The sequence below is a fragment of the Fundulus heteroclitus genome, chromosome 1 (genome assembly GCF_011125445.2).
Source record: "Fundulus heteroclitus isolate FHET01 chromosome 1, MU-UCD_Fhet_4.1, whole genome shotgun sequence".
NCBI classification, from domain to species: Eukaryota; Metazoa; Chordata; class Actinopteri; order Cyprinodontiformes; family Fundulidae; genus Fundulus; species Fundulus heteroclitus.
Window position 1 is genome coordinate 29980031 of NC_046361.1, and position 66796 is coordinate 30046826.

At 38.5% G+C, this 66796-nt stretch overlaps 4 protein-coding genes across 9 annotated transcripts in view; 2 read left to right on the forward strand and 2 right to left on the reverse strand.

Moving 5' to 3' along the window:
* LOC105928615 (acidic mammalian chitinase) overlaps positions 1-13022 on the forward strand; it is a 13054-nt gene extending 32 nt beyond the window's left edge. The window contains exons 1-13 of one of the 2 annotated variants that reach the window (XM_021318184.2): positions 1-492; positions 4774-4830; positions 4983-5041; positions 5122-5151; positions 5256-5460; positions 7103-7159; positions 7273-7438; positions 8621-8745; positions 8932-9055; positions 9156-9338; positions 9457-9573; positions 12365-12497; positions 12582-13022. The exon at positions 1-492 is cut by the window's left edge and continues 32 nt beyond it. In XM_021318184.2, the coding sequence (XP_021173859.2) occupies positions 5017-5041; positions 5122-5151; positions 5256-5460; positions 7103-7159; positions 7273-7438; positions 8621-8745; positions 8932-9055; positions 9156-9338; positions 9457-9573; positions 12365-12497; positions 12582-12886 (1470 nt within the window). In that variant the 5' untranslated portion in view covers positions 1-492; positions 4774-4830; positions 4983-5016 and the 3' untranslated portion in view covers positions 12887-13022. The remainder of the gene's footprint in view (positions 493-4773; positions 4831-4982; positions 5042-5121; positions 5152-5255; positions 5461-7102; positions 7160-7272; positions 7439-8620; positions 8746-8931; positions 9056-9155; positions 9339-9456; positions 9574-12364; positions 12498-12581) is intronic. The other variant, XM_036140342.1, reaches the window with a different exon arrangement.
* A 15424-nt stretch (positions 13023-28446) lies between these two features.
* Positions 28447-40201, forward strand: LOC105928602 (acidic mammalian chitinase). Its single transcript, XM_012865943.3, has 12 exons — positions 28447-28723; positions 30851-30909; positions 30981-31010; positions 31103-31307; positions 33316-33372; positions 33487-33652; positions 34339-34463; positions 35947-36070; positions 36176-36358; positions 36483-36599; positions 39155-39287; positions 39371-40201. The coding sequence occupies exons 2-12, from the start codon at positions 30885-30887 to the stop codon at positions 39649-39651; spliced, it is 1446 nt and encodes a 481-aa protein (XP_012721397.2). The 5' UTR covers positions 28447-28723; positions 30851-30884; the 3' UTR covers positions 39652-40201.
* A 2008-nt stretch (positions 40202-42209) lies between these two features.
* On the reverse strand, positions 42210-53132 carry LOC118556454 (N-fatty-acyl-amino acid synthase/hydrolase PM20D1.2-like). The gene is made up of 13 exons (XM_036140355.1): positions 52883-53132; positions 52693-52779; positions 48016-48251; positions 47808-47894; positions 47588-47721; positions 46096-46215; positions 45893-45968; positions 45748-45809; positions 45583-45661; positions 45423-45494; positions 45170-45335; positions 44982-45081; positions 42210-44730 (listed from the first exon to the last, which is right to left on the reverse strand). Exons 1-13 carry the CDS (start codon positions 53094-53096, stop codon positions 44601-44603), a joined length of 1563 nt encoding a protein of 520 aa, XP_035996248.1. The 5' UTR covers positions 53097-53132; the 3' UTR covers positions 42210-44600.
* A 1098-nt stretch (positions 53133-54230) lies between these two features.
* Positions 54231-60683, reverse strand: lemd1 (LEM domain containing 1). 5 transcript variants are annotated; one of them, XM_036140402.1, is made up of 11 exons: positions 60256-60683; positions 58076-58181; positions 57813-57965; positions 57655-57713; positions 57361-57426; positions 57124-57276; positions 56881-56967; positions 56653-56739; positions 56419-56508; positions 55047-55120; positions 54231-54862 (listed from the first exon to the last, which is right to left on the reverse strand). In XM_036140402.1, exons 1-11 carry the CDS (start codon positions 60442-60444, stop codon positions 54556-54558), a joined length of 1371 nt encoding a protein of 456 aa, XP_035996295.1. In that variant the 5' UTR covers positions 60445-60683; the 3' UTR covers positions 54231-54555. The 5 variants fall into 5 exon arrangements, with proteins under 5 accessions (XP_035996295.1, XP_021173889.2, XP_021173890.2 ...); XM_021318214.2 differs by having other exon boundaries at positions 60253-60682; XM_021318215.2 differs by lacking the exon at positions 57361-57426 and having other exon boundaries at positions 60253-60681.
* Between the last annotated feature and the right edge of the window lie 6113 nt (positions 60684-66796).

The following is a 66796-nucleotide window of genomic DNA, read 5'->3' on the forward strand; positions in this document are numbered from 1 at the left end:
TTTCAGGTCCACCAGCTGATTCAAATAAAAAAAAAAAACATTAAACAACAGGCTCTGTCAACCAGTTTGGCACTGTTCAAAATGTGATTTTATTATGCCAGTATACAGGATAAATTTAGACCACCATCATTAGCCCTATTTAAAAGCCACATTTTCATCCATTGGCTTTTAAACATAGAAAGACATAAATCTACTTAATTGGACACTATGAGTTGACAGGACTTGATTTCATTGTGGAAAATTATAACTTTAATAATTTATAAGTAAAGACTCCACTATGTATAATATCAACATTTTGTCAGGCTAGTAAGTATGTGTGACTGCCTTCCATTTATTTACTGAAGTCAAAGCTCAGTTAGGGCTCATTTTGTAGAGAATAGTTCACTGTCTCTTATCAGGCTAAACACACAAAGAATGACAGGAGCTTGAGCAACGTTTTACAACCTGTATTTTATGTCATAGGCTCATAAAACTGTAGCGTGAAGCAATAGGGTAAGTTATTTTAAAGTACGTATACATTCATCAATTTTTGTTTTGTTTTATGACTTCTCTATATTTACATTAAATGTAGTCTCAGTTAACAATATGATTGATTCAGATATTTATTTTGAGTATGAGTGAGTATAAGATTTAAATGAGTATAAGATTAAAGGAAATACATGAACATTAGAAGTGTTTACAAATTTTTATTCATACTATGTCGTATTTATTGTTATGTTGCAATGTCTACTTTTTATTAGCAGCATATAAGCATATATAAATCACATGTACTTTTGATCATCAAATGTGGGTAGAGAAGAATTTAGTTTACTACTCAGAGTTACAGTGCTGCAACAAAGTATTGGCTCCTTTACAGATTTATTGCTTCTGCTTTTTAATAGCACAAATAAACAAATTTAAACGCCAGACAACCTGACTAATACACAACTCACTTTTTACATCTTGATTTTCTATACTGATGTAAAAAACTGCGATTAAACATATTTATTAGTTAAATTTCACCAACTGCTCCCTGAACTGATTGCTGTCAGACCTGTAGAATCAACAAGTCCGTTAAATGGAGACTGTATGAAACCATACAATGGGATAAAAAGATTTCAAAGAAGCAACACATCATGGTCTGATCTAAAGAAATTCAAGATCAGATGACAAAGAAAGTAATAGACATCTATCAATATGGAAAAGTTTACAAAGTCAAAGAATTTCAAAAGATCCAGGACTCCAATGAACCACTGTGGGGGCCATTATTGATGAATAGAAAAAACATAGAAAGGTGGTGAAACTTCTGAGGATTGGATGCCCAACCCAACTAGCTGCCAGAATGACTCATCAGGTTACAAAATACCTTAGAACACCATCTAGAGCACCGCAGGCCTTAAATTCCTATGTTAAAGGGGATAGCTACAAGTTTTAAGTCCTCCCGGTTAATAGGTGGCACACTCATGCTTGCCTGCGACTGTCTGCCAGCTGGTTGCAGGATCCGCTAGCATGCAAGGTTAGCATTAGCAAACACTTAACTTACCTGTCCAGAAAGAAAGTGGCAACCTCCGCGTGGCTTCTGAGCCCCTTTGCTTCCTCAAGTCGGTACCAAAGCTGAAAAGCTTGACCAATTGTCACCCTCGTTTTGCTTATATTTTGGCCCACTTGAATCTGAGAAATGTAACACCAAGAAGAAGCCATTTCACAGCACTATAATGGAGCTACTATGATCTGACGACACCTGAGCTCCAGCTCACGTGACTTCAACCTTCTATTCCTATTGGTGTAGAATCCTTTTGTGTTGATGTTGGCCTCGTAACAAAAAAATAAATATTTATATGTTTTGGACCCCTCAGAATTCATAAACAATTATTTATATACTGTATATTAATTTTTAATTAATATTTATACTGTTATTCTGCACCACTCTAGAGATTCTGTGGATGCATTTTATTTTTTATCATTAATCGTTTTGATGGAAAAGTTTGGTTTTGTGGAGTTTTGAATTCACTCATGTAAAAGTTCCAAGGCCCAATCCACTGCTGACCAAAACAAACATAAAGACCCATCTTACAAAGACATCTTGATGATCTCCATGACTTTTCAGAAAATATTCTGCCCATTGATGAGCCAAAAGTGAACCTTTTAGATGATGTGCCTTACAATAAGTCTGCTATGAAACTAACACAGCAACTAGGTTTAGGGGCAATTATGTTTTCACGTGGGACTGGTAGCTTTTCAGCTAATAAATAAAATTTGAAAACAGCACTATAAAGACAAGAGATTGTGCCAATATTAATTGGTGTGTTAGGCTATATAATCAAATAAGGAGGAAATACAGCATGACATTCCCAATTATTTTGGTGGAAATATTTTATTTTATTATTTTGCACAAGACTTTTTTGAGCTACTTGTTAAAAAAAAAATACTAGCCAAACTGAAAAAACAAAACAAAACATGGTAGCCCTGTTGTTCTGATTAAAGCCAGTGTGAGCTGCTCACTGGATGATGAGCATCTCTTGAGATCTGAGAACTGGGACCAGGGCATGCTGCATTTTATTTATTGTTTCTATGGACTTAAAATTACCCCCTCAATGCTTCTAAGAATGCACAGACAAAACTGTTGTATCTAGATTACAAATATCATTATCAACAGTGAAGAAATATTAAAGAGAGTTTAATTTAGGAAAAGTCATTAAATATGATTCAATATGATTTAAGGTTTGCAGATCTGAAAACGCAAAGGGAGTAGAGTCGACCCTTTTGCTGTTCCAGCGTTAAACATAAGTAGAGTTTTGTTAAGACACATTGTGAATTAAACCCCTACATTGAAAAAGAAATGGGTTTTCACCTTTCACTTTGAAACCACCTTTAGATGTTGTATAGATGGAGGTAAAGGAGTCCTTTTTGGGAGAGGTGACCTAGTGATTAGGGAGTCGGGTGTTTGCATTTTGGAGAAGCCTCGATGGTCGGAAGTTTGAAAATCTGTCTGTCCCTCTGGGTCCCTGAGCAAGGCCCTTGACCACAGATTCCTCCCCATGCGCCACTCAGTGTCGGCAGCACACTGCTCCCTAAGGATGGGAGAAAATTTCCCCACCGTGGGATTATAAAGTGAAATCTTTTTAACAATTTAGCTGTGCCAAATGCTTTGGAAAATTTTCTCAGTCCTCATGATTATCTAGGTTACTTTTCTGCTTATGGAAAATTCAATGCAACCTTGAGTAAGATAATAAACTAACCATCCCCAGTTCTAAATCTTTTATGTATTAACTTTCAAAAAGAGATCCGATACTCTGACAAGTCTGCTGTGTGACATCATAACGGTACTTAGAGCTTTTATGGCAAGGCCATCTTATCTATAGATATCTGTTTATCTATGTAGAACACTGATGATCAGTTTTTATCACTCACCCTTCTCATCATGGAAATGACGGACAATCTCATGAAGTTTAGCCTAAACGTATTTGTTCAAGTTACTAGCAGTTCACAAGTAGGGAACGAGAAATGAAATTTAAAAAAGTGCAACACACACTCAAGTATTTGACAGAGATATAGTGCACTTACTGAAAGCTTTTAGCTTGTTCCACAAATATGACACTAACAAACGTCTTGTTCAACGCATGGGTTAAAATTATTTTCCTGAGATATTTTATAATTTATTGTGTTGAGTATACAGACATCAAACGAGCCAATAAACAAACTATAATGAAGATCAATTGTATTGGTAAAAGAATATATTAAATAATTTAATACTTTGTAAAAAAAAAAAAAAAAAAAAAAAAAAACATCAGCCACAAAATCAATGGCATTTCAGTAACAAAAATAATGTGTCCCAATTTTATTCACATAGTTGCCACTGTTTATTTTTCAAGTGACATAATGCCATTTTAATTAGTGTGAGATTTGACTGCTTGACTCTTTTCTTTTCACCCCAGCTGTTTTAGATAGGCTGATTGTTTTGGACAGTTGTATGGTGGAAGATGTTTATTACTAGATTAGGTTAGCAAACAGATTACTTCTAATTTGAGAATACTATATTTTTCTTCACTATCCTTTTTAATGGTATCAGGTGTTTATATCTTATATAGTATTATGTCTAGGCTATCATCTTGGTCTTGTCTAATGCTACTTTGATACACTGCTGTGGTCTTTTCAGATAGAAGAGCCATTTATATTAAAATAAAATCTGTTGTTTTTGAACATTTCAGAATTTTATATACAGTTCTGAATTACATGAAATTAACCATGCTATTCGATGCTGGTATTTTTTATTTTTTTTTATAATTATGACACTTTCAAACCGCTGAAATCCAACGTGTACTTTTATTGGCAGCAACATGTTTTTGCTTATTTCTTAAAATTTTCAAATACTATATATTAATATAAAACCAATTTGAGTTTTCGTTAAAAAAAAATGTAAAGCTCAATTCACTGAATGAAATATTGGACAATTTGTATTAATACTGAAGCCCATTGTTTTTGGACACAAGGACGAAAGGCTGATGCATACAAAGGTAAAGGTTACTTCATAGAGTGTTAGTTGTGTGCCATGAAATTGCCATGGAAACCAATAGATTTATTAGCTCCTGTTATCTACAGGACCCATTCCTGTAAAATTGCAGTGTAAAATACCAGTCAAGAGATTGCATACATCCTTTCCTCTCGTGCATATTTATCAGCTAATAAAACGTCCACGAGGAGCAGTCATAATACAAAACAATACAATCACAGTTCTTTCCTAATGTATCCAATAAAAGTCACTCACATGTGGCCTTCGTCCCTTACATAATTCAGCTATATAAGGGAGAACGGTTTGAGCAGCCAGTCCTTCAGCAAACAACTTGAGAAAAGGTACCACTTCCCATTGTTGTCTTTATTTTAGGCTGTATTATGTGTGGAGGTGCTACTTTCAACTAAACCTCCTTTGTAATTGACTTCATAAACATCCTAAATATAGTTTTTGTTTTATGTATCTATTACATTATCCATTGCTATATTTTCAGCTTTGTCTGCCGAAAAGGCTCAAACTAGCGCAGTATGGCTCGACTGACACTCCTGGCTGGTAGGTTTATTATTTCATTTCCTGATTTGTTCCTAATGGATTTTTTTTTTAGAAAGATTATTAATGAAAATGTTTTTCAGGTCTGACATTTCTGATGTGTCTTCAAACTGGTATGAATTGTTAATCTTTTGCTTCTGGCATCTTAAAATAAATCTCAGTTGAAATATAAAGTTAATGCTATTGCTGGTTTTTTTTCCACCACCTTTTCTGATAGTTTCTTCCACCAAACTGGTGTGCTACTTTACCAACTGGTCGCAGTACAGACCAGGACTTGGTAAATATACCCCTGAAAACGTCGACCCAAACCTCTGCACACACCTGATCTACGCTTTCTCCGTGATCAGCCCCTCCAATGAGCTGTCTACTTTTGAGTGGAACGATGAGGCTCTGTATAAATCCTTCAATGCCCTGAAAAACAGGTGAGCTGAATGACACTGTAACTTAGCTATCTTATAAGTTAATATTATTTAGTGTTATAAGTTATAGCATTAAATTACTTATAAAGAGAATTATCGGGATATAGATAAGCTTAATTTAAAAAATCTTGCTTTGCCCTAGTGAAAAGGGTAATGAGCTTTGATAATCTTTATTCTGCTCTGGATAAATCATAATATAATTATTTTGATTACAAAAGAGCTTCTTAATTGGTTTAGTATTTTCACACTGGTTTAAACTTTTTTCTGTTGTTGTTTTTTTTCCTTTTATTCAGACATGATATTAATTCTATTTGAATTCTTAAGCTGACATTTTGGAGCTCCAAGTCAAGTTCCTCGTAGAACGCTCTGCTAAGTTGGAACTTTATGTTAAACATTCATGAGATTTCTCATTGCACTTCAGTTGACACGGAAATCACAACTTTGATATGTGCATGACTTCACACCTAACTTCACCTGATTCCAGCAGCAAGTTGAAAAATCAATGGGTCATCACAGTGGGTCAAAAAAAAAAAATTAGAGCACTGGCTGCTAATGGCACTATCTTGCCTGGGCAAATTCTTAGTTATCGAGGGTCATCGCAACAGCAAACAGGCATAAATCAGAGGCAAATGGACTTCCGTTCAGTTCTTTTTAAAAACATGTTTCGACACCTTTTCAGGAGTCTTTGTCAATTCTGGTGGCTCGCAATCCTCCCGCTCTGTTTAGTGATGCGTTTTCTGTTTTGACCAAGATGGCTTTGCTTACCTCTCTTTCAAACGTCTGTTCTCTCTGTCCAAAATCTGGACATCACTGTCGTCAAAAGAGCAGGTGGACTGCTGAATCTTGCCCCGAATTGCTGGCCCTCCTGTGCTGTGCTGTGCCATGCACTTATGTAGCTGTTGCTTAGTTTGTCCGATGTAGGAGTCTGAGCAGTCCTCGCTGCGTTGATCTGCAGCGAGGACTGAACGGATATCGGGTTGCCTCTGATTTAAGCATGTTCGCTATTGGCAGTATCATACGTATTACACCTTATAACTTACACTGCAGCCAACTGTCAAAACATGTTCAATCCCAAAAGACGTACTGTAAAATAGGCAAATTTCATCTTTAGAGCTGGAAATAAAAGGGAAACGTTGATTTTCCTGATTGGGTGGTCATAGAAAATTTAAATAACTGGAATACCCTACCCCAAAAATCCAATATAGACATCTCATGGATGAATAGCAGTGAGGGCTGCAGTTCTTAACATGACCTAAACAAGTAAAAAAACGACTTTTACATGAACAGATGCAGTGGAATAACCAGCAGGTTCAACTTTAAAATCCAACACTGCACATCGGCACAGACATGTTGGTGATAGCTTTTCTGTCTATTCATGTTTAAATAAATCTTTCACACTCGCAGTACTACCGTACAACCTCTGTGTGAACATGGTAAAGTGTTTTAATGCTAAAATGCTGAGAAAAGTACTGTTTGAAGTGTGTGCCGCTAAGGCGAGTTGGTCTGACCTGGGATAAGAATACTTTTTTCAAACATAATGCCAGAAAATGGCAAGATTAGGCCTAGTGTCGTTCCTCTCAGATGGAATGCAGCGTTTTATTCAACATGTATGAATTATGCATATATTTCTACATCTCCACAACAGAAACCCTCAGCTGAAAACTCTGCTAGCTGTTGGTGGGTGGAACTTTGGAACAACACAGTGAGTCTACATAACTACAAAAACATGCAGCCACAAGTTTGTTTGAAGAATACATCCGTTGATAATTAACAATATTTTTCTATGTAGCTTCTTACCTGTGTAAATATCAACAGATTCTCCCTGATGGCCTCATCTCCAGCCAACCGTCAGGTGTTCATCCAGTCGTCCATCAGATTTCTGAGACAGCATGGCTTTGATGGACTGGATGTGGACTGGGAGTACCCTGGATCACGAGGCAGTGGCCCTGAGGACAAGAGGAGGTTCACATTGCTCTGCCAGGTTAGAAATATCCATGCTCCACAAATTTAACACCTGAGCATAAATCTGCCACGTTTGTTTCTTTAAATGTAATGACACTGATGCAATGCATCGATCAGAATTTTGCAGCCAAATTCATTATTTTTCATTCATTATTAAACTCATTTCGGGCAATTCCAAAACTTGTTAAAAGGAGATGTAATTAAGATATTTACTGTAAAATCAACCAGGATGGAAGTAATATGCCTTATAAACAATCGGTCCTCTACATTCACAATGTCTTAGTCACGTTTTTCTCCTTTCAAACCTAGAGGTATGGTGCGGAACAACTTTGGTTCAGAGTGTAGCCAGTGTTAACTTCCTGGTTCCTGATCATATGGAAGTTCTCAGGGTTCCCAAAACAGAGCACAGACTTTTATCTTGGCAAAAGAGCTGCAGCCTGCAAACATGGAAGCCAGGAAGAGAAGGGGACCAGAAATAGAACAAAATACAACATCATACACCTATCCTGTGGAAGTAAGAATTCAGTTCAGCTTCACACCAACTTTGGACCTCCATGGAAGACACAGTTTATATGTTGTTCCGATTAAAACCACTAGGTGTCCTTATTACTTTTTTGATCCTTTAAGATCTAAAATAGAAGATGGGGCAAAAGGTTTTTACAATTAATTTAAATCAAAGACAGTGATTATGGGATTGACATCTTAAACTTTTAATGGTTAGTGTGGTTAGTATATAGACTAAAATACTGAATTATCTAGATCCTTATCTAAAGTGTAAGACATTTTCAACATTTTCTAATCCTGGAGGTTCCATAACATCCAGAGTCTGAAAGTTCAACAGCACAACACAATGCGCATTGCCTTCACAGCCGTCCTGTTGTCCACTGAATGTAGTGCCCTCTCCCATTCTCTTGCAGATATAAAAACATGTTGTCCCCTCACTTAATTTTTGTAAACCTCACAGAGAACTAAAAATTACTCACTTTAATTCTACCTCCCTCAGTCAGCAACAGGCTTCCCACATCATAGTGTTTTGTTTTCACCTAGCATGTGCTTACTGATCAGGAAAAGGTTGGATTTTCAATTTTCTGACCAACCGGTTTGGAGGTTTTGGTAGATTATTGATTTCTCAAAGTATTTCTATATTTAGATGAAACTCAGGAAGCAGTATTATCACCGAAAAATTCCTTTTTCCATTTAGGAATTTCTTGCTGCCTTTGAGAAGGAGGCCACTGAGACCAGGAGGCCAAGATTGCTGCTCACAGCTGCAGTGGCGGGTGGAAAGGGGAATATTGACAAGGGCTATGAGATTGCTAATGTGTCCAAGTGAGTGAGTGTGATGTAAAGCTGAACGCCTTGTATCAATATTGTTTTCATTTTAAAAGGCACAGCATTAAACAAAGCAAAAACAAGGATAAAATGCATGAAAAATCATGATTTTAAGTGGTAGAATTTATAAAATGAACCCACTTCATATTGTAATTCATCATGCAATATTACTGTTTCCAACAGGTATCTGGACTTTATAAATGTCATGACCTATGACCTCAATGGGGCCTGGGATCCATTCACTGGCCACAACAGCCCCCTATACACCCGCTCTGGCCTTCAAGGCGAACATGTCTACTACAATATTGTGAGCAAAATCATTTAACAAACCATGCTACTGTAGATGCAAATTTTTTTATTGTGTCATATATTTTATTTTTGCCACGTAACATTTATGTTTACTTCAGGACTTTGCCATGAGATACTGGAGAGACCAAGGAGCTCCTACAGAAAAGCTGCTGGTTGGATTTCCCGCATATGGGCGCACCTTTCACATTTCATCAGCATCTACTGGTGTCGGAGCTCCAGCCAGCGGACCGGCTTCAGCTGGACCCTACACCCGAGAAAGAGGAATTTTGTCTTACTATGAGGTTCATGATATTATAGACAACCTAAATATTCATTAGAGACAAAGATCAAAAGTTACTAGGAAGCAAAATAACACATAGGATAATAATGATATTTATGTACATCCTTTTGTATCTACAGATTTGCACTTTCCTTGATGGAGCCAGCACTCATTGGATTGATGAACAAAAGGTGCCCTACGCATTCAAAGGCAATGAGTGGGTGGGCTTTGACAACAGGCAGAGCTATGAAATCAAGGTAATGTGTTATATTTTAAATACAATAATGAGGGGAAAAACATTATCGTTGTCCTTCCCAGTATATGTGATGTTCCTTTAAATTGGAGCATTCTGTGAAGCTACATATTTAAATTTACTAAAACTCAGCAGAAGATGGCACTATAGTTACAATATTTTAAATTGAACCTCTGATCTGATATTTTTATATGCTGGATAGGTTAGTGATTTTTTTTTAAGTTAGCACTGGTAGCTTTTACTCCCAGTAATCCAACATAAATGGAGGGCAGGGGTTGGGGGGGAATGCAACAAAATTTCTAACCCTGAACGGCTGAATCAAAGGCCCCTGAATTTTGGGGCAGCCCTTTTACAGCAAAATGCTATTTTAGAGTTAAATGAAATTTAGTTTCCCTTTTTGAAGCATGTTTAAATTCAACAAATCCAGGCAAAGATCCAATTTATATAAAAGACAGAAGTATATTTTAGAGTGGGGACCAAGAGCAACCTCCACAATTATTCTAACCCTAATAAACAGGTTATTTAAAATCTCCTGGAAATTTAATGAGTGCATAATGCCTTGTATTATAATTAGGTTCCCTAGGTCTTTGGAAGAGGAATAGGCCCACAGCATCACAGATCCTTCCCCATAATTACCGTAGGACATCAGTGAATTTTCCCCATATTCAGATTTTTGGCAAAGTGCCCAGTTATAAAGTGTGAAGATATTGCAGAAAAAGATAAGATAAGATAAGATAGTTTTATTGATCTCACATTGGAGAAATTCAATAAAACTTTTTGTTTTATTGAACTTTGTTTTCTAACTTATCCTACCATCCTGTTCCCTGTTTATGATGGCAAGACAAACATCTCAACTCATAGGGGCTCGGCCAACCTATCATATTATAAAAAGTCCAGGGAAGCAGAAAGTCATTAACTAGTTAGGCACTGTCATCAAATTATGATGAATGTTTTCAAGTAGATAAAAATATATAGATGTACTTAAAAAAGTCATAGTTTTACAAACATTTAATGCTTCAGTACCATTGTGCTTCTATGGTAAAAGGCAAATTTATTTGTATGTTTTTTCATGTGTCTTTGCTAGGGGTGCCATAAAATGTTAAGCGTACAAACTACCATCAAAGTTACAAAAATAAATAAATGTGTATTTCTTCTCATCTTTTTTTTATTTCATAGAATAATAAATAAGACAATTGAAATACTATAGTCCTCGGCAGACGATCAGTGGATGAACCTTTTTATGTTCATGCCCATCTTGTCACTGTGACACAACAGCTCTAAATGTTTAATAAAACTAATGAGATGAAATGGTTAGTGCTGTCGCCCCAAACTGGAGGGTGCAAGTCTGAACCTGTGCTGTACAGGCTTTCCTTAGAGTTTAGATGTTCCTCCATGTGCTGTTTCTTTGGTGCTCCAGCTCCTCTGACATTAAAATCAAATGGACAATGTTCAGCTTTTTTTCTGACATCTCCTCTGCCAATGAAATCCACTTAATGCATCTTTTAAACTGCACTAATTCTACAGGCAGTCCATGCTCATCCAATGTTTATCTCAGATCAGTGGCTGGCTCTCCAGCAATTTTCTGGATTTGAACAAGACAGAGACCTTGATAACAGCTCCTAGTCACCTGCGTTATAAAAGCTCTCACATAGTTGCTTCTTTTTGCCCAGCAATCAAGTCCATTATAACAAATTGAGGAGTTATGTTTGACTCCTCATTAAGATTTGACTCACATACTAGAACAAGTCCCGTTTTTTTTTTCAAGCAACCAGACCTGCTAATGGCTCTAGTGAGCACTCATATCTGGTCTCACACTCTCTGCACTGGCTTCTAGGGGAATTTGGAGTTTGGTTTTAAGTGCTTGTATTAATCTACAGGGTCCTGAGTAGCCAGTCTCCTGATTATTTTTGTCAGATTTGTTGTGCAACAGCAGTTTTGGTTTGGCTATGAATAACTGTTAATAAGTTCAAAGGGTAATTGTTAATGAAGTTGGTAGGTTTAATCAACATTACCAAGTTAGATCTCCACCTGATGAGCAGGAAACAGCAACTCTCATTGCAGAGGTTTGGTAACCATTGTTTCACAAATATTGCCTGATGAGGTGTTGCATCATAGAATATATGAAGGAGCAAATTTGTGCACTGATCTTCTTAAACAATACGTACTACACATATATACATATGAACAAACAACTTATCTAAAATACAAGTATGCATTAACAAAATATTTCAACTTTCAGTTCAAATGGTTGAGTTCAGAAACTGATTAACTGACTTGGCTAGTAACACTTTAACTAAACCAAGTTAAATTAAAAATATTAAGGAAAACTAATAAACTATGGGAAGAATAACAATAGCAAACATGAATAAACTGGGGTGAAACTGAAACCAATGGCCAATTAAACAAAGCAGTAATATCACAGTTCAGTGTGAATCTGAATGTTTAAGAACCAATGTTTGTTTTGAGGAAGTGGGAATGAAGCCAAATTAGTTCTGGAAAAACAATCAGTTCAAACAATCAGTTCAAAATGCAAAGCGGAGGGTAAGAATAAAACATTTTATTTGAATTATGTTTTGAAAGATCACTTTATAAATGAAGTTTAACTCACATACAATAACAACGTATTAGTGCATGTTGTATTGGGATGACAAGCAGCACCAGCCTCCCTTTCTTGCCACTATCTCTTGACCTAAAAAAATGATGACAAGTGAAATTGTTCTGGTCAATTTAACTTTGCTTGCATTAAAAGAATATATTCGATCTGCATTTTAAAATGTAGCATTTATATTTCGTAGGCGCAATATGTGAAAGATAACAACTATGGGGGAGCGTTCGTCTGGTCTCTGGACCTGGATGATTTTGCAGGACACTTTTGTGGTCAGGGAAACTATCCCCTTATTGGGTATCTCCGCTCTCTTCTGAATTCAGGTAAGCATTATCAGTCATTGTCTTTATTTTCCTCAAACATTCACTCTTTCACCTTTAAAGGAGCAATGTTCTCTATGTTTTTAGATTCCCCACCAAACCCTTCTGTAACCACACAAGGACCTGTTGTCGAAACAATCACAACTAGATTGACACATCCTACAACACCGACCACTGATAAAGTTACAACAACTGCAACCCCGACCACTGCTAAAGTTACAACAACTGCTGTTTCTGAAAGAGGTTTCTGTGTTGGAAAGCCTGATGGTATTTACAAAAATGACAGCGACAGACACACCTTCTATCAGTGTGTCAATGGAATCACATATATACAGACATGTCCTGCTAATCTGATTTACCTTGAGACTTGCCGATGTTGTGTCTACCCCTAATCATAATTACAAAAGTAATGTTATTATCTTATCACTGCTTAAGTACCTCTGATTGGTTGCAGTCTGTATTTTATTGCCTTGTACTTGTAACATGCGCAAATTTAATCTAATCCAAATAAATATCTCATTCATCACACCAGGCTGTGTTGTACTTTCAGTTTGTTCATTAAAACTAGGGATGCACGATATATCGGCATCACCATCAGTATCGGCCATTGTTAGTAATTTTTTAAGATATCGGTAGCGGTCTGATAAGTCAAACTGGGCCAATATTTCCATCTAGTTTCCTTTTATACCTGTTTTTTTTTTTTTTTTTTTTTTTTTCCCAGTGTCCTGTCTAGCAATGTGGCAATAGGAATTGATGTCTCAATGCCAGATAGAGCTCGACAGATTTTCCTTTTACAAGTGGAGCGAACAGCTTTCGCCATAGTGCTCCACTTGATTTCAATTCAATTCAATTCAATTTTATTTATATAGCGCCAAATCATGAAACATGTCATCTCAAGGCACTTTACAAAGTCAAATTCAATCATATTATACAGATTGGGTCAGATTATACAGATTGGTCAAAAATGTCCTATATAAGGAAACCAGTTGATTGCATCAAAGTCCCGACAAGCAGCATTCACTCCTGGGGAACCGTAGAGCCACAGGAAGAGTCATCTGCATTGTACATGGCTTTGCTGCAATCCCTCATACTGAGCAAGCATGAAGCGACAGTGGGAAGAAAAACCACCCATTAACGGGGAAAAAAACCTCCGGCAGAACCGGGCTCAGTATGAACGGTCATCTGCCTCGACCGACTGGGGTTACAGAAGACAGAACAGAGACACAACAAGAGAAACAAAAAAGCACAGAAGCACACATTGATCTAGTAATCTGTTCTACATTAGATGGTAGTAGCGGGTGAGCCGTCTTCTCTGGATGATGTCACAGTTAACAGAACGCCAGACCAGGTGTACCTACTATGAAGAGAAAAGAGAGAGAACAGAAAGTTAAAGCAGAAATGACAACACATAATGCATAATTGAAGAACAGTAGAACTCAATATAGTGAGAAAATTAGATCCTGATATACTCCAGTAACCTAAGCCTATAGCAGTAAAACTATAAAGGTAGCTGAGAGTAACATGAGTCACTAGTTATAATTTTTGTCAAAAAGAAAAGTTTTAAGCCTAGTCTTAAAAGTAGACAGGGTGTCTGCCTCACGGATCAAAACTGGGAGTTGGTTCCACAGGAGAGGAGCCTGATAGCTAAAGGATCTGCCTCCCATTCTACTTTTAGAGACTCTAGGAACCACCAGCAGACCTGCGGTCTGAGAGCGAAGTGCTCTGTTAGGAACATACGGGGTAATCAGAGCTCTGATATATGATGGAGCTTGATTATTAAGGGCTTTATACGTTAGAAGGAGAATTTTAAATTCTATTCTTGATTTAACAGGAAGCCAATGAAGGGAAGCTAAAATTGGAGAAATATGATCCCTCTTGTTGATTTTCATCAGAACTCTTGCTGCAGCATTTTGGATCAGCTGAAGGCTTTGAACTGCATTTTGTGGACTTCTTGATAGTAAAGAATTACAATAGTCCAGCCTTGAAGTAACAAATGCATGGACCAGTTTTTCAGCATCACTCCTGGACAGAATGTTTCTAATTTTGGCGATATTCCGGAGGTGAAAAAAGGAAACTCTGGAAACCTGTTTAATATGGGATTTAAATGACATGTCTTGGTCAAAAATAACACCAAGATTTTTTACTTTATTACCAGAGGCCAGGTTAATGCCACCCAGATTAAGTGATTGGTTAAGAAGTTTATTTTTTGAGGACTCTGGCCCAAAGATTAAAACTTCGGTCTTGTCAGAATTTAGATGCAGGAAATTTAAAGTCATCCAGCTTTTGATGTCATCAAGACATGACTGCAGTCGAAGTAATTGATTGGATTCATCAGGATTTATGGATAAATATAGATGAGTATCATCAGCATAACAGTGGAAATTAATCCCATGCTGTCTGATAATTTTGCCTATCGGAAGCATATATATAGTAAAGAGAATTGGTCCAAGGACTGAACCCTGTGGTACTCCACAGGTGACCCTAGAGTTTGAGGAAGATATATTATTAACATGAACAAATTGGAATCTGTCTGACAGATAAGATTTAAACCAGCCTAATGCTTTCCCCTTAATCCCTACAGTATGTTCAAGTCTTTGTAGGAGAATATTGTGATCAACTGTATCAAACGCAGCACTGAGATCTAACAGGACAAGTATAGACACAAGTCCATTATCTGAGGCCATGAGAATATCATTAGTGACCTTCACCAGAGCTGTTTCAGTGCTATGATGAGCTCTGAAGCCTGACTGAAACTCCTCAAGTAGGTCATTACTTTGTAAATGTTCACAAAGTTGATTAGCAACTACTTTCTCAAGAATTTTAGATAAGAAAAGAAGATTAGATATAGGTCTATAATTTACTAACTCATCTTGATCAAGAGAAGGTTTCTTAAGTAAAGGTTTAATAACAGCTACTTTCAAAACCTGTGGTACATATCCATTTACTAAGGATAGATTAATCATGTCTAAAATAGTGCCACTGATCAAAGGGAATATGTCCTTAAACAACTTGGTTGGGATTGGGTCTAACATACAGGTAGAAGGTTTAGATGAAGCTAAAATTTTAGATAGCTCAGAAAGCTCTACTGCTTCTAAACAGTTCAAACACTGCGCAGATTCTAAAGATTCCTCCAATGCTGCCTCACTTACTGAGGACGAGGTAATCATGTTTGGGAGGATGCCAATTATTTTATTTTTAATGGCATCAATTTTATTTATGAAGAATCCCATAAAATCATTACTACTGAGAGCTAAGGGAATGGATGGATCAACAGAGCTGTGGCTCTGGGTAAGTTTGGCAACTGTACTAAAGAGAAATCTAGGATTATTTTTATTCTCTTCAATTAATGATGAAAAATATGCTGCTCTAACTCTGCGGAGGGTCTTGTTATACAACAATAGTCTGTCCCTCCAGATTAAGTAGGATTCCTCTTGGTGTGTAGAGCGCCATTTTCTCTCCAATTTCCTAACATTGTGCTTCAAGGAACGCAGCTCTGAATTAAACCAAGGAGCCAGCTTCCTGTGAATAATCACCTTCTTTTTCAAGGGAGCTACATTGTCTAATGCAGAACGCAATGAGGAAGTCACATTGTTAGCAAAGGTATCGATTTGTGAATGGGAAGAAACAGCAATGCTGCCATCTACAGGGCATTTCTGCAATACTGAGGATATTAAGAAGGGGACAGACTCTTTAAGTTTTGATACAGCATTATCCGATAAAAATCTACTATAATGGAACCCTCTTTTGGGGATGGAGAATTCAGTTAGATTAAACTCAAATGTTATTAAAAAATGATCAGACAGGACAGGGTTGTGAGGAAATACTGTTAATTCTTCACAATCAATGCCATATGTCAGCACAAGGTCTAAAGTATGGAGCCGAGAGTGCGTCGGTTCATGCACATTTTGAGCAAAACCAATTGAATCTAGGATAGTTTTAAAGGCTACACTAAGGTTATCACATTCAGTGTCAACATGGATGTTAAAATCACCCACTATAATAACCTTATCAGTATTTAACACCAAATCAGATAAGAAATCTGACAACTCATCCAAAAACTGAGTGTAAGGGCCTGGTGGACGATACAAAACAACAAACAGAAGAGGTTTTATTGCTTTGCAGTTTGGATGAGGGAAACTGAGGGTTAAATGTTCAAAAGAACTGTAATTATTAGTTGGCCTGGGACTAATTAATAAATCAGGCTGAAAGATAGTTGCCACTCCTCCTCCTCTTCCCACAGATCTGGGAATGTGGAAATTTGAATAACTGGAGGGGGTTGACTCATTTATACTAACGTAGTCCTCTTGTAGCCAGGTTTCTGTGAGACAAAACAAATCAGTCTGTTTATCAGAAATCAATTCGTTAACTAACAAAGTCTTTGGAGGGAGAGACCTTATATTTAATAGACCACATTTAATTGTTTTATTTTTAGGTTCAAGGTGAACCGTATTGATTTTTATTAGGTTTTTATGATTTGTTCCTTTTAGATAAGTTTTTGATCTGTTAAGTTTTGGCCGTGGGAAAGACACCGTCTCAACAGGATAATGGATGGGTAACAGTACAGAAGCTGCAGAGAGGTGTGTTAAACTACGGCTCTGCTTCCTGGTCTGGACCCTGGGTTGTCAGCATCTAGGAGGACTAATAAATCCGGCCAGATTTCTAGAAAGAAGAGCTGCACCATCCAAAGTAGGATGGATGCCGTCTCTCCGGATCAGACCAGGTTTTCCCCAGAAAGTTCTCCAGTTATCAATGTAGCCCACGTCGTTTTCTGGACACCACCTAGACAACCAGCGGTTGAATGATGACATGCGGCTAAACATGTCATCACTGGTCAGATCAGGCAGGGGACCAGAGAAAATTACAGAGTCCGACATAGTTTTAGCAAACTTACAAACCGAAGCAACACCAACTTTGGTGACCTCTGATCGGCGTGACCGGGTGTCATTACCGCCAGCGTGAATAACAATTTTGCGGTATTTACGCTTATCCTTAGCCAGATTTATGCTTGTAAATAGCTTTATTGTGATTCCTGCAGGGAGATTTTCAAATTATATGGACACTAGAATGGGAGAGTAAAGGAAGAACAAGAAGTGAGAGAAAAAAAAGAAAAGAGGTGAAAGACGTTCTCCGTCTGCTCCATCGCCTGGAAAGAGAGATGCAAAAAGAACAGCACAACCAACAGACATAAAGCAACAGATACAATCGAATAACACCTAGATGCCATTGCTAAATCATATGTATTATTATTTAAGCTGACATGTGTAATGTGATACCTGAAAAAAGAGAGTGAAAGAACATAAATAAATAAATAAATTATAAGCTTTCTGTATATAAGTGAACATTTAATACCTGGTACCCAGCACCTGTGGGAGTTTGTGAGAGTGCACTAATTTAGGTGAAAATTAGTCAGAAGGAAATAGATTAATAGTGGTTGTGGAGAACCAAAGGCCCGCCTTCCCCGAGTTGTTGTTTGGTTAATTTAACTTGACAGTGATGCATCACAGCCAGTGATGCATCACAGCCAGAATTGTGGGGGTTTTAAAGGACTGTGTGCCTGTGTGTATGTGTATATATATATATATATATATATATATATATATATATATATATATATATATATATATATATATATATATATATATATATATATACATATATATATATATATATATATATATATATATATATATATATATATATATATATATATATATATATATATATACACATCGCTAAATATTGGATATTGGTTATCGGACATAACAGCAATATTAATAATCGGAAATAGATTTCAGCCCAGATTTTCATATTGGTGCATCCCTAATTAAAACAATGAGAAATTTCTCCCCCAAAATAAAATACTATACTATACTGAAATTCTGTAGTATACATATGGTTTAGCCGATCCTTTTTTTTTGTGAATTTTGATGCTAGACTGATAACATCTTCATAATCTCATGATTTACAAATATGTTGTTGCTGCAAAAGTTTGAAAACTGTATTTGCAAAGCAAATTTTTTTTCAGATTACCTGCGATCCAAAATGTCTCAGCTGCACTGTGCCTTTAAGTAATTCGGTATTTTGGGCTTTTCTATTTTAAAATAAATGTGTATTTAATTTTTTAACATTATATAATGTTAAAAATCAAATTCCAACACCACCTTTCCACTTATAGCAGCCCAATGTGCCATCTTTCATGGACCTGGATACTGAATATGTGTATTTGGTGTACATCACAACAAAGATTAAGGACAATTGACTTGAAAAGACAGATATTGGTAACTAATCACAGAACATAGTTTTATCTGATATAATTAATCATGCACGTATAAGAATTTTTTCGGCAACAGAATATGTATAAGAATATGAAAAGAACTTAAATGAAGAGGTGAAGTACTAGAGACAGGAAAATATAGCAGCCAGTGTATAAATAGGGCTAATATTTCAAATTTTATAAATATTTAAATAGAAAAAGGATGGCTGGTGAAGGACCAGCAACTATGTTGCTAGATCAGAAAAGAATAGCTCTAGCTCATTCAGCAACGAGTCATAGTCAACAAAAAATAGCTCCAAAATCGTGTTCTGAGCTGTTAAATCTCTAGTAAACTGGTAAATATGTGAAAATAATTCAAGTGGGTCACCTAAAATGTCTCCTTGACCAGATCTCTCAAATCACAAAATGAGAAGCTGTTTTTGCAGCTTCAATTTAATTCAATAAAATTTTATTTTTATAGTGCCAATTTATGAAACGTCATCTCAAGGTTGCTAATTTCACTAGTAGTATATAGATAAAAACGCTGTATTAGACCCCTTCCATCAAACTCAAAATGAAAGGTTTATGAGCCCCCACAAACCTGTTCTACATCTGGACTCCCCCCTCACTTGCACTGGGGGCACATGAGAGACCCATCCAAGATGGTGGCCGAGTCATCCAAGATGGTGGCCGAGTCAGCTCCAATAGGCAGCACCAGTCTGTGTATGTGTCTCTGTCATGGAGCAAATCTCAAGCCACAGCAAGTCTGTAGTATTCTGTCATTTTCACACACAGTTTGCAGTCCAGCCTTCTATGAATAAAGTCATCCCTGAATAATAAAAATAAAAGTAGATGTCTATTAGGTGACCAGCTCTATCACACTAGTGTATTAGGCAGCACTAAATAGCTAAATATATTTTATTATAAATAGAAGTTTCATTGATTAAAATCCTTCTGTGTTTCTGAGTGGCATTGTTAGAGCTCCTTTTACACCCCCTAAAAACTCCTTCGTAGTGGGTGATGGGACAACATCACCCCTACTACACTCACTTTACTGTGTTTGTTACTGTGTCCTCTAGGTTTTAGGTTTCATTCATATCTGTTTAACATATCCTGACGCTTTTGTCCTTTGCAACCAAAAAATAAGTTTTGTGGATTGACCAAACCATCCAGTGATTGATGTGCACAGGACAGACCACATAATGACAGTGTGATGACCTGATGTAGAAAGTTGCACTTGAGTTGCCGCAAGAAGTACAGGCCTGCTTTTGAATAGTGTCTACAGCTGTGTCCAAATTCAGGGGCTGTGTCCTTCAAAAGACCAGACGGGCAAAGCTACCCCCGAGGTGAGGGAGCTCTTCTGCGGTGGGATGTCGGACCACCCGATAAAGAAGAGCGGCGATCTTCCCACTCACCCTGTGGACTACCCGGTGAATAGTTGCCCGGGGCATGGCAAAGGCCCTGGCAACAACACGGTAGGAGGAGGGAGTGGCAAGCCAGAAAAGAAAGATAAGGGTGTCGATTTCTGGGCCCCAGCCATGGTCGCATTCCCTGCCCAACAGATCCATGAGTGCGTTGAATGACACCCTTGAAAGGCGATAGTCAACCCTCATGTCGCTGTGGCCATCAAAGTATAGTGCCAACACTGGCACTGTGGCATTTATTTGGCAGTACTTTCTGGGGCTGCGAGGACGCTGTGAGTGGGGAGAGGAAAGTGAATTAATTATGTTTTGTTGTTTAATTTTTTTTTGTTTAAAATAAAGTTAAGATCTGGTTCTGTTACTGTGTTTTCCTTGTCTTTTTCTTAATTAATCAGAATTAGTACATGATAGAACATCAATAAGCCTGCCTATTCTGTTGCCTATTGCTTGGTGTATGTTAGTGTAAAGATAACATAACATTTTGAGCACAAATTCATATATATTTGTGAAGTCTTATATTGATAGAGCTTTTTTTGTTTATCCACTTGGAGCACACTGAAGTAGCCTACTGATGGTAAAATAACTAGCAGCTTACTGTCACTGTCCTGCATAACATTTATATAGGCAGTGAAAAAAACATTTAGTAATTGTGACATGAAATGGTAAAACGTCTGTGAAACTGCTGTGTACATTTAGTAATTCATCAACTTAATGCAAGGAACTGCTCCTGACTGTTATGAAAAGGTAACTGCTGCACTGCAATTTGTGCATGATAGGTGTTTGTAAAATACACGAATATACCTCATGTTCAGCCAATATTTGGAGGATCCTGCGTTGACGTTGGAGGCGATATAATTTCAACATGCTGTGAACGTAACCCATTGTTGTTTTTATAAAATAAAACGCCGGCATATATTTTTGGCGGTCTTTTTGGCGGTCTGAAAAATTCGCGGTCACGTGTGTTGCGTTCGTCACGTCATGCCGTCATTTCCGGTAAGTGTTTTAACATAAGTGTTCCATTTGGAACACTACTAACGGTCAAAAGTGGGCACTACGGCAGTAAGTGGTCAGTGCACATCAGCAGTGCACTGACGGAAGTAGGCGGAATGAGACACACCCCTTGTCTATGTAAGTCGGGTCTTTCAAAGAACATGGAGACCACGAAGGCCGGAATCGAACAGCTGTCTAGTATTTGCCCTTGGTCGCCTTAATGCATAGCTTACCTGAGCTGAAGCCCAGGGGCTACAGTGTTAGGGGGCCTGCTGTTTTGGGGTCAAATGATGGGATGAGAAAAAATCCAACTGTTTCATAACTTGTCAGGTTGTCAGTAAATCACTTTAAGTGCAGTGAGTCATCAACCTAGCCTCACTGATCTATGAGCCATGGGTTGACTAATCAGAATGTGAAGAGCTAGTTTTGGGCAATGCACTTCTGCTGTAAATGAGTGACGATTGTCAACGTGGTTTTATAAAACAACTGCCAATGTAGGTGATTCTGTGGAATTCTGTGAAATATCTCAGACACACACAACACCTGAAGGAGAGAATGATGAGATGAAGTCAGTGCAGGTGGATGCTAGGCTGGCAGGAGGGCGGGCGAACAGAGAAGAGCAAAGGAGGATCAGGCAAGGGGAGCGTTTGGACCTCATAACAGTGGTACTGTGTTGTGTAACATTAGGTTCTTCTGAAATAATTTGCCCTGCAGCCTGAGATGCCGATACTTCAGTCTGCACATCATGTCAAGGTTATTTTTTTGTTCAACCTGCGGTTCCCAGTAAAATAAATAAAAATAAATTAAAAATGTTCACGTTTTGGGCACAGTTTTGTGTTTTGGAGCCCTAGCGTTCTCCAACCTGAGTCATGTTCACTTAAATAATAGTTTATCCTAACAGTCTAACAGTGCAGGCAGTCTTTCTGAAATTATTTAGCACCAATATAAAGAGTTGGATGCTCGGTCACTTGTGACGAAAATTAAAGCTTCATGAAAAAAATCAGTTTTCCTCCTTATCCTTGTGAACCCACTTTTCTAATGTAAATTATAATAAATCACTGGAAAAAATAAAGGATTTCAATTAGTTTTCCAATTTATGGGAATCATTGTAATAGGTATAAAGAGGAAAAAAACACGGCATGAGTGGTCTCTGTCGAGATATTGGGAGAACAGATTGTTTCAGTGAGACAAAACCAAGGCTGAAACATCCTGTTCTCTTGGGTTGCTTAAGTAAGAAAAGAGCTTCAAATTTAAACAGTTGTGTATGACGAGTGGAAAATATTATTCTGTCAATTTTATTTATACAGCGCCAATTCAAAACACATGACATAGGGTACTTTACAAAGTCAAATTCAATAAAATCATAAAAACAGATTGATCAAAAGGTTTCCTACATAAAGAAACCAAGAAGAGTGCATTGAGTCTTGACAAACAGCATTCACTGCTCCTGAGAGAGGGTGTACTCGTAAAGATCCAAATGAACTGTTGTTAGTTGAAGAAACAAAATCATGGACTAGTTTTTTTTAGGATCATTCCTAGACAGTATGTATTTCTAATTATGGGGTGTACCAAAAAGGATTCACCAGAACCATCATTCAAACCAGAGGCAAAGAAGAGCAGGTTTGTTGGCAGAACTTGGATAAACGTTCAAATTTAGACAGTCTTTGTCACCTTGCTGTGATGTAATCTGTGTACAAATACAGCCTTCAAAGGATGTAGACCCCAAATTTGTATATAGCATATGTGTGAGGACCATTTCAAGTCCAGAGAAAGAGAGATTTCTAGGAGTGATCCACAGTAGACAATGCTTATTACAATGGTGAGGGGATGAAGTGTAGGCTTGTTCATCAAAGGTCCACCTTTATCTCCACATTCTTGAGCGGGTTAGGCTCCATGTGGTTCTGACAGCACAAGGGGGCCAGCTGATCTACCTCTTGACTTTATGCAGACTGAGCCTTGTTCAGGCTAATGACAGTGGTATCAAGAACAATTTGAAGACCTCTACACTCACTACAGATTCTCTGTGGTTACACAAACTGGAATTGGACTAGGAGAATGGCATACTGAGGAGTCTTTCCATTACACCACTTAAAGTAATTTACTGTTCTAGGTTTTTGACATAACAGCCTTGGGGTTCTGAGACCTCATTTCCCAAGTCTGACACCTGAGACTGGCACCAGGGGAAAGCCATTGTTTCTTTTGATGTCACTTCTATTTTTACTTGCATTCCGACATCAAAGGCAGTGAACACTGTCAGTACTCAGCTGGAACAGAATGTATCACTAAAGATAGAACCAGTTTAACACCAAACCAGATTTGTGACTTGTTGGAGCTCTCCAACAAGTCACTCCTCACCCAGATAGCAAAATATGAGTGAATCAATGTGGAAATATGGTTTGTCAGAAATATCCTGCTCAAAAATATAAAGGGGACATTAAAATAACACATCCTAGATCTGAATGAATGAAATATTCGTATTAAATACGTTGTTCTTTACATAGTTAAATGTGCTGACAACAAAATCACACAAATGACAAAAGTGGCAAAACAGACCACAGGTGAATCCAACTTTTATATAATGTCCTTTAAAACAAGTCTAAATGAGGCTCCAAGAGCCTGTATGACCACCCTACAACTCCTGGGAATGATCCTGATGAGGTGGCAGATGGTCTCCAATTGAGCATATTCCAGATGTGCTCTATTGGATTCAGGTCTGGGGAATAAGCGGGCCGGTCCATTGCATCAATGCCTTCCTCTTGCAGGAACTGCTGACACACTCCAGCCACATGAGGTCTAGCATTGTCTTGCATTAGGAGGAACCCAGGGCCAACCACACCAGCATATGGTCTCACAATGGGTCTGAGGATCTCATCTCTGTACCTAATGGCAGTCAGACTACCTCTGGCAAGCAAATGGAGGGCTGTGCAGCCCCCCAAAGAAATGCCACTCCACGCCATTAATGACCCACTGCCAAACCGGCCATGCTAGAGGATGTTACAGGCGGCAGAACGTTCTCCATGCCATCTCCAGACTCAGATCTGTCACATGTGCTCAGTGTGAACCTGCTTTCATCTGTGAAGAGCATCGGGCGCTAGTGGCGAATTTGCCAATCTTGGTGTTCTCTGGCAAATGCCAAATGTCCTGCACAGTATTGAGCTGTAAGCATAACCCCCACCTGTGGATGTCGGGCCCTCATACCACCCTCATAGATTCTGTTTTTGATCGTTTGAGCAGACACATGCACCTTTGTGGCCTGTTGAAGGTCATTTTGCAGAACTCTAGCACTGCTCCCCCGGTTTCTCCTTGCACAAAGGTAGGGTTCTGGTGCAGGGGTTCTTGCCTTCCTACGGCCTCCTCCATGTCTCCTGGTGTACTGGGCTGTCTACTGGTGGCCCCTCCATGCTCTGGGGAGGCGGCACGCTCTTGGCCCAGCATCCTGAGGGCCCCAATCCTGAGGAGACCTGATGGGAGGTAGGACTCAAGAGAGCCATGCCTCTAGCACAGCCAAAAAGCTAGCTGCCCAAACTAACCTGTCATCAGCCACCTTAAGTGGGGCTATGGGTGTTGCAATAATTATGTGTGAAGGGGACATCTCCCTTCCACTTTTCAATGCTATCCGATTGGACCCCCTCACATTCAAATAATATTAGGGCCCTTGTGCTGTTTCTTTTGCTTTCCGACAGAATCCATTTGACTTAATTTATAGGAGAATACTTGTAAATCTAAAACTCCACTCTGTGTTTTTTACGGTCTCACTGCACTGGTGCTTTCTCCAAGCATAAAAACTGAATGTCAGCTGAAAACTAGATATGGTAACATTAGTCCCACTGGCAACTCACTGTGTCTAGCTCTTGTTTTTACGGGGCCCTAAAATGAGCTCTAAGCCATGTTAAATGGCTGCTCAACTATGCAAGGAAACATTTAGGAGGAATCTACTTAACTTTGTTTTACTAGTATAAATGATGTGTTTGCAACCCCTGATCCCTCCCAAGACACAATTACATGAGAAGATTCCAAGACAGGACAGTTCTTTTCCCCCAATGTCATGTTTGTGCAATTAGCTGTAGGTTATCACCCATCCCGCAAAATATCGAATTGCCCTTTATTTAGTTAATGTTACATCCATTTAAAAGCAATAAAGGATCATTTTATCCATATTTGGAAAATATCAGTTAAATATGTCTGTCACACACACATCAACATTAAGTCTAATAGGCTTTGTGCACAGAGCCTATATGAAAAAAATTAAATGCAGGAAACAAGCCCAGCAAAATTATTGTGGCGGGCGTTTCGGTCGCACCTGCACTGCTTTCACATTTGCTTAGAGACGAGCACTACACACCTGTCTCGCGCTCCTTTCAATTACACTCCGAAGTGAAAACCCTTGGAAAAATACATATGATTGTGAGAAGAGGTAAATCCCTGACTGAAGGGCATCAGTGGGGACAAGCTTGATACTTTATCAGTCTATGAGCTCATTGGGTTCAGCTGAGACGCTATGTGGGGTTAACAGTTGTAAAGTGTTCGGCTGTGACCTAAAAGGAGTCATGGCATTTCTGGATTTTGTTTGCTTTTTGATTTAAGCTCTAACAGTTTTTAACTGTGTTCATAGTGGTTTGTATGTGCATTTAGCCAAGATTCAGACATGGATACGTCTGTGTTTTACAATGGGAACTTACAGGCTCTGAGTTGAAAGTTAACGTGGGTGTCAAGATGATGCAGTCACTATCCACTGAACTGCTTCCAATTTCCATCCATCCATCCATCTTCTTCCGCTTTGTCTGGAGTCGGGTCGCGGGGGTAGCAGCTTCAGTAGGGAGGCCCAGACTTCCCTCTCCCCAGCCACTTGGGCCAGCTCCTCCAGGGGAAATACCAAGGTGTTCCCAGGCCAGCCGAGAAACATAGTCCCTCCAGCGTGTCTTGGGTGTCCCTCTGGGTCTCCTCCAGGTGGAACGTGCCCGGAACACCTCACCAGGGAGGCGTCTAGGAGGCATCCTAACCAGATGCCCAGCCACCTCAACTGGCTCCTTTCGACGTGGAGGAGCAGTGGCTCTCCTCCCCGGATGACTGAGCTCCTCACCCTATCTCTTAGGGAGAGCCCAGACACACTACGGAGAAAACTCATTTCGGCCACTTGTATCCGGAATCTCGTTCTTTTGGTCATGACCCAAAGCTCATGACCATGGATGAGGTTAGGAACGTAGATCGACCAGTAAATCGAGAACTTTGCCTTTTGGCTCAGCTCTCTCTTTATCACAACAGACCAGTATAGCGCCCACCAATTCGCCTGTCAATCTCCCGCTCCATCTTCTCCTCATTCGTGAACAAGACCCCAAGATACTTAAACTTCTCCACTAGGGGCAGTACATCCTCCCCGACCCGGAGAAGGCGCTCTACCCTTTTCCGGCTCAAAACCATGGTCTTGGATTTGGAGGCATTGATCTTCGTCCCGGCCACTTCACACTCGGCTGCAAGCCGCTCCAGTGAGAGCCGTAGATCACGCCATGATGAAGCCAATAGAACCACGTCATCCACAAATAGCAGAGACGCAATCCTAAGGCCACCAAAACAGATCCCCACAACCTTGGCTTTGCGTAGAAATTCTGTCCATAAAAGCTATGAACAGAATCGGTGATAAAGGGCAACCTTAGCAGAGTCCAACTCTCACTGGAAACGAGTCCTACTTACCGCCGGCAATGCAGACCAAGCTCTGACACCGGTCATACAGAGACCTAACAACCCTTATTAGAGGGTTCAGTACTCCATACTCCCGGAGTACCCCACGGTACCCCCCGAGGGACACAGTCAAATGCCTTCTGCAGATCCACAAAGCACATGTAGATTGGTTGGGCAATCTTCCATGCATCCCCCAGGATCCTGCTGAGGGTGTAGGGCTGATCCAGTGTTCAGTGGCCAGGACGAAAACCACACTACTCTTCCTGAATCTGAGATTCGACTATCTAACGGACCTTCCTTTCCGGAACCCTGGAAACAACCTTACCAGGGAGGCTTAAGAGAGTGATTCATCTGTAGTTGGAACACACCATCTGATCCAGGACGCAGGTCACCAGGGCCATACTCTGGAGCCAGGCATGGAGGTGGGGCATGCTGGCGAGCGCGTGATAGTCAGGCTTTTACCCATGGAGCCCGGCTGGGCACAGCCGAAGAGGAGACATGGGTCCCCCCTCCAATGGGCTCACCACCTGTAGGAGGGGCCAAAGGGGTTGGGTGCATTGTGTAATGGGTGGCAGTCGAGGGCGGGTACCTTGGCGTTCTGATTCTCGGCTGAAGAAGCTTGCTGCTTCCAATTTGTGTTATTTTATTGGTGACCATGTATCCTGATGTTTATGTTGTTCTTTTGGCTTATACTTCATATCTGTTTAATGGACTTCAAATGACATAGTCGCTCTCTATGGTACCACAGCTTGTAAGCCCTGCTGTTGCATGCATGTGCATGTTGTAAAATCATGTTGTAAAGGGCCCGGCCATTTGCCTCACCCCTGGCTCTGATTTGTTCTGCTAGTACTGCCAGCATTCAAAAGTGACCAAAATATCAACCAGAAAGCATAGGAACTGAGAAGTGGTCTGTGGTCACCTCTTACGGAACCACTCCTTCATTGGGGTTGTCTTGCTAATTCCTATAGTTTCCACCTGTTTTCTAGTCCATTTGCACAACAGCAGGTGAAACTGATTGTCAATCAGTGTTGCCTCTTAAGTGGACGATTTGATTTCACAGAAGTGTGATCAACTTGGAGTTACATTGTGTTGTTTAAGCGTTCCCTTTATTTTTGAGCAGTGTGTTAAACCCATCTTGAAGCCTGATATTTTAATTAGACAAAGTGGTCGGTGACTTACATGTTGAATCAACGTTGAATTTTCAACCATAACTGATACTATATACATTTTGATTCAACCAGCATCTAAATGGTAATCTACATGTATGTTTCTGTTGATTTTATATTGACTTAGAATGCGCCTAGGAGGATGGACCTCCATGTTCTTAAAAACAGCAGCGCTCCAACTACTGGTTGCTCAAGTGGGTGCCGCCAGAATTGACAAAGATTCCTGCATAGGTGTTTTAGAACAACTGAGTGACAAGGGCAGTTGATCTCAAGGTTTGGAAATGCAGCTGAACTGGAAACAAAAGGCCATAAATGTCGTGTGTGTGTGTGTGTGTGTGTGTGTGTGTGTGTGTGTGTGTGTGTGTGTGTGTGTGTGTTTGTGTGGGTGAGTGGGGTGGGGTGGGGGAGTGTATGTGTGGGTGTATCTGTGTGTCTGTGTATTTAAAGCTGAGTGAGAATGTTTTTTTATGCATTTTCTTGTAATGTCAGGACTTTAAAATAAGTGAGGAACTTTTTCTGGGGGCAAAAGATTAGGTTTAGGTCTAAGCTCTAAATACATCTTGATCCATTTATTTATTAAAGTCAAAGCTCAGTTAGGGCTCACTTTGTAGAGAATAGTTTCCTGTCTCTTATCAGACTAAACACACAGAGAAACGCGGACTTCGAGCAACGTTTCAAGACTGGCATGTTTTAAAGGGTTTATCAAAATATTATAACAACAGGGTAAGTTTTTTTTTAAAGTATGTATAATTTCCTAAGTTGCTTTTGTGATTTCTCTATATTTACATTAAATGTGGTCTCAGTTCACAATATGATTATTTCATATCTTTATTTTTTTATGAATATCAGGCTAAACAAAAGGAAATAGAACATTAAAATTGTTTCCAACTTTTTTGAACATTTGTTTTTTGTGTGTGTTCTGTCTGGCAATCTGGCATTAAGAACGGTTGTCTTAATGCCAAAAAGAGCCCAAAAGATTTTACTTTCAAAAGTGGAGCCTTACCTCTTTCGCCGTAGTGCTCCGCTTGATTTATATATGCAAGAATCTTTTTTATAATTTATGCTGGGACTATTTCATGTTAAATGGACACTGAAACAGGAAGGTAGATAAGAAAAAAAGGACAAGAAACAGATGAGACAAAATACCAAAAGGGAGATAAGGTGAAAGAGAAAAAGGAGAGAAGTGAAGATGAAGTTTAGTTCATATTGTGTCCTCTAATGTTTCTCTGCACTATCAACAGTTGTCAGCAGCAGCTATAAATCATATTTACTATGTATCATCAAATGTACGTAAAGAATTATTGAGTTTACTACAGTGCTGCAACAAAATATTTGCTCGTTTTCAGATTATGTTTCTGCTTTTTGTAAATATTTTAGGTTATCTAACAAACTTAAATACCACACATGTTTAACCTCACTAAATACACAACACACGTTTTACATGTTGATTTTACTCCTCAATGTAAAAAACTGATTAAACACATTTGTTGTGTTTAATTTCACTAATCAATTCCTGAACTGATCACTGACAAACTCATAGAATCAAGAAAAATAAATAGAAATAATATGAGAGAATAAAGTGGGCTGAAATAATCTCAAAAAGCAACACATTATGCCCTGATCCAAATAAATTCACGAACTGATAAGAAACAAAGTAATAGATCTATCAATATGGGAATGATTGCCAAGCCATTTCAAATGATTTAGGACTTCAGTTCACCATTATTGGAGTAATTTTCTGAGTTTAATTTAGACCCAAGGTGCAACAATGATGAGGCAGGACCATGATGAAGCAAGGGATTTAATAATGAAATGAACAGACTCACTAACCAACCACACAAAAAAACAGGAAGAAAACAGCGGGGTAACCAAAGAGAAGACTCCTGCAATGATAGACAGAAATCAGGAACTTAAATCTCATGGGGAAGTAATGAACAACCACAAAACCAGGTGATAATATTTAACAATATGCCAATCACTAAGAATCAAGGAAGGGAACTATGGACATTTACAGAGGGGGCCATTATTGATAAATGGGGAAATCAAAGAAAAGTGGAGAAACGTCCGAGTATTGGATGGCCAAACCAACAAGCTGCAAGAATGACTCATAGCAACAATTTACAACAAAGGTTAATTCAATGCCCTCAACAAGGCAGGCTAAACTGTAGTTCTCTTAAATACAGAAATATCTAATCAAATCCATCTAGTTAATTAGACAAATTTGATTATTTGCAATTTGATCTTAGTTGTAATACATCATAGTCAAATGTAGTTAATTATGTATTTGGTAAAACATTTTCTATTTAAGGAAGCACCAGTTAAGTTCCTTTTGAAGCATATCCTAAATAAATTGCCATGGAAACCACCATCTATAGGAGTAGATTTAATGTCCTGTTCTTACATCCTTCCGCACATTTATCAATTAATTACACACACACGAGGGGCAGTGTTGATGCAAAACAATACAATTGTTTATTTCTGATGCAATCAATAAAAGTCATCATATCTGGCCTCTTTCTCTTACATAATTCACCTGTATAAGGGAGAATGGTTGGAGCAGCCGTCATACAGCAAACTTGAGAAAAGGCGCCAGTGCTACTTTTAGTTTTACCTGGTTAGGCCCACATCTGATTTCAATTAACGGCTGATTAAAAGGCTTTTGCTAAACTGTGGTCATCTGAATCAGGCGTTAAAGCAAAGAAATATTAAAACATGCAGGGCAGTCTGCCTTAAAAACTGGGTTTGAAAAACATTACTTTAGGCTGTGCTAACTTTACCTGAACAACCTTTGGATTTGACTTAGCCAATCATCAATATATTGTTTTACATCAATCATTGCTACATTTTCAGATTAGTCCAAATAAAAGGCTTCATCTAGCACAACATGGCTCGACTGATGCTCCTGGCTGGTATGTGTACTATTTAATTGCATAGTTTGTTTCAAATGTTGTTCAAATAAATTAATAAAAATATTTTTCAGGATTGACACTGCTGATGTGTCTTCAAACTGGTATGGGCAATTCACTTTTTGTTTTTTGGAATTTGAACCTAACTGGTTGGAATATAAAGTTAATCTTAGTCTTTTCTCTTTTTTTCTGATAGTTTCTTCCACCAAACTGGTGTGTTACTTTACCAACTGGTCGCAGTACAGACCAGGACTTGGTAAATATACTCCTGAAAACGTCGACCCAAACCTCTGCACACACCTGATCTACGCCTTCTCGATCATCAGCCCATCAAATGAGCTGTCTACTTCTGAGTGGAACGATGAGGCTCTGTATAGATCCTTCAATGCCCTTAAAATCAGGTGAGTGGAGTATCACTAAAATGTTGTTATCTTAGAAGAAGAATTAAGAAAAACACGTACAATGAAATGGGTTGTAAAATGACAAGTGTTTGAGGTTTCGAAAAAATAATTAAAAACTTTTTACATGAGCATGAACAGTAGCTCAGAACAACTTGGAAGCTAACTGTATCAGCGTTGCATTTTACCACAAGCTATCGGAAATTATTTTTGATGTTAATAGAAGTTAGAAATTAAATATTGCTTCCCCCTTGTAAAAAGGGGGAAGCAAGATTGTAAAAAGAGCAATGAACTTTGATATTGTGTATGTGTGTGTGTGTGTGTAATCCATCCATCCATCCATTTTCCAAACCGCTTAATCCCTCATGGGGTCGCGGGGGTTGCTGGTGCCTATCTCCAGCGTTCACTGGGCGAGAGGCGGGGTACACCCTGGACAGGTCGCCAGTCTGTCGCAGGGCAACACAGAGAGACAAACAGGACAAACGACCATTCTCACACACACTCACACCTAAGGACAATTTGGAGAAGCCAATTAACCTAACAGTCATGTTTTTGGACTGTGGGAGGAAGCCGGAGCTGGAGAGAACCCACGCATGCCCAGGGAGAACATGCAAACTCCATGCAGAAAGACCCAGGGGTGTACTCGAACCCAGGACCTTCTTGCTGCAAGGCAACAGCGCTACCCACTGCGCCACTGTGCAGCCCATGTGTGTGTAATATATATGTAATATGTGTGTAATATATATGTAATATGTGTGTAATATATATGTTATGTGTGTGTATATATATATATATATTACACACACACACACACATTATTAAAGTTCATTGCTCTTTTTACAAAGTGTTAATCCTAAAAAATATTTTTATTAATTTATTTATCATTAGTACTCTTGTATTGATTTTGAAATTTAAGTTTTATTTAGATATTCTATTTGGATTTGTAAACTGATTTTTTTTTTCCAAATCTCATTTCAAACGAAAATTTTAAGTGTTTATTTTGTTTAGTTGTTGCTAAAATAAGGAAAACGTCCAATAGACGTAAACAAGATAACAAAAACTACATAAAAGCATGTCAACTCACAATTGGTCAAAAGCTATTGAAGGAAGAAATGCTTTTAAAGGAGAGAGGATTTCTGTCTGATGTTTAAAGGTAGTGCATTCCAAAGTTTGGGAGCCATGATGGAAAAGGTTCAGTCTCTAAAGTTTTTCTATTTTCAGGACAACTAAAATCAGCTGGTTGGATCCTCTAAGGCCCTGCAAATGTAGAAAAAGCTGGAATAGATCTGAGGGGTAAAGTGGAGCCAGACTGTTTAATTATTTATAAGCCAACGATAACATTTTTTAATTAACTCTGATGCATATCGAGCCAATGAAAAGAGGCCAGGATAGGTGAGATGTGTTCATGTCCCTTTGTGCCAGTAAGAAGATGCTTCACCGAACAAGCTGAAGACTTGATGGAGATGCTTGAGTGAAACCAGCATAAAGTGCATTACAGTAGTTGAGATGAGTCTAGCTAAAGGCATGTATTTTCTCCAAGTCTATGCCTTGACAAAACTGGCTTAAGTTTTGCTGCTTGCCATAACTGGAAAAACATTTTCTGTCTATAAATACTCCCAAATTTGTTACATTCTGCCTGATGGACAACTCGAGGCAATACAATGTAACGGGGGGTTAGGATTAGGGTTTGCCTTGCTTTCATAGAAGCTCAAAACCCTCAGTGCCAACCAAGCTTTGACATTTTCAATGCAATGTGGGTTGGATGGCACATGGAGTTTCAGGTGATAGAGGTAGGTAGCTCTGGCAGTCATCTGTGTAGCACTGAAAGAAGAGGTCGTGTTTTCTAAATATGGACCTCAAAGGTAGCAGGTATAAGGAAAAAAGAAGAGGGCCAGGAACTGAGCCTTGATGATCCTGTCAAGGAGGGGCAGAGGCAAACTTTTTCAGAAGGAATGTAGTATTTAACTTAACATGTATAAATGATCCATATATTTATACATCTCCTCAACAGAAACCCCCAGCTGAAAACTCTGTTAGCTGTTGGTGGGTGGGTCTTTGGAAAAACACAGTGAGTCAACAAAACTACATAAACTTAAAGCTACAAGTTTGCTTGATAAATGCATTAATTGATAACAATATTTTTCAAAATCATGCAACTACTGACCTGTTTGAATATCAACAGATTCACCCTCATGGTCTCATCCCAGGCCAACCGTCAGGTGTTCATCCAGTCGTCCATCAGATTTCTGAGACAGCATGGCTTTGATGGACTGGATCTGGACTGGGAGTACCCTGGATCACATGGAAGCCCACCCGAGAACAAGAGGAGGTTCACATTGCTCTGCCAGGTTGGAAATATTCACACTCCAAAAATCACACAACTGTTTGTTTCATTGAATATTTTAACATTGGGTAAGGCATGCATTGATCAGAATTTTTTATTGGTCTGGTTAACTTCTCCAATTTGTGTAATGCTTAAACTCATTTTGGACAAGTGCCGTTCCTTTTTAAGCTCTATAACAGATGTGTCACCAGTCCATGTAAAAGGTTTGTACAATTGATTTAAACCAAAGACAAAATTGATTATATAGTTCGCATTTTTAAACTGTTTTCTGGGTCTGCTGTTAATGATTAGTGCAGTTGGCATTACTAAAATGTTAAATGAAGATCCTGATCCCAAGTCATTTTCTAGATCCTAGATATTCCATAACAGACTGAAAACTCAAAAGCACAGCATGAAGCACATTTGCCTTTACAACCTTCCTGTTATCTGCTGAATGTCTTGCTCTCTCCCGCCCTCTTGTAGATTTAAAGACATGTTGTTCCCCTTGCCTAATTTTTGTAAACCAAACGATATGACTCATAAACCCTCCTTCAATCAGTAACAGGCTTCCACATGCTTATTATTATTATTATTATTATTATTATTATTATTAGTAGTAGTAGTGGTAGTAGTAGTAGTAGTAGTAGTAGTAGTAGTAGATGCAACTCAGGAAGCAGTATTAACACAGAAAATGTCTTTTTTTTTCATTAGGAATTACTTGCTGCCTTTGAGAAGGAGGCCAAGAAGACCAAAAGGCCAAGATTGCTGCTCACGGCTGCAGTGGCAGCTGGAAAGGGGACTATTGATAGCAGCTATGAGATTGCTGAGGTGTCAAAGTGAGTATGACGTAAAGTGTTTTAAATCGAAAGGACTGCATTAAACAAAACAAACTGTAAACAAAATAGCGGACCCAAAACTTCAAAAACACCCAGGAACATCTTCACAAAGATTCTCAGAAAGCTCCTATCTTAGTCCAGAAATTCCTGCCAACTAGTTTTTTTTTTTTAGCTTAATAGTGATGCAGATAGCTGCTGAGAGTAACTCTGATTAAGGAGACAACAGAAATTCCTATCATAGTAAGGAGGTGTGGTAGATCCGTTGTTAGGTGTGAGCTGTGATTGGTTAATAGTACGCACTGCAAAAAATAACTAAAAGTAAGTAAAATTTTCTTAAAATGAGTGTATTTACCCTTGATTTGAGAAGGTGAAAAAGATTATCTGCCAATGTAATAAGATTTTTACACCTAAGATTGGTACACCTCATCTCCATCTTATTTCAAGTGCAAAATATCTAATTATCTTTTTTTAAGGATAAATATATTCATTCCATTGGCAGGTCAACTTATAAAAAAACACAAATACGCTCTTAATAATTAAAAGAGAGAAATTAACTATTTAGACTTATGATGATGAAACTTACTTCAATTATTGTCAAACAGCAGCAAAATGTTTGAGCACACCTTATTTAGATCATTATCATTTTGATTTGTTTGTTTACTCGCCATAGTGGTCTTTTTACTACTTCATCTATCTGATACTCTCAACTTTCAGGGTTTTACTGTGATTGCCTGCTTGTTTTAAAGCGGTTGTATTTGGCAAAATAGAGAAGGGGGGGGGAACTGGACTGAGGAGCCGCACCTTGGTCCCCAGATCACGGCGATTTGGGCTTTGAAGCGCAGATCAATGCGCCTTTTTTCTCTGCAAATATTGGTACCTTTGTCGTAATCAAAAGCCAGACAGGAGAAGGCATCACACAAGCAAACTTCTAGATGACATTTAGATTACTGACATAATGTACAAAACAGAAAATACTTTCTCACCTCTTTATCTTGTCTAGAGTGTGTATTTATGTATACAATTTCAACTATTTATTTATATACAATTTTTCCAATTCTTCTAGTATGTATGAGAGCATTTTTGGTAAATAATCTAAAGCCACGTCTTTAAACTGTCGGATCACTAACAATAATTAATTTCCCTCTGTAGGGATAATAAACTTTATCTTATTTACATGTTAATAATTGCATTATTATTAAAGAGGTTTATATGCTTATTTATGCCCATGTTAAGGTGGTGGATCAGTTGTAACATGGAAGTCAGACATGGGAACAATGTTGGATATCTACTGGCAGAGGCTTTCGATAATCTGGCACTGTCTACAGCGGGCTGCAGAGTTTGAAAAAAATACTTTCACCAACAGCTAAAATATATATTTTTTTAAATCATGATTTTTGTGACTGTGTATAAATTATTTTAAGTGGCAAAATGTATAACATGTGATACATTTTATTTATCTATTCAATAATATTGTATCTACCAGGTATGTAGACTTTTTAAATGTCATGACCTATGACCTCCACGGGTCCTGGGATCCATTCACTGGCCACAACAGCCCTCTATACTCCAGGTCTGCCGAGCGTGGGGAACAGATCTACTTCAATGTTGTAAGTGAAAACATTTAACCAACCCATGCTAGATACATGTATTATGATTATGTTGTACCTTTGATTTTTGGCACAAAATCTTTGTTTGTTTTTTTTTTACTTCAGGACTTTGCCATGAGATACTGGAGAGACCAAGGAGCTCCTACAGAAAAGCTGCTGGTTGGATTTCCCACATATGGGCGCACCTTTCGCATATCATCAGCAGCTACTGGTGTCGGAGCTCCAGCCAGCGGACCGGCTTCAGCTGGACCCTACACCCGAGAAGGAGGAATTTTGTCTTACTATGAGGTATAGATTCATGATATTATAGACAACCTAAATATTCTTTAGAGAAAAACATGTAAAGACACTAGAAAGCAAAATAACACATAGGATAATAATAATATTTATGTACATCCTTTTATAACTACAGATTTGCACTTTCCTTAATGGAGCCAGCGCACATTGGATTGATGAACAAAAGGTGCCCTACGCATTCAAAGGCAATGAGTGGGTGGGCTTTGACAACAAGCGGAGCTATGAAATCAAGGTAATGTCATGTTTTAAATACAATAATGGCTACAATACAAATGAGTAAAAATGAATGCACTCCATTGTCGTTGTCCTTCCCAGTTTATGTGATGGCCCTTTGAATTAGAGCATTCTCTGCTGTTGATGATAATGAAGCTGAAGATTGAACACAATATTTGTTACCAAATTTCGAAGGCACTACTCTTATAATATTTAAATATTACCTCTTATATGGCACGATTTTCCATCTATAGGTTGTTGTCTTTTTTGTTGCTGTTTTTATTTTATTTCTTTTTAAGGCAAGCTTCTACTCAGTAATCCTACATAAAAAGGTAGGTGCTGGTTGGGGTTGCATGCAGCTTATTACCAACAGCTGCATTAAAGACTGATGTCCTCCGGAGGAGGGAGCACCTGTTTCACAGCAAAACCACGCCTCGCCCCAGATTGCTATTTTTAAATTAACTGAAAAAAGGCGGGATTTGTAAATAACTTTTTCACAATTATGCAACTACAAAACATTTTACAATCTTCTTGAACATTAAGAAATGCATATGCCATGACTGTAACCAGGTTCCCGAGGTCTTTAGAAGAATTTAATTACACCTTTAGGATAAGGTGTAGTAAAAATGGGGTGAAATAGTTTCCATTGCTTCATCAAATAAGGGGGTACTAAAGTCCCTTACTAGTTTGAACTTGTGCTGTACATGCTTTCCTTAGTTTAGACCTCCCTTCATGGGTTGTTTCTTTGCTGCTCCAACTCTGATCATGTTAAAATAAAACTGACAATGTTTAGTTTTTGTTTTATGACATCTCACAAGCTAATTGAATCCCATTTTTATGCATCCTTTAAACTGCACCAGCTCTTCTGGCTGTCCACCCTCAGTGACCTGTTCTCCAGTAGTTTTATGGATTTAAACATCAATAAGACAGATACCTCAATAATAGTTCCTAGTCACCTGAATTATAAAATCAGGCTTGTTTCTTTTTGCCCTGCAACAAAGTCCATTATGAGAAACTGTATGTTTCTAAAATGGACATGGTCTCTAATGCAGATCTAAAGAATATAATTAATGCATTTGTGTCACTTTTAAACTATTGTACTAAGCTCTTTCTGCCGGTGTGGACAGATTATCAGTTTCCCATCTGGAAGTTATTCAGAACACAGTTGCCAGACTTGGTAGTGAATATAGTAAATGCTCTTATCCCCCGGCGTTGTCCTCTCTACACTGATTTATGAAAAGTGTAAGTACTTAAAGTCACATACAGAGCTCTTAATAGTCTCCTTGTAAGTTTTGTTCAACAAAAGGTTGGTTTTGTCTAGAAAAAACTATTAAGCACCAAGGGCATGTAGTGATGGTGTTACGTTTAATCAACATCACCAAGTCTGGACTCCACCTGATTAGTAGGAAATGACAGGGCTCAGTTTATGACAGCTATTGTTTCATATGCGCCTGCCTGGCAAGGTTTCATGTGCGGTGTTGGTCTTAAACAGGAAGCACTACATACATATACTGTCAGGAACCAGAGACAGAGGACCCAGTATTCAAACCAGACAGCAGATACAATTAAGATGTTTATTTCTCAAAAACAGGGGCAGGCAGGCTCGGTGATCCGACTAAACAGTCCAAGAACAAAACCGGGTAGTCAGAAAGGCTAAATTGTCCGAAACAGAATCCGGGCTCAGAGTCGTGAAAGAGAATAAGGTTCGGTACACTGACAGGCTGGCTGAGAACAGGCAGGCTCAGTGGTCCTATAACAGTCCAGGGTCGGTACACAGAACGGAATGAACAGGCAGGGATCAGGTAGACTCAGAAACTTCAATTAACAGAACTAGGTCAGGTAAAACAGGCAGGCAGTCAAATTGGGCAGGAAAAACAGGTTCAAGGTCCGGTTGGCTCAGAATCAACAGGCAATCAGGTAATATCAACAGGTCAGTCAAAAAGAGACCGCTTGACAAAACTCACCAAAGGCTTGTTGATGATCTGGCAGATGCTAGCAGGATGAAGTGGGTTTAAATAAGGAGGTGAACAGAGCTGAGTGCTAATTACAAGTGACAGGTGGAAATAGTCAAAGGGAGGTGGAGACTGAAGTGAACTGAACTGATTGGTTAGTGACTGGAGGTTGACAGGTGAGCAGATCTGATTGGCTGGTAACTGGTGATGGGGGAGTGACAGATAAACATATTGAGTGAGCTGGCAGATTGCTGGGTGGAGACAGAACTGAACTGGTAAAAGAGATGTAAACTGATCAAAGTAAAGCAAAGAACAAAATTGTGACATATACAGATGAACACAATAAATTCTTGGATTTTGAAGGAATTGGTTAACAAAATTACTGAGCTTCCTGTTAAAATATTTCAGTCAAAACTTTTTTTAACTAGGCTAGTAACACTAAACTACACTCAGCCGAGTAAAACTAAAAGAATAAGGAAACCAATGGCCAATGAAACAATGCAGTGCTATCAGTTTAGTGTGAACATGAATGTTTAAGAACCAAAGTTTGTTTTGAGGAAGTGGGAATGGGGCCAAAGTTTAAAATATCTGAATTTTAAACTTCAATATTTATATTTTGCAGGCGCAATATGTGAAAGATAACAACTATGGTGGAGCAATTGTCTGGTCTCTGGATCAGGATGATTTTGCTGGCCAATTTTGTGGTCAGGGAAACTATCCCCTTACTGGGTATCTCCGCTCTCTTCTGAATTCATGTAAGCATTATCAGTCATTGTCTTTATTTTCCTCTCATAAAACATTCTATTACTTTTAAAACAGCAATATTCTCTATTTTTAGCTTCCACACCACACCCTCCTGTGGTGACTCTAGGACCTGCTGTTATCCCAAACAAGACCGACATACCTAGAACCACCACACCTGCTAGCCCAATCGTGGTAAAAGTTACAACGACTGCTGCTTCTGGGAAAAGTTTCTGTAGTGGAAAGTCTGATGGTATTTACAAAAATGACAAAGATAGAAACACCTTCTATCAGTGTGCCAATGGAAGCACATTTTTGCAGAGATGTCCTTCTGGTTTGGTTTTTGATGAGAGATGCAAATGCTGCAACTGGCCCTAAATTTTAAAGGTCACATTATCTTGTCGTTGCTAAAGCTGTATTTTTTGTTGCATTGTACTTGTAACATGCATGCTTAATGTAATGTTTGTTAATTAAAACAAGCATTTAAAAATTCTCTCCTTGAAATAGAATGCTGTAATATGCGTGTAATTGATCTGACATTACCATATAACATAGAAAGGATTCCTAGATCAATGTGTGCATTTTTGGGGTTATTTTTTTTTGGCTCTGCTCTTTTTTTCTATAAACACACAGTAGGTCGAGGCAGATAACCGCTCACGCTGAGCCTGGTTCTGCTGGAGGTTTTTCTTTTGTGTTAAAGAGGAGTTTTCTTCTCAACTTTCATTTCATGCATGCTCAGTATGAGGGATTGCTGCAAAGCCATCAACAATGCAGACGACTTTCCACTCTCTACGCTCTTTCATGAGGAGTGAATACTTCTTTCACCATCTGTCTGTATAATTTGATCAAATTTGACTTTGTAAAGGGCTTTGGGGCTACATGTGCAGTGAATTGCTGCTACATAAATAAAATTGAATTGAAAATGTTATTCTGTTTTCATTTTATATTTATTTAGGGTCTACAAATACAATATGTTCTAATTGTAAATGTTTTATTTACAAAGCCAGTGAGGAAATTTATACTGATCAGCCAAGATCCAGGAAATCTGTCAATCCCCAGATTTTGGGTTTTAGACTGATTAGTTTGCCGCATCATGCTTTGTTTAGTATCTAATTGTTATATAATGTGTTTATATTTTTGATGTTGTATAGTAATCGGCTCCGAGTTATATATATATATATATATATATATATATATATATATATATATATATATATATATATATATATATATACACATGCCATTAATGAAGCATATACATTTTTTGCCACCAATTGTATAACAATCTGGAAAAACTACAATTGAGAAGAAGGAGAACTAATTTAGAGACATGCAAAATACCTGGCTAATATATGATAATGGTAATTATATATTATATATATATATATATATATATATATATATATATATATATATATATATATATATATATATATATATATATATATATATAATTTTTTTTCTTTATATAGGCTATATATTAGCATTTCAGGTGTGTCTTTATTCATCTATAGGTCATTGAGCAATGATGTCCTACCCTCAGAAAATAGCCCAAAAATCATGTTCTGAACTGGTAGAACTCTAGTAAATATGTGAACATCATGGGTTACCCAAAATGTCTCCCTGACCAAGTGTCTCATTTAGAAAACTTTACATGGAATCCATACTTATACTAAAACTGTAAGGACGGCAAAAAATATTCAGGTTTATAAAACCAGGCGCACGCAAATAAGCCCGCAATTTCGCTTTATAGAACATAACTGTACCTGAACATTTGCGTACCTGGTTCCACCTCAGGTTTGGCTCTCTACACGCCCAGATTCAACCATAAATGGTCAATACAAAGCACTTCATGAATGTCAATGTGTACTAAATGAGTCAACTGACCTTTTGTTTTTTATCATGACGTGAGAAAAACCAAATAAACTATTTTCAAAGAGAGGCGTTTAATAAATGAGAAAATCTGAGCTAAAAGCACAGATGTTGCCCACATTAAAACATTGTTAAAAATTAAACTCGATTGTTGTTTTATAAGTGCTCCTGTTGAAATTCCTCTGAGGCCATGTGCTGAAGGTCTTCCAATAGTGTCAGTGCGTCCACCACTCAGCTTTACGCATGAGTGTGTTTGACCGCTTACAGCAATTAAAGGATTTACGCACACCTTGTCAGAATTTTCTTGTATCTATAGAACACATCACCCTGGTGATAGTCTGGGAGAGGAATGTGATGGGTAAAAAAACCCTGATAAAATGTAGAGCAGACTTTCATTTAAGATTTAAATTGGCTTATGGCCATTTATGTACTTCAAGGTCCTTTTGCGGGTTTGAATGCTTATTATAAAGTTGATCTATGATTAAAGGCTGAAATGGAGCAAAATTGAACGTCTGAGAGGAATCATGATGCAGTTTGGCTGCAACTCACTGCTTTACCGTGTTATAGATCCCAACTTTTGCGTGGAAAGTGGCAAAACAAAGTTGTTTGGTCCAGTTGTCTATTTCAGAAGAGTAGTTAACATGGTAGATGTTTGTCATGCAAAAAATCTAAAATAAAGTAATTCAAGGTCAGATCAGATTGGGGGCAGGCGCCTCTCTCTCAAAGTACAAAAAAATCGTAACTTAAGAATATCAACTCTTCCTGATTGTGTTGTTGGTACCGGCCGTAGGAAAACCCCATCAGCTGCAATACTCTTACTATTGCCCTGTTTGGAGGGGTTCAAGAATTTCATAATCATCTTCTTGATAAGCAGTTGCCCAGAGTAAAAGATTTACAGGCAGGCTGGGCAGCATTTGTCATGATGTGGACATGAGAGAGATTCTTTCCTAACAACAGGTGAATTAAAAATCTACCTGGTAAAAAGCTATGAGAGACATATAGTGTATTCTCATTCACCTGCACATTCACAACGTACATTTGAGTGAAATGAGGTACTTAGCACATAAAGGTAACATGAATTTATTCTATAGAGTCTTATACGGAACAGGATGAACAGCACAGCATTTTGGGGAAAACTTTTATAGCTTTTCTGAAACACAACGAGCCAAATACGGTAGTTTCATTCGGTAAGAATGTAATACAAAACTAATGTGTGCATTGTCTTCAAAACGTTGCAGTAGCGCTTAAAACGGGCCACAGTTTGACCATAAAAAGAAAACACAAAAGACATATATTAATCTTAAAATAAAACAATATATGTCAAGTGTTTGTCCTGATAGTGTTTACTTATTCCTTTTTTAGCAAGAAAAGAACTTCACTGAGTGCAATCAGCAGACACAAACACAAATCAATCAGTGGCATTAATTCAATCCTAAACTCCTCAGTAAAATACATATATATATTATGACATATGTTGTCATCAAAACTCAGTAATATTGGCTTTTTCTCATTTAAGCTCCTCACAAAAGAAAAAAAACAAACAAACAATGGTTAAACAACAGAACTGGGCTTTAAATTTTCTTTACATGTTCCCTTTGTTCAAGTCATGAAGACCATTCGGTTATTTATTTATTTATTTATTTATTACGATTTTGTAGTCCAAGCCGAAGGATGCTGAAGTTACAGAAATGTCATCGATTGTTCATTACACTGTCTCCAAGCATACTATAAAAATGGCCGAATGAGGTAGAGTGGAAAGCTCTGCAAGCCTGGAGGTGGGTGGGGAGAGAAGAGCCTCTTTAAGATTTAAAGAGACAGAAAAAAAAAACTTCAGAAAAATGCTTGTTTTCAAGACGATCAATAAAAAATACATTTATATCAACATTGCAACTGTTTTTCTTTTCTCTCTCTCTGTTTTTGGTTATTTTTACTAAAACAATGCTCTTCACTAGCTTCTTATGGTTACAGCGCTAGTAAAGATCTCATTCAACTTTGCAGCTTAACCAGAGGAGCAACAGTTACACAAAAATCTTGAGAGTGGTCTCTCACCAAACCACAAATCTCATTCAGTGTGCTGATATATATTGACAGAGGTTCATGACAAGGTTTTTGCAATTATAGTTTCCAAGTCCCCTTTTCAGCACAGAATTATATCATAATTTTACCATATTCTGGATTTCAAGGTATATCATAACATAATATAGCCTTATTAATGATTAACATTGACTAACAGCTACAACACATTTATAGCTTTTGGCAGAAAGCATTGAAATTGTATTTCATTAACTTTGAAATATATTAAAATTCAAGATAATACATTCACAGCTTTACAAATCTGTAAATAAAGTAGATTTAGTGCCTGCCCAAAAGTACAGCAGCTCCAGACACACGTATAAAATGAGTGCTTTGGTTCCATCATGAGGTCAAAGTTCTTCAACAAAACGCCGTTATCTGTTTTACACGCAACATTTTAGTGTCCTAACCCTGACAAAACAGTTTACCTGAGTTAGCAGTAATCGATATGTCTGTTTACACACCTGAATATATAAGCCATCCATGTACAGCCTTCAGAAAGCTAACAGGTTTGTATTTTAAGGGAATTTCAGGCAGTCTATAAACAAAATAATTAAAACTAGAGGCAAATATTAAGTCATCTAGACTTCTTTTCATTACTACACAGCATACTAGACAAGAATTACAATGCAAAACATTGTACAAAAAGACAAATACATAATCACATACGTGTGCGGTTTTAACACAGATATTTTTATTGTATTGTTGCAAATGGACAGAGCAATTACTATGCCATCAACCCTAACTATTTCACAAGTTGATGTATGTAAATAAGCATTGCCTGCCTTATTTTCAGCAACATCTGTCAAATGCTACAGAGGGTGCAAAAGAACCCACATTTGCAAATCAATTTTTGTTTCAAAGAGACATTGACAATTCTATGCCTTTTTAACAGTTTGTTGTTACATATTTGGAAAATAACATAAGCATGTTAATAGATCCGTGGACACATTTGTGTCATCTCAGTGCATAACACAATCCCTGTCAATTATCACAGTATTAACAGCAACTAGATCTTCAAGTCAATCACACGAGCACCAACTTTGGTTAAATTAAGGCAATAATCTATAACATATAACCTATAGCATATAATCTTTATCTAATACTCATGTCGTAATTAGTTTGCAGCAGCAAATATCCATAATTAAATTGCACCTCTTTTCCAAAAACAATAAAAAATTGCAAACCTTGCTTTTGAAATTCATCAACAAGGGACAAAGTCCATCCATGGGCCCATCCAGAGCACCTGAATCCATTGGACAAAAATAGGTAATGATTTTTTTTCCCCTACCTTTTCATTCAAGTTAACCCAGTTCTATTTAATACAGAATCATTGTCTAGCATTATAAACTCAGAGCACATCAAGACAACCAAACAGACCCTTAGAGTTCATGAACAGAACTGTGCGGCTCAGGAAGCTTCTGAATGTCACAGTTTTGCATAAGGTTAAAATAAAACACAACAAGCTCCTCATAGTTCTTTTTGGAAATCCTTTCGTTTATCCCATGGAACCTGACAAAAAAAGTGGATGGAAAAAATATGCTTTGTTAAATGGATAATTCACATTGTCATTAGATTCACTCCGTCTATTCTTTGGGGATAGCAACTTTGTGTCATTAAATCTGAAAGGGTATGCGTAAAATTATCCTTACAGTTTTTGCTCTGTAATAACCTAAATTCTCATAACACTTTAAAAACAATTTTTTTTTTATGATAATTACATGAGTGTATGCAGCAAGGTCCCTTCTACTCTAAGGCCTTACCTTTGAGCATCACCTGGTTTGAACCAGACAGGAGCAAAGCGATAAATATCCCTGGTCAGGTCTTTGAAATGTCGGCTGTCTGTGTTCCCAATACAAATACCTGCACGTTTAACAAGTTAATCAGATAACGAACAAGAAATAAATACAAACAAATATTTACTGCCAAACTTCATTTTTTCGGGTTGTACCTGGAGCGACCGTAAGCGTGGGAAACATGTCCAACACAGTTTTCTTGATGATCTGAAAACCAAATGACTGCTCGTCAGAAGAGCTGACAGGGAGCGGGTCAAATCCATCAATAAGCTCTATTTTCACTCGCTGGTCGCCCACAGTATCCTGGATGAAGTCTAAGACCTGGACAAGACACAACACAGCCCATTTGAATCAGAACGTAACATTTTTTTTTTTTTCATAGAAGAGGAGTCAAATTTCAGCCCTCACCTCTTGTAATGAATGTGCAGAGTGGATTCGCAGATTTACATAAGCTTCAGCAAGGGCGGGAATGATGTTCACCTAAAAGAACCCAGATTACACTGATTCGAGGTTAAAAATGGAAAACTAAAATCTGATTTATTCACTGTTTAAGAACAAATTCCTATACCTTAACTCCTGCATTGAACATGGTCACTGCTGTGGTAGTCCTTACAAAAGCATTAGTGTCTGGCTTTCTTTCCAGTATTCTGCAAAAAGAAGGCAAACCTACCCAGTTTAATTCACTTCAATGACATTTAGAAGACCAGAGGTGATATGAGTGAAACGTGTTTACCTGCCAAGAAGGGGAGAGAAGAGCCATAAATTGGACATTATGAACTTCAGAGGAAGCCCAAACTGATTGAGAAACATCATACAGTGTTTAAGAATGTGGAGATGTCTAAATCATGTTTAGTTAGGATGTAGGCGACTCCTCTTACCTTGTGGGCCAGATGTTCAAAGGTTTCACGTTCGGGACCAAGACCAAATAACCTGGGCATGGGATTCTCTTCAAGCCTGCAGATATTAAAGACAAAAATGTGTGAATAACTGGGAATTATAAGTAGATACCAGTGATGCATCTAAAATAATCAGAGAATTTTTTCACAGCAGAAAAATGAAGCTAATCAATTGAAAGTCGCACCTTTTTACTGCTGCAGCTAGGATCCCAATGCTGGACTCCCTGGGAGGCATCGAGGAGTGACCAGGCGCCATAGACACACTAAGCTTCACATTGGCTGAGCCCTTCTCACTAACCCCAATTCTGTTAAACAGACACAATGATGGTGAGAAGCTAACATACACTAACTGCTGACAAGAACTTCAGAGGCTTCGGGCTCCTAAAGATGCATTTGAACTTTGCCTTTGTCAAGATGGAATAATAAAACCGTATACAACTTTTATAAAAATATAAATGGGTGCATGAGGTTGAATTTATTACGAATTTCCAAGTCCACACAGGGTCCCAATTACCGATATACAGAACCTCGCAGAATTATTCACCCCCCAACATTTAGATCGGCTTCAACCCTTGAAAACATCAAATCTCTTTCTAAGACTTATTCATTCACCTTGGCTTTGATCTATGATGAGCATGATTCCCATAATATATCTATTTATTTACTTACTTATTCTTTTTTGTACATTATGTGTTTTTCTTTCTTTTATTGTTCAATATTTTGGCTTTTTTAATATATTTATTATTCCGTCTGCACTAGTCAGTTTGCCACCATTTGTTTATAATTCCTGCTGACTTGCTCAGCCCTTTGGTCAGATTCTGTTGCTTTTAAAGCGCTGCATAAATAAGCTTTGACTTGACTTGAGAAAGGTTTGCATCTAGCTATCTGGCCACAATGATGAATTAAATGAGAAGAAGGCGTGGTTTTAAACTTTAGAGCACTTTATTAGCTATCAAGCATGGTGGTGTTGGCATCATGCTGAGGACCTGTTTCCTGTTAGTGATAGTAATCCATTGGACAAAGTGAATAGAATAATGATTCGCGTAATTCTTCAACTTCTCCTCAAAATCAACAGTACCGACTGGGTTTTCCAACAGAACATTGATCCAAAAAACATATTGAATTTGGCTTTGGAGAAGGTAAAGCAGCCTTCTGGCATTGCCTACCCAAATCCCTGACCTGAACCGTTTTTTTGATAATTTAAGGACTGAATTTTCTAGTCAAATCAAGCGTCAGGGAACCAATTAATTTTTATGACATCTACTGTTGTAGAGCAAATGTTTGTCCAAACGACTGAGAGACTTTTAACCAAATATTAGTGGCTGTGCATTTGGTTTAAATTCAAACCTGTAAAAATTTGAAACGTTGTGGATTAAAGAAAATTCAGAATATGCCACCAGACTAAAAGTTATTTTTTTGTATAATTGTTTCACACTTAAAAGTTTTAAATGGATCTTTAAAAACTGCAATATTAATACACTCAACCAGATGGGTTTATGTAAAATTTCCCTGGTACACTACATCCAAAATGCAGAGATCCAACAATTAACTATTCTCCTACTCAAAGCCTCTTTTATGCTTCTAACAGACAAATTGGATATGTGGATTAATTGATTTGCCCTTAGCAAACGCAAGAAGCGAAGTTTCCTGCTCAAACAGAGTGTGGGTAATTCTCACAGAGCTGCAGGTCCATTGAGTCCACTGATGACTCCGTCAAGTACAGCCAGGCCTTCGTCCAGGACAAACGACAGCTTCACGCCACGTTCCTTCATCAGGCGCACAATGTTCATCGCCCCATTGAAACCTCTGGCCTGCAAAGAACAAACTGAAGAGCTCAGCTGAAGATTTTAAAAAGGCGAATAAGCGAACCTGACCGTTTCATTCGGGGAGAACATACTTCTTCATCATGACCCAAACCGATGTAAAAACCCCTGCGCGGAGCGTAGCCTCTAATCAGCAAGTACTCCAACGCTTGAAGTATTCCCTAAAGGCGAACATATAAAAAGAGAGACAACAGCACATTTAGCCCGGTCTGCAGATGTACATAAAACGATACAACTCAGTTTGAGAATGCTATCACACTACATCATTACTTGTCCTCCTACCATTACAGCACACTTATCATCTATGGTCCCTCTACCATAGATGAAGTCATCTATCTCTTCGGCAGAAAAGGGAGGGGCCTCCCAGCCATCTGACTCCTTGGCAGGTACTACATCAATGTGGGCCAGCAGCAGGTACGGCACCAAGTCAGGCTGAGAGCCCTGCACCCGGAACAGGTGGCTGTAATTAGCCACGAGCTCATGATGAACCAGGCTTGAAGAGAAAACTGCGGGGAAGGCTGACAAAGAAAGATGAGGACAGCTCCTCTGAGCTCTTAACGAGTCTGGGAGATCATGGCAATTTTAATGCAAATGGCTTTGCTAGGCAAAATGTACAAACGCTAAAGTGTGTTCACTAAATCAAAAAAGGAAACATTACAAATACTGACTGTGTTGAAATGAGTGCAAAATGAATAGTTAGACAATTGCATCAAAATGTGAATATCATTGAAATGTTCGCTTGCGTCACTGATTTAGTTAAAAAAAGTGAAACTCTACATACAAAGTGATTGGTTTCAAGCATTTATTTCTGTTCATTTTAATCATTATGCTTACAGCTAATGAAAACCGTCAGAAAATTACATAATATTGTATAAGATCAATAAACAAAGAAATTGTGAAACAGAAATGTTTGGTCAGGGTCTCCTTTTGCATGCATTTCTGCATCAGGTGTGGCATGGAGGCACTGCTGAGGTTTTACATTATAAGCAACCTTCAGGCTCCCTGCATCGTTGGGTCTGGTGTCTCTCATCTTCCTCTTGACTATATCCTGTAGATTCTCCATGGAGTTAAGGTCAGATGTGTTTGCTGGCTATAATTACAGGCACACTGATATGGTACTCATGAAACCAGGTAATGGTCCTTTTGGCAGTGTGGGAAGCTGGCAGTCGTCCAGTCCTACCAGAAAATGAAATCTGCATCTCTGTAAAGCTTAGCAGAGGGCGGGGAGTGGGGTGCTCTCAAATTTTCCTGGTTGAGGGCTGCTCTGGATTTGATCAAAACAGAGCAGACCTACAGCAGCTGATGACATAGCTCCCAAAATCATCCCCGACTGTGAAAACTTCACACTGGACCTTAAATAACTTGGATTCTGCTCATCTACCTTTCGCTTGTTTTAAAAGTATTTTTTTTAAATTGGCCTTATGTAATATAGTTTTGAATTTGTAGTTTTATTAGCTCATCAAAATTATAGAAACATTTTACATCACTCTTTGTGTAGTGTACTTATAAGTGTTTAGTGTACTTTTTGAATTGAATTACTGAAATTAACTTTCCAATCACAAGAAAAAAATCAAGATAGTCCAAAAGAGACAGACTGCTGCATCCTAAATGCACAAAGGAACGTTATCGCAAACCCTTCCTCCCAGCAGCTGTTATAGAACCATCACTGATCCCAATAAAGATACCTGCTATTTTTGCAGGGTTTTTTCAGTTTTAAATAGTCTATTGGTTTTTTATGCATAAATAAACATATGATTTGCACATTGATTTGTTGAATATGCTATTTTTATAAACTGCACAATATTTATGTCTTGTGTTGTAAATTTGTTATTTGCTGCTGCTACACCTGAAATTTCCCACAATGGGACAGTAGGGAATGCTTCTATTACTTTGTTCTATTGTATCAATTGAGATGCACTTCTAAAACTAAAGCCAAAGAAATCTCTTAATAAAACCAATGGAAAATTAATTTGCACTTTACCAACTGCATGATTGATTGATGTTAATAAGCAGCAATACAAGGATATTTTTTTCAGCGTCTCAAAGGAGCTATAAGTAAGATTGTAAAATCAACCTAAATCATTCTCATTTCTCACCAATCAGTCCTCTCTATCAACAAATGTCTTAGTCAAGTTTTTTTCCCCTTTCAAACCTATAGGTACGGTCCGGAACGACTTCGGTTCAGAGTGTCGCCCGTGTTTACTTCCTGGTTCCTGAGCCAATCTTATGAGACTTCCCAGGGTTCCCAACACAGAGCGCAGCATTTGGTATTTTATTTTGGTAAAAGAGCAGTAGCCTGCTAACATGGAAGCCAGTAAGAGACACGGGCCAGAAATAAAACAGAATACAATATCATTTACGGGTCCTGTGGAAGTAAAAATTCACAACAGCAACACACCGCTTAAAAACGACATATTAGATTGTTGTGATTGGCAAGCTGTTGTACCGATTCAAGCCACAAGGTGTCGGTATTACTTATAGCTCCTTTAAATAATTTTTAAAGACAAGGTCTAACAATGGCCTTTTACTAATTATCTTAAGCTATTTCTTCCCACCCTTTATAGGTTTATTATTTTAATCCATAAACATAGGTGCCTCTAAGAGCCCCTTCAGTTTATCTCTGAAAGACTTATTTCTTTTCCAAGACTAATTCTGGCTCCCTACAATCATAACAACACATTTGACAGACTAAACATTTCTCTACACACTTCAGAGCTTCAAATCAACTACAGAGCTTTTTTTTGTTTTCATCTATAATGAAATCAAAAATTACTTTAATGATTTAACTACCGAGCCTTGAAAAGACTGTAAGAAATAATTGATGAAAAGTTAAGGCGGCGTTCTAAAACACTGAGACGAATTCCTGAAGGTCTATGAATAAATCATCTTTGTGATGCTTAATAATTTATTTTCCAATTGTGCTATCACATAGAAGAACAAAAAACTCTCCATTTATGGATGTGACTAAAAATGTCCTATTCAAATTATAAAAAAATTAGTCAAGAAAGTAACTGTCAAAATGATCCATTGTGGTCAAGTCGGATGTAACCCTATTTTATTAGCTACATCAATTAAGGAAATTAAATCTGAATAAAACATGAGCTAAAACGCATTAAAGCATGATATACTTATCTGGCATAACATTATGACCACTGACATAATAATCATGTGATTATCTCTTTATTAGGACAACTGTTAGGAGAATATGCTTGGGAACAAGTGAACGATGTGTTTTCAAATTTGTGAAAAGCAGGAAAAATGGGCAAATGTGAGGATTTACAAGTGTTAAACACAGGCCAAATTGTTATGGCTTGCAGTCTGGGTCGGAGCATCTCCAGAACTTCAGCACTTTTGCAGCAGGGATTCCCATTCTGCACAGGACAGCATCTTCCAAAAGCCGTCAAAGGAAGGAACAGCGGCAGAGTCATCCAACCGAATATACCCCTGGATCGGTGCTTCTGTGTTCTTTTTGCACATTTCCTCTGTGTTCTCAAACCTTCAGTTGCTCATGGCAGACGGCTGCACACACTGAGCCTGGGTCTGCTGGAGGTCTCTTCTTGTTAAAGGGGGAGTGTTCCTCTCCGCTGTTGCTGCATACATGCTCAGTGTGAGGCACTGCTGCAAAGTCAACATCAAAATGCAAGCAGCTGTCTACTGTCTCTACATGGTCATCTAGGAGCAGTGAACACTGCAAGCGAATGATTGGATGCAGTTTGGCGGGTATCCTTAGATCAGGGATCACCAACCTCTTTGAAACTGAGAGCTACTTCATCAGTACAGTGTCAGAATAAGGGCTACCTGTACTGACCTTTGAACTACAAGACTCCAAGCTCACCTTAACTTTATGTAATATGTTTTTAATGCTTTTTTTTCATTTTTAGATCTATGTAAATACAAGTATGATTAAAAAAGAAGAGTAACTGAAAATAGGTATTTAAATGCAGCTCTCTGGAGGGTTGTGCTATTTTTTTAACCGGCTTGTGGGCACCAAATATGGTCCTTGGGGGCTACCTGGAGAATATGTTGGTGCCCCCTGCCTTAGATAGAAGACTTTTTAATTAATATGTCTGTATGATTTGATAGAATTGACTCAGTAAAAGTGCTTTGAGATGACATATGTAGTGAAATGGCACTATATAAATGAACTGAATTAAATATTGGCAGATGCTTTCTGAGAAAGGAGGGGTTGAGGTAAATTCAATAAATGCAATTTTTGATGATACCTATGATATCCTTTGGTATATATTTATTTCTTCCCTTTTCTACCCCTTGTTAATATTATAGCCAAGGTTCATTGCTGAAGTTTTGTCTGACAAAACCGTATTGATTTACCTGAAGATGAGCATCTCAGAGAATAGACTTTAAAATACTTATGTTAGTGTATGCTTCAACCCTCCAGACCACTAAGGTCTTCTGTCTCAGGTCTGCTCTGCAGATCCGGAACCAGAACATGGATTAGCAGCATATAGTTCTTAACCTGCGTTGTTTAACATCCATTTTTTTTATTATTCTACTAATTATTTATGTATCATATTTATTTAAATATATTTATTCATTAATTTACTTATTTATTTTCCCTACTTTTGAGAGTTGCTGTTTTTTTTATTATTATTATTATTATTATTATTTCGTTGTGCATTCTTACACAATGACAATAAAGGATTCTGATTCTGATTTTGATTTAACACTGATTTGTACATTTAATAACCAATAACTAAGTTCTAAACACACGTGGGTGAAGCAGAGGGGGGCGTTAGCCCTCACATATAGCTCCCGTTAGCAGCTAGCACAATATAAACAAGGCTAGCAGGATGCAGGTTAAACAGTTAAACTGTTAGCTAACATATTAACGCGTAAGACGCTAGGCGCCTGTAGATCCACAGCAATCTGGTTTCGCTGAGTTAAAAACAGAGGCGAAGCGACGCCATACCCGCGGGTGGCACCTGCTGCTTGTTGTACCTTTACGGAGGAAAGTGTCAAACTGACGCAGCGCCGTGGTGTTGCTCTCCGTCTCCGAGAATGACACCGTGGGGATTCTCACTGCCTCTGTTTGAACAACAACACACAGTTTGATGATCTACAGCAACATACTCCCCACCTGTTTCTGTGGACTGAGTTAGTCTCCAGGTGAAAGCGGGGCTCGGATTACCTTTAAAGTTGGCTAGAAGCTCCTCTCTTTGATGCTGGTCAATCACCAGAGAGATGTTGTTCGACTTCTCCCAGTGTGCGAGCTGGAGTCCGACGTTTACGTCCAGAGACAGAGTCCTGATGGTTGCTGCGGTGAATAGCAGCAACACTAGAATTAGCAAGCTGCTAGAAATTATCTTTAGAAACTTCCATGTTTTGAACTGTGAGTCTGTCATTGTCAGGCTGTGGCAGCACAAGTTGCAGACTGAACTCAAAACAGAGGGAAGTGTGCAGCGTGTTGAAGAGCCCCCTGCTGGCCGAAGTAATTTAGCTACAGATAAATATATATATTTTTAGTATTTTCATAAATCTATAGTAAATGTTGCATTTTCACACGATTGAGACATGAAATATATCGACATATTTGTAACATGCAATTAAAGTGCAACTTTTTTCTTTCAAGTTAACTTTAATGACAAGAAACTGCCTGAAGCAAAACCTTCTTTATTGAGGGAAATATAAATTATATTGCACAGACATATAAACTTGATGCACAGTTCACTTTTCTTACAGGAATAAATCTAGCCATTCTGAATAGTTATTGCTTAATTTGTGCTAAATTCAAAATTAAATAGTATTGTATTGGGAAACTGGGTTTAGATGAAAACTGTGACACAGGCTGGGTTAGTTTAGTAATGTTTTTTTTTTTTTTTTTTTAGATTTACTCCCATTGCCTTCAACCTTTTTAACGGAATACTTCCAAGTAATACCGAAGAAATGCATGTAATGATTATCTGGGATTGCCATATAGCTGGGAATTTGGAAATGTGAAAAATTAAATCATTAACTGTAATCCTATATGTAGTAAATTTTCGTTTTAAATTATTTTTTCCCCTCAGTGGGCTTTGTGTTTATTTTTAATACCCTTATTTTTCATTAAATTGGACTTAACTTTCATTTACATATTCAAATAAAATGACACCAGTAAGCATTCACAACAAAAAATAACAAGAATTACTTTCTCAGATACATGTGTACTGATAGAAATTCAAGAATCATAAGTTCAAGAGATGCACACTTGATTTTTTGTTTTATTACATCCATAAACAAAAGTTATAGGAAGTAGATTGGGTATGCAAATTTTTCTTTTTGAAAAAAAGAAAAAGTATGGCATGATGTGTAGCACATTGTTTCTATGGACCCACTTTATTGCCCTCATAACTACTTCAGTTATACTTTAACAGGAAGAAATTCTCTAGAACTGTAAGCAGGCAAACTTTAAAATATAAGATGTCTTGTATGTTTTTCCACGTGTGTATAAATCATGCCCCTATTTCAGGTACATTTAACAAAAAAATAAATAAAAAGCATGAAGTAAAATAACCTTTATTGAACCATCATATATAAAAACAAGTATTACAATAGAAATTCAAAGCACAATTTTTCACCAAATCTAAATAAGCAATACATATTACAATTTTTAATCAAGAATAAATGTCCCTTTTCCATAAATAGGTGTTTCATCCGCTACAAACATGGTGATAAGAACATGTTAATATAAAGGAGTTAAACAAAAGAAAATACAGAAATGTTAAACTGGACTGGCGGATTCTTAACCAATAATGATCCTGTCCTGGCCATCAAATCAGCAAGCTCGCACCTTTATGTCAACACAGGTTTGAAAAAAGGAAACAGTTAAAGCTCTCCTAAGGCTGAGTGCATGTCCTGCGTCTCATCCAATGCTGGACTTCCCTCTTCACTGTCTGACCACTGGTTGAGACTCTGCAGCAAGGGCATAACAGAGCTGCCGTCCTCCACAATAACAGAAATGACATAAAGGACGTACACCACAGTGAAGAAGACCAAAATCTGGATGTAGATGGGCACAAGACGTCTCTCCACCTCTCGTCTCTCCAGGGTCGTAGGACTCACTGGGGTTTTGGGGTACGCATACTGGATGGGCCGCTGTGCTGCCCCTTTGATGGGTCTGCGTGGAGTGGCACTGAAATATAAAAAGGGCAAGTAAATCGGTAAACAGTCCAGAAACAAAACTCCAATGCATTGTTTGCTGTGCATAAATATCTTAACGGTTAAAACAGGTTCATGAATCTTATTGAAAAGATGCGAGTTTTGAAGACTCGCATTTTTGTGATTAAGACATTTGTGTTTCAAGTTGAGACACTTACTAGATCCCAGTAGGTGTGGCGTTTGTGTCTGGGAAGATTTCCTTCAAAATATCATTCTCTGGTTCCTGAGGAGGCTGCAAAAGAAGCCAAAAAAAAGTTACTCTCAGATTAGATCAGCAAGTGACAAATTCTCTGTGCAGCGGAGTAGCCCATCCACCAGGAAGTGAGGAAAAGAAGAAAAGTCAAGTGAGTAAAATCACTGTTATAAGGGTCACTGTAGGGTGTTGATTCAGCTAAATAACTGAAAGCTGAAGGGCGCAACGATGACTTCCAGGAAATGTTACATAAAAACTTTAAATGGAAAACCCACACTTAAGCAGTCAGACCAAAGCAATATTTCAGTTGCATATGTACGGTTCCTTGCAGCATATCCGTTTAACCTTTTTCCATTTTGATACATTACAACCATGAATTTATTTATTTTTTGTGACAGATCAACACAAAGTAGCAAAGAAAATTTAAGGATGAAAATATCTTAAGTATTATTTAAAAATAAAATTCTGAGGTATGGCATTTGTTTTAGATATGCCTCTATAACACACCCAAATCAAATGATTAGGTCATTAACAGGGTTTGGTAAACTGGAGAGCCAGTCAAGCCAAGTTTATTTAACGGTGTCGATCCAGTGACACACCTAAAGACTGCAGGAAACCGGAGTTAGAGACCCTGGTGTGGGAGGCTGTGAAAGACTTGAGACTGGGGCAGAGGTTCACCTTACAACAGGATGACAACCCTATAAACGTCAAAATTCAGTGTCTAGTTGAGCAGAGTGAGTGGAAACATGGACTGACATGAAAGACTTGCAGGGGTTATTGCAGCTAATGTGATTATACAGGTTTAGTGTGAGGCTGAATATCAATGATGCCACTCTTCTTAAATCTGTACTTGTTTATTTATACATATACTTTATATTTTCCACACTTTGAATACCGTGTATTCTCCTCTACTTCCATTATGCTCTACTCTTGAGTTGTTTTTATCATTAAATCCCGCTAGGAAGTTTGTCTTAAGGACTTATGATTCTCCCCTTCCTCAATCCAAAGCACACACAAAAAATGTGCCAATACAAACATTTTCTAAATATTAAGGATAAACCTAGCTGTAACTTCATATTTTCAAATTTAGGACACTGTGTTTTTATTTATTGTAAATAAATCAAACTATGCTGGATAACTTACAATCCCAAAGTATAATACAACTAACCTGAAAAATGGTATTAAAACTTAAAATCCAATTTATTTTTTAAGTGGTCTGAACAGAGTTTCAAAATTAGCTTCTGGATAATTTGAACAGCAAGTTACATTACAGACTAAATCTAAAACCCATCAGTGACATGATTCATGATTGAAATAAGCCAAAAGGGTGTATATGCCTTGGTGTCTTTTACACAAGTGGAGTCCTTGGGAGTATAACGCACTGCCTGATCCACGATTACGTCCTTGTCTTCAACCTCCTTGAGCAGCTACAGAAAAGGAGATACAGGGCCATGACTGACTAGACTTTTGCAGTTTCAATTTCCTTCCACCTCAAGTGCACTTCTAAAAAACACTCAAACCGGCACCAAGTTAAACTTAAAGTGTGACTGAACAATCTGAGCACCACTGACCCTGCTGGAGCGTGACCGATGTTCCTGCTTACTGCTGTGGCTCAACTCCTTGTCGGAGCAAACGGTGGGTGAGGTCCGACTCTCCATCTGCTTGTTTTGTTTTTAGTGTATACGTTTGTGAGAATGTATGTTGAACATTGATGTTGAACAGACAAGCAAAATAAAAATGAGATTGACTTTTTAAAAGATGTGAAATGTGAGTTTAATCAGGCTTAAAGCACAACTTTCCTCAACAACCATCTCAGTGATGCTGAATGCCTGCGAGGAACGTGATGAGCAACCATTGGACACCACTGACTGAGATCCAGAGGGAACCTGTAAGGTTTAATGCGTGCATGTTACAAGCAACAAGTGTGTATCAACATGCCTAGATCCAAATTTATAATTAAACGGAAGAAAAACACTGGTGCAAGCTGAGTAAGATATTTAAAGAATGTACAAAATAGTGGAGGTTAAGTAAGACAAGCCTACCCCTGATCTTAATCCTGAGTGTTGGGCTATGGATACTTTGCTAATTCCTGCAGGAATCTGTGAGCGGTGTTCTCGAGTCTGCTCTGATGATCTGACTGCATTCTTTGAATTCCTCTTGGAACTCCATTCATTTTGTTTAAGAGGACAAGGACGCTAAAACCAAGCATAAAAAAAAAAAAACTTTACCGTCGCTTGACAGAATATTGTGCCAAAGATGTGAAAAACTGCAAGCATTACCAGCCGTGATGATAAGAAAAAGCACTGCGAGTAAGCAAAGTCGCCCCTCTGAACATGCACATTTTTCTGCAAAGAAACACTTTTTTCATAACATGCATTTAAAAAAAAAAATTAAATTAAATTAAATTAAAAAAAATAAATAAATAAATAAAATTAAAAAAAAAAAATCACAAAGTGAAGAAAAGGTGATATTTGGGATATTTTGACCATTCGAATACATTGTACCTTGTACCGGCATAGATTGGAATAAGTAAACGCATTGACCAGCTGATAGATACTACAAATTGTTCTCACCTCATTGCAGCGTTGTTGGTTCAGCTTCAATGCTTCCGCTGTTTGTTCTCGCTTTCCCTCTGAACCGGGGTAAGCCAAAAGAAACAACACAAAAGGAATAATTATCGTGTCAAATGAACCATTAAGAACCGAATTAAACGAAACAACTTTGGTCTTACCGGGCTCCTCCTGCTCTTCCTTATTTTCGTCACCCTCCTCTTCCTCGTCACTGTCCGAGTAGAGCACAGCATTCTCCGCTTCATTTAATTCCTCCTTTCCACCGGACTGAAGCAGTTTCCAGAGCTTCTTCTCATACACGGCCCTGGTGGAGCCTGAGGTCCAGGAATACAACAGAATACTACATTAATTTATCAGAGAAACTACAGGAATTACATTTTTACAATGAAAATTGGGCAAAAGATATTCTGAAGAGCAATCCTACCTACAATGGGCCCAGCTTTAACTCCATGCTTGAGTAGCAAATCTTTGAGATCCTTGTCTGTCAAAGCACTTGGGTCAAGCACCGTCACATTTTCTGGATCCTCACCCTTTACAAGGAGAAAGAAAAATATCCATGTTTAAGCAAGAAAAACAAAACAAAAAAACAGCTGAAACACAATAGAAGGGAAAACGTATTGTTTCGACTATTGTTGTGAGATTCGACATTACTTTGTAAGGCTGTTTAAAAAGAAATGTTCCGAAATGAAACATGGAAAGGTCTCAACAAACCTGGGAACAAAATGAATTTCTCAGTGGTGAAGTTTTTACTATAACACCTCATACGATTAATCAATGCTAAATACACTTCACAGTCCTCAGAAGGCTGAGTATCCCACTTGCTTTTTTTTTTTTTTGCATTCTTCCTCCTTTTTTATTTAATGCTGGGATTGTATCTGCAGTCATCTGCTGGGGAGTCAGAGACTTTAAAAACAAAACAAAAAAAATAAACTTTACAAAATGACAAAAGAAAAAGAATGGCTGCATTCTGGAACCCCTAGAGCTGTTTGGGCAAAGAACAATTCTTCATAAAAAGAAAAATATACTCGACAACACAGAGCATCCTCTACAGCTCCAAGTCTCAGCTCCAGGTCTTTGAGATCCTCTTTGTTATTCTAGTCAGGCTGGCCCCCCCAAAAAAAAATGTTTTTCTTACTTCCAGTCAGGCATTAGAGTAGCACCATAAATGTCATTACAGCAAAAAGTCTGTTAAAAGACAACATTACAGTTTCTCTTTCACAGAGCTCTATATCTAGTTGATTTACAGATTCATTTTGAGATCCATATTCATTATGTTTATAAAGCATATTAAAAAAAAAATAGTTTGTTTAACCAAAGTGCTGTACAGTACTGAGGCACATCAAATGACAAAACAAGAAGAGAATAATTTAAAATGCTACAAAGACTATAGTAAAATAAAAGAGAAATGACAACAAATAGATTTGTTTATAACAGAGACTTAAAAACAGCAAAAGAACAAGCCTGTCTAATTTTAATGGCAATTTGGGCCATAATCCTGGAGCCACAACTATAAAGGCCTGATCTCCTCAGAGCTTCAGCCCAGTTTTTGGTGCAACCAACAGAAGCCGGTCAGCTGATCTATAGTTCCGAGGGAAAACATGCAGCTGAAGCAAGTCAGGGAGGAACAAGGCCATTAATGCATCAAGCCAAGAGAAGGTTTTTAAAAAGTTTTTTGGCACATTGACAATAGTGGAGAAGAGAGAGGAAAGGTGAGGTATGTTCCTGTTTGTGTGTGCGGTTAAAAGAAGAGCAGCAGTATTCCGAATGAGCTGAGGAAAGGCCTGATCCCAGGATAAAGTGAACTGCAAAAATCTGAATGAGTTGTGATAAAAGAACAGATTATTATTAACTCCAGGTCATGTTTTGACACGGCACATTTTAGCTTGGCAGTCTGGCCTAACAAACTTTTTCTGCAAAACACTGCAGTCCTGCCGGTTGAACTTGACACCCGAATCCAAGGTGACGCCAGCGTTTGTAAAACGTTATGGCCCCGGCCAGACCACCAAGGTTTGGAAGAGGGCTGTGTGTGAAATACTGTTAGGACTGAATAAAACATTAACAGTGTTTTTCCTTCTCCAAAAAAAAAAAAAAAAAAAAAAAGTTGTACATTGCAATGAAAACAATTGACCCAAAGTGTAGGTGGGGGAGGAAAAAAATTTATAAAGCGGCGTAAACAGATCAATAAAAGTTATTGACTGATTTTAAAGCCAAACCCACATGCCTCTTGAGAATACACAGCAACTATTTTATTCCTCCAAGCAGCCTAAGAGGAGCTTTAGTATTGGCACAAGTAACAGAGTGGCAGGTGTGGACCTCTATAGAGGCCTGGGCTAAGTACAGCAACACATGTAAATCTATACTTTAGCTTTACAGCTGGTAAGCTCAGTGGGGAAGGCACTTTCAGACCGTCTGGGAGCATTGGCCCAACCCCCCCTAACAAAACACATTTATTAAAGTCTAATCGCTGGTCAAACGTCATTCTTACTGCATGAACTGGCCTTTGACAAACAAATCTGCCGCTTTGATGGCATGTTTATGTTTGTTTTCTATCGTGCAACTCAAGGGGAGGGGGGGAAAAAAGCAATAAACGGGTCGACTCACTACCACATCATGCACTGGATCCTCGTCATCGCTGGAGAAATCCGCACAATTGCTCTGATCGATGTGCTTCAGGTGCAGCTCCACATAAAGCTCCTTCTTGCTCGCTGCAGGTGGCAGCGCCACATGGTGGGCGACTAAATCTGACTTCAGGCGAGATTTAGAGAGCTGAGCCGGGTCCTCCACAAATGGCATTGCACACAGGAGCACAAAGCTATTTAATAATAATTAAAAAAAATAGAGGTTTGTATCTTGGTAGATGTAGGTGCGCCGGTGCAGAGCTGCCACTGCGGTGCCTGGTCTGAGAGCAGCTGGTGCGCGGTCAGGATTGGGAACAGCTGCAAGTGTTGATTGCATGCAGTACTCAGTTGCATCGAATGACGTGACGCCACTTCCGCTTTAAGAAACGTTACTACCAGTACTTCCGGTCCCCTGGGCACTTTTTTTTCCACATTAGACAATATATAATCTTATATAAGTCTATGCTTTTTTACACGGCAGAGGCAGCTAGTAGATGCATTTCCGGTAACAGAGGCAGCTAATAGAGGCATTTCCGGTAGCAGAGGCAGCTAGTGGTGGCACTTCCGCTGGCACCTTCACCGGTATCTAGTGCCACGGCCGTTGCCGCACCACTGTTTTTGGGAAAACTATTTGTTATAGATGCCTGTTAGTCTATAACTACTTTCATATAATCGTGTTTTATTGATATTATTTTCAATAAAAGCTTGTGACACTTTCGCCAGCCGGCTGCCGCAAGGTGTCACAACGCCAGCAGTCCAGATGCCGCAATTAGTGGCAGGTCCTCTGGCACCTTGTGGCACCTGCAGTGGCATGCTGCTGCCACAAGGGGTCACTAAGCCGGCAGGCCACCAGCCGTTGCCGCACTTCCGTTGCTGTTTTTGGGCAAATGATTTGTCATTGGGGTTATTTAGTGCCTGTTCTATATTTACTTTCAATTAATGTTGTGCTAAATGGATACAATTTAATAATTATTTGTAAATAATTTAATAAACAAATTGTAAGGTGATTATTTGTATGAGTGGGTTGATGTGATCTGTGGCGTCTCTGCATTTGGGGCCAGGCCCCACAAGATGTCTCTGTGGAGCTCTGGGTTCACAATAATCAGTGGGACATGATCGTTCTTGATAGAGTAATGTTGTAAAAAAGACTGACTCCCTTACCAATAAAATTCTGTTATAAACATGTGTGTCTATATATTTAAGTCTACCAGAATACTGATAACCTGAGTAGGCTTGATGCACCTTGATATTGGGGCGGGCCCACCAACGTTTGTTTAAATAATGGATATCTGAAATCGCAGTGCGCATGCCAAGACCCTTTCAGTAGATAGCTGTGGGGCACAAATCCTTTGACCCCAAGCTTGGATCATCCAATCAAAGTACTTGAATTTGCACACGTTACGTTTCCATTCTGTCGGATAGTGTGCAGCCATCTAGTGTTGGTTGTCGTTGTTGGCTCATTGAAGGACTAATGTGAATCTTTACTGTTCAATAAATGAGTAATGTTAGTGAGCCCTTGTAATTTTATGCATAAAAATGTAATTACATTTTTTTATATAAAATTATATTCTAGTGTGTTGGATTAACTCATCTGTTAATTCAAAAATTGATCAGTTAGGTGTTGTATGCATCACAAAAAATTGTTTCTGCTAATAGGTGTTATAGGTGATATATATGTGGATATATACACACACACACACACACACACACACACACACACATATATATATAATAATATATATATATATAGTATATATATAGGGGGACCGGGAGGGGTGTGTTCAACTACAGAGGAATCACACTCTTAAGCCTCCCTGGTAAGGTCTATTCAGGGGTTCTGGAAAGGAGGGTCCGTCGGATAGTCGAATCTCGGATTCAGGAAGAGCAGTGTGGTTTTCGTCCTGGCCGTGGAACACTGGACCAGCTCTATACCCTCAGCAGGATTCTTGAGGGGGCATGGGAGTTTGCCCAACCAGTCTACATGTGTTTTGTGGATCTGGAGAAGGCATTCGACCGTGTCCCCCGGGGGATCCTGTGGGGGGTACTCCGGGAGTATGGAGTACCGGACCCTTTAATAGGGCTGTCAGGTCTCTGTACGATCCCCCCCCCCCCCCCCCCCCCACCCCCCCGGTGTCAGAGTCTGGTCCGCATTGCCGGCAGTAGTCGGACTCGTTTTCCGGGGAGAGGTTGGACCTCCGCCAAGGCCTGCCCTTTGTCACCGATTCTGTTCATAACTTTTAGGACAGAATTTCTAGGCGCAGCCAAGGTGTTGAGGGGCTCCGCTTGGGTGGCCTTAGGATTGCGTCTCTGCTATTCGCGGATGACGTGGTCCTATTGGCTTCATCAGGGCGTGATCTACAGCTTCTCACTGGAGCGGTTCGCAGCCGAGTGCGAAGCGGGCCGGAATGAAAATCAGTGCCTCCAAATCCGAGACCATGGTCTTGAACCGGAAAAGGGTAGAGTGCCTTCTCCGGGTTGGGGAGGATGTCCTGCCCCTAGTGGAGGAGTTCAAGTATCTTGGGGTCTTGTTCACGAATGAGGGGAGGATGGAGCGGGAGATCGACAGGCGGATTGGTGCAGCGTCTGCTGTGAAGCGGGCGCTGTACCGATCCGTTGTGGTGAAGAGAGAGCTGAGCCAAAAGGCGAAGCTCTCGATTTACCGGTCGATCTACATTCCTACCCTCATCTATGGTCACGAGCTTTGGGTCGTGACCGAAAGAACGAGATCCCGGATACAAGCGGCTGAAATGAGTTCTTCTCCGTAGTGTGTCTGGGCTCTCCTTAGAGATAGGGTGAGGAGCTCAGTCATTCCGGGGAGGACTCAGAGTAGAGCCGCTGCTCCTCCACGTCGAGAGGAGCCAGTTGAGGTGGCTCGGCATCTGGTCAGGATGCCTCCTGGACGCCTCCTGGTAGAGGTGTTCCGGGCACGTCCCACCGGGAGGAGGCCCAGGGGGAAGACCCAGAACACGCTGGAGGGACTATGTCTCCCGGCTGGCCTGGGAACGCCTTGGGGTTCCTCCTGAGGAGCTGGCCAAGTGGCTGGAGAAGGGACGTCTGGCCTCCCTACTGATTCGAAGCTGCTACCCCGCGACCCGACCCCGGATAAGCGGAAGACAACGGACGGACGGACGGACGGATATATATATATATATATATGATATAGATATAGATAATACAAACAACTATTTTATATAAAGTTTTTGTTGCCCCACTTAACTTATCATGCCAGACAGGAATATACAAAAAGAGTGCCAGACCGGTTGTGAAAACCTTTAACATTCCACGCCGCTGCCACTACTTTCGTGGAGGTAATGCTGATTATTGGCAGACGGGATGTCAGGATAGTTATGAACTATTAATTCAATTGATGGTGCCACAATTGTTTTTGATTTAATAAAACGTGTTAGACCTAAAATGTAAGGTGACTGTATACTTTAGATCTAAACTATGTGTTCTAAAAGCATGATATGTATATGACATGCTGAAAGGATGACAAAGACTCACTGCATGAACAGTCGGTTTATTATACAATATGAGTGGTTCTGTGAGTCATTAGAGCAAAAAAAATAATCACTTAAAAACACGCTGGCACTTGGTGGAAATCCCTGTCCACAAAGATGCCAGAGTATGCCATGGTAGACACAGAAAGTGCTTGCAGTTACATAAGCTGCTATAACTTTATTATTGACAAACCTGCCACAAAGAATAATAATTCCTTTCTCAAATCTAGCAAAAAAACCTAAAGATTTTTTGCATCAATAATGACAGAGCAAAGCTTGTTGTAGTCATTTTTCTTTTAAAAAAAAAAAGTTCAGCTGGAGAGCTGTCATCTTAGACTTAGACAACTTTATTTGTCATTCGGTATGCACAAAGTGCGTACAGAACGAAATTTTGTTTCGTACAGCTTTTGTAAATCGCAGTAGAAGTTAAATTACAGTTTTAGGTTCGGCAGAGATTTAGAAGTAAACAGTAGATTTTAATATACAGTATACAAACAATTGAATGTAACAAAAAAGAGACATATGTACAGATTGGATTGTGCAAGGGATTGTGCATTGTAATCTCCCTCACAATTCTCCAGGCCTGAAGGGTTGCCAGGTCGGCCTATCAGCTGGATATTTCAGTAAGTACACTGTACACTGAATATCAGCGATGGTAAGAACAACATTTTTCAAAAGGCATTTAGACAATGTAATGGTGTTGTATTTGTTAATTGTCTAGTTTAAGCCTAGCTGTAGTCTATTTGTAGTTATTAATGGACAATAAAATCCTGGCATAGCAATAATTACAATGTAGCACATAGTTTTACTATAGCACCCATGCATTTGAAACAACTATTTAACACCACAAGAGAATATTCATACTTGGCTATACACAATTGAACAAATGCGATAAAGTTTGAGGTAAGATGGTCTTATTTTGTTAGGTCTGGAGACGGTGTAATATAGTGTGGGTTAAACACCCAACAACCAAACATTTCACTTATCCACTTGTAGCATTGGAATCCTTCAGTTTGTGACTACCATAATCACAGCAAGAAAATAAAAATAGTGGATTTGCAAAATTGGTTAGCCGGAAGTTCTGTGGCAAATATTGTGACTTTATATTCCAAAAATATGGCCCAAGCAGGATACAAAGATCCTACGCAGCACCTGTAGAGACTAAATTAAACTTGTCTGCATTCCTAGAGACTACAAGTACAAAAACAAAATGTACTTAAGGCCAGCTAAGAAAGTGGATTTTGCTGGATATTTCTCCTTTATGGTTCATCCATTTATTTTACTTCATTCTTTGTGTTCAGCAAATTGCTCAGTGCCTGTTGGTTTCTAAAGTGCTTTATAAATACCGGTTGTCTTGGCTCATTTATCCAATGATGGAAAAATTATTTCAGTCAACAAAAGGTAACATCCCAGCCAGTTTTAATCAATTATATGGTTTTCTAACATCATCGGATAACAATAAAACATGCAATGTTTGTCCAGTTTCTTCATTCTAAATGTTTTTAGCCAGGAACTACCATAAATAGCAGAGCAACTCAGGCACACATTTTTGAAAGCAGTGGCAGATATTCTCCCTTTTTTGAAGGAGATGCAGAGAAGAATGATGAACAGATCCAAAATCTGGAGAAGGAAATGACCTAAATTGTTCTAAGCTGCATAGATTTTTTCTAATTCAAGGAGAAAAACAGAGAAAAAATGCTCTAGTCATTTTTTTTCTTGATACAGAGGACTCTATGCAGCCACCTTGAATGCAGTAGCTGAGTTTGTAATTCAGGAGATGCCATAAGTCTCCCAACATCCTATGAGTCAATTTTGTCTGGGTTTTTGGTATTTCCTCACATGCAAAACAGACTCCCCAATTTTTAAGAGACATGCTTAGTATTGGAGCAAGCTGAATTAGAAATTCCTCTAGCTGAGGCTGTAATCAATGAAAGGTTGGATACCTTGAGCTTCCAGGTTTGGACCATGGCTCTGTTTGCTGTTGCCAATCGCTGTATTTCAGATGTGTGCTGATGCAGAGCCGTTGTCGCTATCTAAATCACATGAAAGGTGTGAGCTGTCCCCTTTTACGACCTGCAATTAGTTGAAAGACAAAACAGAACCTCTTTTTTTTTTTTTGTTTTTTTCAAATAATCTAGACAGCAAGGAGTGTGAAGTGAACAGTAGAATGAATGACAGGAGCACAAAAGCAATCAAGCAAAAAAAAAACAAATAAATTTTTTGTAAAAATCAGCAATCTAAATACAGTGTGCTTCTTGTAAGTGGCCTCTGTTACCTGAAAGATGCTTATCCACTGAAAATGCAAGAAACTAGCTGGTAGGCAGTGATTAAAATGGAAATCAGAGCAGTTATTACAACAAAGTGGGGTGAATGTTTCTGCTAACTCTAGATGAACAGATATGACCAAAGTGAAAACTCTTCCTTTCAGCCATCTTATTTTATAAGAGAGGTCCGTCTGTTACAGAAACCATTACATATTAATCAGAACTTTTTTGATAAACAGAGAATAAAAATAAAAACGTTACGTGCTTAAGAACAGGACTCTATTTTTATTTATTTTTTTGCTTGTTTCAATCAGGTTTAATAAAAACCGGCGGTATTATCAAATGTTACAGAGTAACGTGTGAAAATTTTATTTGGAGTAGAAAACAGTACCTGTAGAGGTCACTGTTTCTTTGGTCCAACCTAAACCTGATGTACATACAGTGTAATTTCAGTAAGATAGAATGCCAATAGCAATGCTATGCATTTCTTTAATTTAACTTAGAAAGTGAAACTCATATACAATATGGATTAATTACATACAGTGATATGTTTTATTTTGGGTCGATTTTAAGATGGCTTACAGGTAATGTTTTTTTGAAAGTTTGAATGAAAATGTAAATTAATTGTTTAAAACAATTAGTAAAAACATCACATATGACCCAATAAAAGAGAAGGATTATTTTAATACGGGAGCATTGCACAGACGTGGTTACCCAGGAGATTCTACAATGGTGTCACGAAAGCCACACTAAAGAAGCAGGG

Excerpts from the sequence above, each read along its gene's own strand:
- LOC118556454 (XM_036140355.1), bottom strand. The coding sequence starts at position 53,096 with ATGACAGACTCACAGTTCAAAACATGGAAGTTTCTAAAGATAATTTCT. Across the intron at positions 45,495-45,582 it reads TGTTCAATGCAGGAGTTAAG|GTGAACATCATTCCCGCCCT; the intron begins GTATAGGAATTT and ends GGGTTCTTTTAG. Across the intron at positions 44,731-44,981 it reads AAACCAGGTGATGCTCAAAG|GTTCCATGGGATAAACGAAA; the intron begins GTAAGGCCTTAG and ends TTTTTTTGTCAG.
- LOC105928602 (XM_012865943.3), top strand. The coding sequence starts at position 30,885 with ATGGCTCGACTGATGCTCCTGGCTG. Across the intron at positions 30,910-30,980 it reads TCGACTGATGCTCCTGGCTG|GATTGACACTGCTGATGTGT; the intron begins GTATGTGTACTA and ends AATATTTTTCAG. Across the intron at positions 33,373-33,486 it reads TGGGTCTTTGGAAAAACACA|ATTCACCCTCATGGTCTCAT; the intron begins GTGAGTCAACAA and ends GAATATCAACAG.
- lemd1 (XM_021318214.2), bottom strand. The coding sequence starts at position 60,444 with ATGCCATTTGTGGAGGACCCGGCTCAGCTCTCTAAATCTCGCCTGAAG. Across the intron at positions 57,714-57,812 it reads GGAAGAGCAGGAGGAGCCCG|AGGGAAAGCGAGAACAAACA; the intron begins GTAAGACCAAAG and ends ACCCCGGTTCAG. Across the intron at positions 56,509-56,652 it reads ATCGGTCACGCTCCAGCAGG|CTGCTCAAGGAGGTTGAAGA; the intron begins GTCAGTGGTGCT and ends CCTTTTCTGTAG.